The sequence below is a fragment of the Adelges cooleyi genome, unplaced genomic scaffold, assembly GCF_023614345.1.
Source record: "Adelges cooleyi isolate 19-005CV unplaced genomic scaffold, UGA_ACOO_1.1 ACOO_flye_CR_arks_rails_tigmint_CR_PRNA_651, whole genome shotgun sequence".
NCBI classification, from domain to species: Eukaryota; Metazoa; Arthropoda; class Insecta; order Hemiptera; family Adelgidae; genus Adelges; species Adelges cooleyi.
The window spans coordinates 15,343,803-15,415,891 of record NW_026096352.1 but is presented as its reverse complement, the minus strand read 5'-3'; the positions used below and the strand labels follow the sequence as shown (position 1 = coordinate 15,415,891).

Genomic DNA, 72,089 nt, shown 5'->3' with positions numbered 1-72,089 from the left:
TTCCGAACACGAACACCATACCCCAAAGTTCATACCTGTCAAAATTGCTGCCAGAAAAGAGAAATTTAACAAAATATAGGGTTTTTTTGGCAACCTTTTTCGTTAACATTGTACTTAATGTACTTGAAGGATGTTGCTTGGCATCCGTATACATTGCGTGGAGGACCAGTGAACTTTTTTGTTCATATTGGCCTAAAATAAGACCCCTATTTTTTTTTCAGGATTTCCGCCAAGTTAAATATTTTAAAATTAGGTGTAACACGAAGAAAAAGGCATTTTTAAACTTTTTGGCATTTTAATGTCTTAGCTCTGGCACATAACCGAAAAAGTTTTACGAAACTGTGTCACCAAAAAAGCGTTAATCTCTTATCTGATAAGAGATAAGAGATATGTCGTACGTTCGAACTAAATGATAAATTTAAAATAGTTTAAGGGCCCAAGTTCTCTATGAATTAGTTTAAGCCAGATATTAAAAACTACAATATTAGCCAGAAACTTGATGTTTTAATATACTAGCCACCTTAGATACTAGCTTGTTACTGCTTGTGAATATACTATATCATTATTTATAATTCCACCACTACTCTAAATTGATTTGGTACTTCAACGAGACATAAAAATGCTCTTTCGTGGTTGCAGACTCGGCTGAAAAACTTTTAATAAAAATGGTATCTCAAACCAAATGTTTTCATCGCAGTTGGGATGATATAAGTACTGCTAAAAAAAATTGTTTTAATTTTTAAATTTTCAAATATGAGGTAATTTTGTAGTTGTTCTTTTTAAATATATTCTTGGTTATCATGGTAACGGTAACAGATGTATTAAATTTACAATTTAAATTAAGAATAATTTTCTGAATATTTAGACTGGACGAACACCAGTTTGGATATTTATATTTTGTGTAATTGAACTTTAAAATTTAGGACAGGAGTGAGTAAAATATTATTTTTTGTCAGTACTTTACCGCACTACACTTCTGTAAAAATACTGAGCTGTGTAAAATAATAAATAATGTGAATATCTATGAATTTTATAATACTCAATGATAACACAAATTTAATTCTCTCCAATTAAAAAAAATTTGTGCCATATTCTTTATGAATCAATCAATTTGTTTAATGTATTTTGAATTATCGAAAATATTAAAATAATAGGTTTTAGTATTAAATTCGGAGATACGCGTGCATTAATAAAGGGTCTTTGTATTACAACAATATTTTTTTTTCAACAAAGCTCAAAAAAAAAGTTGTTTTTCTGTGAAATATTTTCGTACCATTCGAAACATTTGTACAAATAAGAACAATTATTACAACGGCAGTAAAAGCAGAAAACACAACATGAACCATTTCTTTTTAAAAGCAAATAAATAGATTTTCAACTCAATCTTACGCGTCGATAAAATATCATACTGCAAAGACTGTTTGTGAATAGCAATAGGCAAATTTTTATTTCCTAGCAAGGCTCACACACGACACGTACATATTTTTTAATTACAATGTTTTCAAAAAATATTATACTATTTTTGTGTATTGTGGTGTTTATAGAGAAAAGTAGTACCGCAGAAAAAGAAAAGATAACCGATACAGCGGATGGAGATTCTACGACTATTAGTAATATGTGGTTTACTTATACGAAGGTAAGTATCCAAAATTTAGAACTATTAAGAAGCCTACAGTGTACATGACCTAAATAAAAATCTATTTCAATAAAATATAGACGTTAGCATATTTTCGATAGAGATTATTAAGAGTGTTGTATGAATAAAATGGTAAACAGAGTGGTGTATATTCTTATTTGATTAACTTAAATTGAAATTATTAGAATAATTATATTTGTAATTTATTCGAATAATTTTTTTATGAATAATGTATTGTTTGTATAATATTTTTCTTAAATGATGCACCATTCTGATTTTAAGTTATGTACACAAAATTTCAGTTTTTCTATTGTTCTTTATATTTTATCAATTTAGGAATTAATGTGTAATAAAAGCACAAAATAAACACGAAAATCTGAAAAATAATAATATCATTTGATTTATGTTTTTAATGTGAAAAAAAGTACTTTTTGTATTTATTAGTTTTCTCTTACCGTTTTATTTAGCAGAAACCCGTTTTTCAAGTTTCTTAAAATTGTTTAACACGTGATACTATTTTTTAAAATAAATACCTAAAAATTAGAGGAAAAAAATATAAGAAGTTTCAAGTTCAAAAAATAATGTTTTCAAATTTTTTAAAAGAATTAAAAATTTTTTAATTTTTAATTTGACTTTTACCCTTTATTGATAAAACGATGATTCACATCAAATGAATTTTTCATAATATTATAGAATATGAATCCAAATCTGCATAAATTGACAGCCGATGACTGGGAAAAGAAATTTAAAAAGTACGACAAAGATCATAATGGTTTAATATCCGCAAAAGAATTACAGCTACTATTATTCAAAGAGTTCACCGGATTCCTCACCGTTCGCCAAGCGAAGACATACATACATTTAATTAATTCTAAAAGTAATACAAATAATGAAATAATTTTCTAAGAAAAAAACATTCTACAAATAACTTTTTTTAGAAAATGATGAAATGGGATTGGAAGATCTTATACAAATGAAACCAATAATATTTGTCTTGTCACAGGTTTGTTCAGTTTTGTTACTATATAGGGTAATCCATTTTTTTAATTTTATAGTTTGACCGTTTAAGAAAATTGTTATTAGATTACTGTATAATATTATAAAATACCCAAGTTTCACAATTTACAAACTTTAAAAACTTTAATGAAAATGTAAATTTATAACTATCGTTTTAAGTTCCTAGTAATTAGCTCAAAATGTTTTATGGTATTATTTTATGAAAAGAAAGTTAGATAAAGAAGTATAGAACTTTTAAGAGTTCTATACTTTAACCCAAAACTATTAAAGAAATTTAATGTATTACAACTTTAGTAATTTTATAAGTAATTATCCAAAACGTATTATCGACCAGACCAAATTTTCAGCCAATCATTCCTATTTAAAAAAGTCAAATAAGCTTAAAATTCATCATTTAAGTTTCAAAAATTATTAGATTACCAAGAAGAATAAAATATAGATGTGGTCTAATATTATAAAATAACAATAACTAATATGTCTCATAAGAATCAACTAAAAAAATAATGTGTTTTATCCTTAATGAATCATCCTGTATAATATTTTTTGCATCTAATTCTTGCCAAAAAAGTCATTATTAAACTGATAATATGCGCTTCTTATTTGTTTTTAGCGAACAATTCGAAAGGATTTACCCGGCTCAATTCACATCGCCGATCATGACACTATTTCGGTTGAAGCTTTCGCGAACATAAATAAGAGTTGTTTTAAAGACGAGGAAGAATTTAAAGAATTACTTAAACTTATAGATCAAAAAAGTAGTAAAAACCTTAACTAATTATTGAATATTGTTTTTTATTTATTTGCATACTATTACAGAAAACAAATCTATTAAAATGAAAAAGGTCCGTGATACACAGGAAATGATAGACGAGTCGATTGAGGTTAGTACTTGTAATTTTAATATGATTGTTACTAATTTCTGAAAATAATAATATATTTACTTCTAAGACAAAAAAATATTCTAAGATAGATGGATAAAGTAAATTCTAATTACAATATTGTACAATTATTTCAATATTTCTATTGACGTCAATTACACACTTGATTTACTCTAAACTTTTTTATTAGTTTTAATTCTAAGACGAATATAATATAAGTTATTTATTGCTATTACAACACTTCTAGATGGCTCGTATACACCAGCAATTTTTGATATTCGGTAAGTGGGGCTTTATCAAGGACAATGGAAAAAACCATAAATCCATAAGAACAACATTGCAGTGGATATTTTTATTGATTAATATTTACATTTTTCCAGGCAGAGGTATGAATTTTCATGAATATATATGTCAATGCCATAACATTCCCAGAAATCTGTGGTAGGTACTAACTAAACTTAACAATCGACTCAAGTCTATATTTGTTCATTGGATAATTTAACATTTTTGAATATGTACCAAACATCTATAAAGTTCTTAGTAAATTTTTGGTTATTGCAAGCCAAAAATATATTTTTAAAATGTTAATTAGTGTCAGTTATTATAATGTTTTTCTCAAAATAATATTAAGGAATGATCTATGTACAAGAATATTACATTTTTATATAACAATATACATACATATATTTCAATAGTGATAAAAAATTTTCAATAATTAATAGTATATTTAATTGATTTGTATAACTGCTGAAGATTTAATAAATAAAATACATGTAATAAAATATATGTGTTTATATTTTAGCTTGATGTTTGATTTTTAAAAACAAAATTTCATGGTTATATTTTTTTATAACTTAAATAACATAATTAAAATTTAAAAAAAATGCATTTGTGTTTTTATTTAAATAGAGTTGAAATATTATTTTCAAATACTTTTTTTTTTAAATGTATTTTGTACTTAAATAAATTTTTATTTTTTTTTTTTTTATAATAGTAGTAGAATATCTACATATTTAGTATCAAAAAATAAATACCAATTTATTTATTATCATATGGATGTGGACAATTAGTTTTTGAATTAATAGGTAATACTTACAATTATGTTAAAAAATGTGTTCTTAAAACAAATTATTTTTACAAGAGTTAAATAATTTATTTGAAGAACTGAATACAAATTGTCCAAAGCAGAATATATTTTATATTTTTAGTACTGCAGCTAATTGTTATATTATTATGTTGTTTATTGAAATATATAAACGTCAATATTTTAGGTGTTAGTCACGTGTCTGTGTTATGAAGTGTAATTGTTGACATCTCACTATTAATAAGTCATAACCTTAAAAAACAAAAGCTCAAAATAAATTCTATAAACACTGAGTTATAAATATTTGTAATTTAAACAAAAAAAATCCAGTACAGTTGGGTGGGGGTATAGTGGGGATGGGTAGGTCACAGGTTAACAAGAATTTTTACAGAAATTATTACATCTGAAAGTGATAGAATTACTTTCGAAAAAACTCTTCGATACAAATCAATAGTTAGTGTTTTCAAGCCAATACAGTCCAAACCAAGCACAGTGTAAACCGGCAAAGTTAGAAAGTATTAAATTGAGGTGCTCTTTTTACAAATAAGCATCAAAGTGTTAATTTGAAAGTGATTTTATCCGAGAGGACTAGTACAGTAGAGTAAAGGTATAATGCAATCAAAGCATATTTCGACTGCCCCAACGAAAAGGGTCGTACATCGTTTTTTGTAACTTTTCAGGATGAACCGAACAAACATTTAAATTTAAATTCTTATTCTGTTTTTTAACATATCAGTTTGAAAATTTGGATACATATTATAGAGTTTATAGAGTAAAGGTATAATGCAATCAAAGCATATTTGTTAGTATCGTATCAAGAAGCATCTTTATATTAAATGAGAGAATATGGTATCGCTTTTTGTTTCAAATCGATAAATTCGTATTTAAGTCACCTTCATATTTTTTAAGTTTAGTATGAAAACATGTTATTGGTGTAGAAGGTGTAGAAAAAGTAATAAATAAAAATACAACGATTAGCTAAATTTTGTATGAGAATTGAGTTACTTGAGGATGTAGATTATTGTGACATAAGTAAAATGAAACAAAAAGTAATAAAGTAAAGTTTGTGAATGTAGTATGTGAATGTTTTTTTAACTGTTTATTTCATCATTGATAACGTGTAATCAAAACACAAAAATGTCTTATTTTTCTTGTCAAAAATTCAATATTTTTCACTTATTACCATTGTCAAAAAAATATATTCGAATGTACATACTTGTGAAGAGCATATTAAATCGCACTAAACACCAGTTTTCCGATAAGCACACGTTTTATCAGTGTTTTTATAAATGTATCATATATGATAGGTACATTGTGCATTAGACTGATATTTTGTTATTTTTTAATGCATCACCACATGATACATTGCGCATTTAGGCCATAGATAAAATATACTCAAATCAGTATTAATAATATACCAACAAAAGCAACAAACATACCAATAATACAACGATGAAGTAAAATAAATATTATTTTAACTACCTTATAACAACTTAGTTCAATGGTTTAGACTTAAAATACAGTACATGAGTAGTATAAATTTTTACTTTTTTTTTATTATTTGTGATAAATAAAGTAACAATTTGTTATTTTAAGTTTACTTAAGGTATAATTATGTTTATTGTTTTTGTTTGGGTATTATTAATAGACTGACTTGAGTATATTTTACAAAGAATGTGATGTTACATTGAAAAAGAAGAACAATTATTATATTAATTATTATAACTGTGATTTATGTCTTATTTATTTATGTCCTGGTATGTTTTGAAGTACCTAAATCGAAAAATAATTTTTTTCTAAAAAATGTTATCATGATAATTAAATCGTGCATTGTAGAGTTTAATAAAAGAATAATAATTTGCAGACAAATTTGACTGGTCGATAATTAGTTCTTGATAAATACTTTTAAAGTTATTAAAGTATACAATTTTAGGACGGAGGGTGAAGTGTGGTAGATTACACACAGACAAAATAATACAACCCTCCACCCTTCCTCACGTTCTAAATTTTAAACTTAAATAATTTTATAAGATCAGTTAAAATTGTTCGCAATTTATTCTCAATTAAAAATGTTTATTAAATATTATACGTTACCGGTTACCATTTAAGCTCCAAAAATTGCTTGAGCTTTGGTAAATATCATCAAAGGTAAATATTTGTAATTTTATAATATTGTAAAAACTAAAATAATACAAACAAAAGTGTTTTCGAAACAAAACACTGCAACGATGCAATTATTTAAAGAAAATGTGAGTGTCTTAATCATAACGAATCACCCTGTCTAATGTGTATAATATTGTTGAACAGTATGAAATGATATTATGAAACCATATAACTCTGACACTACGGCGGTCTTTGCTCTTTGTGTTTATATTTTCAGAATATAATAAAAGTACATATTTAGATGAAGTGCATTTTTTAAAAATGTTATGATTATACCCAGTTGTAGTGTCCAAACTCATAATTGGACATAAAAACTAGTTAATTGCCTCTTTAATATTTTCAAGTATACAGTTTGATTTTTAAAATATGATCCACTCAGAGTTTAATCAGTTATTGAATTTTTGATTCCGTAGTGCTTTTATTCAATGTGATATACAGTTTTCATAAACTATTATGTTTGTAACCCCCTCCGAAATAAGTTATTTTGTTATTCCGGATTTTTAAAGTCTCGTCCGATTAATTTATGTAGAACACATTAAATATGTATAAAAAAAAAAATTAAATTTGAGTAAGTTTTCGTGTACTTTCTGACTTTTGCCCAACCTGTATATTAATAGCTCTTACTTTCTACTGATTGGGATATTTTATCTTCCACACCGTATTATGCGGTAAAAATTAAAAAAAATACTACAAAGATGTGTTATCTTGTAAGTACACATAAAACCCTAAATTTAGTGCCTGTTTACTTAAAACGATTGTGACGTATGTATCTAACGATTACATTATTATTGTTGTTGTTCAACAAGCAGATTTAAAAAAGATTATTTTACATAAGTTATTGTTCCGTTCGGGTTTGGATACGTTTTTTAAGTGGGTGCCGCGTGCGGAACAAGTAATACTTACCGTTTTACGTTAATTTTAAATATATTTGCATTTAATTCCATTGGAAATTGGTATTAAAACCAACAACATTTAAAATTTCAACCATCGTTTTTAGGAAGTATTTAATTGTACACTTTGAAGAAGGGTCTCATGTTATCCCAAAAAACTGGTTGGTCGAGTGTTCAACAGGACTTAAATGTAATATACCGAATACAGAATTAACAGAGAAAGTGTATAACAATTTGGTTATGCTAATGAAAAACCCGCAACCGGATTGGATAATTGAAGACGTATTACGTATAGTTGGATCAAGTGGTTAGTATTTTGATTTTTCTTATCATGTTAAAAATAATTTTTTTGATTTCTATTTCAGTTTTATAATTAAAAAATTGTTGTTGTTTAAAATGTTAACTTTAATGTTGTAGATATGTTTGCGAGAGCGCATGAAAAACTTTTAGATACTATAAAATATAATTTATCGGAAGCTAATACTGATATAGATGACTACCAAAAATCCCAAAGCAAAATAAGGGCTAAAAAATAAGCACCATCATCGAGTAGTGAAGATGAAGACTCTGAAACAAGTAATATAATTTGATTTTGTAATATAAACAACAAATAGTTCATTTTCAGAAAAAGGCAGCGTATCGTCGAGGCAACGCTCGATTGATTCAATGTATACATGCAAGCTAACAAAAAAACATAACCATTCATGTTCTTTCGTAAAATCAAGCAATGAAACTGAGACAGTTGAGACGTTGCTAATAAGTGTTGCTCATCGACTTTGTCAATTATCTGGTACTACAGATTATTATTAATTATTTTAAACCGAACATACTACATAGCCATTTTATTTATATTATTCACAGCGGATTTTCAAAAATTGAAATCCAGTACAAATTACATAAAACATGAATTACCATAATTTATTGAAGAAAACAGGGAAGTTATGTCCACAACTCAAAACCGGGAGAAAAATGATGACATTTTATCATTATTTCCCATACAAAATGAAGAAGAACTGATACTTATTGAAAATAAACTTTCATCTGAAGATTCGGAATACCATAACCTATTTGTATGACAAATTTAGATATAAATTAGTAAACAAAACTATTCACATTGTTTTATTTTTAGCTATCTGCTTTTTTGTTTGCTGCCGAAGGCAAACTAATATCAAAATTGAATAACAGCTATCTAAAAACTATATTTACAAACGAGTTTGACACAGGGTATATATGTTTAAAGTCATTTTATATAATATACTGTTAAAGTTATTAAAATCATTACTTTTAGCTAATTAAGTATACTGTCATAGTTTGTAGGTTGTGTTGGTAAACATTTTCCAACTAATAATTTTAAAACGGACGCAGCATCGTCTATTATGACACGGTTTGCCCAAGCTCCCACACGAATTGTCAGGTATGTGTAATTATTTATTAATTCACATGATAAGCTTCTACAATATGGTGATACAAAGGATGTTTTCATAAAATCCAGTTTATGTTTTTATTTAAGAGACCATGTTGTATGGTTAGGAATGTTGGGCGGTAGACAGAAGAATTTAACAGCAAATTGATGCAGTGGTGAGAATTCATAAGTGAATGATTGCAGTGATTTAGGATAAGAAACAATTATACAAGAGATAGCATAGGAGTGGTTTCGATATTGGTGAAAATGAGAGAAAATAGACCGAAATGGTTTGGGCATGGCATGTATGGTGTATGTAACGATGATGTGGTCGATCGTGTCAAGTGGAAGTTTAAGACCAAGGAGACCACCCTAAATAGTTGTGGATGAAGAGAAAGGAGAATAAGAAAGGTCTTGATTATTATGACCATTGGAATGTGTAACAAGTATTTATAATTTATATGGAACAGATGTTCCTTGGCTTTAGTGGTTAGCCCCGAAGGGGATCCCTTACGACTGCGGACCTAGGCCTATTTTTAGTGGCGCGGGCCGGAGGGTAGGGTATGAGCGCGGTGGAGCTTGGCTCCGTTCCGTTGTGATGGAGATGCGATATCTCCATCGTTGTGGATCGAGGACGTGATGGCCCCGACTATGTGTGCAGCTGGACTGAGTGCGGGGTACGCGGCTAGGGTGCGGCTCGTCACCAGCCTAGCGCGAACTGCTTGGAGCGTCTTGAGGGCCTCGCTGCTGAACTTCTCAAAGGCGGCAAATAGAGCTCTGGTGGACACAAGAGTAGCTGGTTCGCATGACCATAGGTGCCCGGCTCTATGAACTGCCAGTTCGAGTCTGGCTCTGTGGATGGCGTGACGGTTACAATCAAAGAGAATGTGATCCACCGTCTCTGAAGGATCACCGCAGGCGCGGGCGGGGCTCGGAACCAGCGAGAATGTATGTAACTTACCCTTGAAGTTACCGTGACCCGTTAAGAACTGCACTATGTTGTGCGTCAGCCAAATTGGGGTGGCAAGACGGCTATTGATGTCCGGGAAAAATCGGTAATTCCAGCGCCCTTTGGTAGAAGAATCCCACCTCATCTGCCAGACCTCTAGAAGTCCTCTCCAGTTTTCAGATAAAAGAAGGGCTTTGGCCTCTCTATCTAGGTGCTTGGAGGTAGCGATAGCGGCGTAGTACTGCACTAACAATTTATATGGAACAATTTTTTTTTTTTTATATAGAGAAGACGAACAAAAGAAGAAAAATGTGTAATTTCAAAATTATTGGTTATTTTATGTCATACGTATCTTATGCGTCACATCAATTTTGTCAATTGTATTTTAGGTTTTTATTTTAACATGGAACAACTGTAATGTGTTCACTATTAAAACTTTGAATATATTATATTATCTTTGCAAATTGCAAAGAATTGCAAATCTTTGGTAATTCATGCAATTTGGTAAAAGTGGTAGCAACCCAAGTAGGCAACACCGGACACTCGATATTTATTAACCGTCTAACTTCTAGACTATTCTTTTTAATTTTAAATTAAACAAATTATAGATACATAGCTAGACTTACACTACACTCAATCAGTACTCAGCTTGCAAAACATTTGTCCAAAACTAAGTATGAATTCTGATCACCAGATACAGCCTATAGGCACCATGAATTATATCGACATTACTTTAAGACGTATTGCGATGGCGGAGCCCCCATCTAGACCGAAGCTCTAGTATCATTAATAATATTCCAATACCAAAAGAGTGCAGACAGCGTGTTATCAATCCCTCTATAGACCCAGCGCTTGAACTCAATACGCCGTTCTCATTGTTTAAAATTCACGCCGAAAATGTTGTATTGACGGATGGCAGATTACGAGGAGTGTTGTGTAATGTTTCATCAAAATATCGAGCATAATTCAATTAACACGAGTGAAATGGAATAAAACGAGAAATACATTTGTTTCAATTATTATTATTAAGGGCCTCCACTTCCAATTACTATAATTTTCAGCTCTTTAGTCCTAAGGTGTCGTTAGCAAATTTATTTTTTTTAAAAATGTCCAACCCCACCGATGAGGCGGGGGTAGACGAAATCTGGGCTTGAGGCTATTTGTGGAGAGGGACGTGAGACAAATGTTAATCCAAGGTTCGATTAAAATAAATAGAAAAATAAACAGCATTGTTATCAATTGAAAACCCCTATAATAGTATAATATCGTATTGTATCATTTGTATAATATGCCACCGTCTGGAAACCCAACTGGTGCAGAAAGCAACGGGATACCACCGCACTACTCACTTCCCCGGGATGGCAACTTTTGTATCTTGTAGTTGTCCTACCGACCTAAAAAGGCCGTGGAAAAAACAACGATTTGGTAAAAACTATAAAATAATGTTTTTATAAAATATGACTGTTCTTAGAATGTCATAATTTATAGCTTAAATGCTCGTGTATTCAACTGGTGTTTTTCGTTTGTTTGCAATGTTGTTGTGGAAAGTACTGTACGGATTGTATGAAAATAATATATCATGGGTTTTTGTACAACACGGAAAATTTAGCTATAAAACCAAAAACGCTTGTTGTATACTATAATAATCCTACAGAAATACCTTATAACTCTAATTAAAAGTAGCTAAATGTCTGAAAGGGTAAAATAACACATTAATTCAATCTAAACACTTCAACGAAGTTAGTTTAATACGAAAGTACGTGTAGGTTTTCGCTAAAATGTATGTGAGTACATTACACAATGCAAAAAAATAGTTTAAATATTATAAAAAAACAAACGAGTCAACAAGTTTCGAAAAACAGTATTTCTTCTACTAGTAAAATAAGGTATCCTCGATTATAGAACAGAAATGCGCTGAAATAAATAAGATATAAAAAAACCAGAAGGGTCGGGGCATAGTGGGTACGGGGAGGTAAATTTCTAAGTTGCTATGTGTGATCATAATAGGTGTTTGAAAATATTTTCAATTTTGTTTTTTCATATTGTACTTATTATAATCGGACAAAATAATATTCTTTTCGGTTACCGATATGGTTTTATGTTTTTTTTATTTCGATTTCAAAGCAACGTATGAAGAAATATTCACACGCAGTGACTACGATTTGTGTGTTAAAAAAAAAAAAACTTAACCCATGTTTACCGACCGTTGTTTACCATGTTGGGTGTTCGTGACGTTCATGTCTCTCTAATTTTCTTTTGCCTGATATTCGATAGCTATCGGTGATCGTTTTTCTGGAACAAGTTTTAGTCAATTCCGTACTCTGAAGGCGTTGTCATCATCGTGTAAAAATGAGAACCGAACGTCATATTTTCTATTTGTTAACACTCTATGTGCATGTTTTAGCAGCCGGCAATACAACGGCATATCAAGTTCAAATTATGAACGGTATTTTTGCACATCCCGGTTGGACGGCCTCGACGCGTTTAGATAATCACCAGATATTTGTGCCATGGATGGGAGGCGAAAAAGATACTTTGAGCAAGCGCGACTTACTAGCACCCGGTGAGGATGGCCAAAATATAGTCAACAGCGACAACGTGGAATGAAAACCCTTTTCATAAAATAACAGAATCTGTACAACTATAAAATTTCATGGAATATTTCAAGAGCTACTACGATAACTTGAATTAGTTATTGTTGTGATATTTGTATATAGATCTGTAAATTTGTCCCTTCCGATTATGCACCTTGTTTATTGTTTTAATTTCTTTTTATTAAACGGATCAAAATTGACTACTAATTTATATGTATAGTATATTATTATTAATAAATATTATTCTATCAAACATAACTAAACATTTTTGGTTTTTTTTAAATACATAATTTATTTAAATTATAACAGCCAATTAATTATGACAAAATGAAATTTTATAGTTGTACAGATTCTGTTATTTTATGAAAAGGGTTTTTTACAATTGAAATATCATATTAAACGAATATCTATTATGACTTTGTCGATAAATGAGGTATTTCGAGTTCTGTGTCGGTTTGATTTTCAATTATGCTGGACAGATGCTTCATTGTATAATATGACACATGCTTTTTCGTCTGTATCTGATTTGTGTACTTAACCGCAAACTGTTGTTTGTTTCGGATCATACGCAAAGCCAAGAGAATGCACGACGTCGTATTCATTTACTTCATTTTCGACGATTGGATCTATCAAACATTTTAATTCTTCCATTACCCGGAGTGGCGTAAATTTGTTTTCCTGGTCGTTTTTTAAAAATTTGCCGAAACCGTTTTCTACTTCACCCGACTTTGGTCTGCAAAATGTTGTATAAAAATCACTCAAGCGTTTCCTAGTTTCGGCCATAGGTTCTTCGGTATAATAAAGTATTGCGAAGGGGCCATCCGTCAAGTTATCGTAGTAGCTCTTGAAATATGCCATGGCTTCGAACACGCCCTTGTCGAACAGCGTTTCCGGGGATAGGTGGTGAATACACGAAAGCACACCTTGATACCGCACCACCATTCGATCGATATTTCTGATCATTTCGACAAACCTGTCCACACAATATGTCAATTCGACGTGGCTAGTTGTTTTACACTTGTGAATTGCGTAAAAGTTGTAATCGTAACACGTTTTCAGATCATTGGCGTACTGACAGCTCAAAAGCTGATGTACTTGACGAATTTTACATTCCACGTTGTCGCTATTGACTATATTTTGGCCATCCTCACCGGGTGCTAGTAAGTCGCGCTTGCTCAAAGTATCTTTTTCGCCTCCCATCCATGGCACAAATATCTGGTGATTATCTAAACGCGTCGAGGCCGTCCAACCGGGATGTGCAAAAATACCGTTCATAATTTGAACTTGATATGCCGTTTTATCGCCGGCTGCTAAAACATGCACATAGAGTGTTAACAAATAGAAAATATGACGTTCAGTTCTCATTTTTACACGATGATGACAACGCTTTCAAAGTACGGAATTGACTAAAACTTGTTTCAGAAAAACGATCACCGATAGCTATCGAATATCAGGCAAAAGAAAATTAGAGAGACATGAACGTCACGAACACCCAACATGGTAAACAACGGCCGGTAAACATGGGTTAAGTTTTTTTTTTTAACACACAAATCGTAGTCCCTGCGTATGAATATTTGTTCAGACGTTGCTTTGAAATCGAAATAAAAAAAACATAAAATTTCATTTTGTCATAATTAATTGGCTGTTATAATTCAAATAAATTATATATTTTAAAAAAACCAAAAATGTTTAGTTATATTTGATAGAATAATATTTATTAATAATAATATACTATACATATAAATTAGTAATCAATTTTGATCCGTTTAATAAAAAAAATTAAAACAATAAACAAGTTCGATGCATAATCGGAAGGGACAAATTTACAGATCTATATATAAATATCACAACAATTAGTTATCCATCTATAATAATTGGTTATCCACGAATTGTAACCTTTAAATATGTATAAAGTAAAGTCCAATTTTTGTGTGTCCGGGCTAATCTTCGAACCTAACCAATATACATGCGTTTTTTGTATATACATTTTCTTTGGTGACAACATAGACAAGGTCAATTTAATGGATTCCATAGTCGCTTAACGTTTTTTTTTTTTTATATTAATTAAATGTTTATATCAGAATTTGAAAAACCAACATAACGTGGGTAATATTCTAACAATTTAATTTATTAATGTGTATAAAATAAATGCATAAAAAAGAGACTGTAATAATAAAATTAAACTAAAAATATAATGAAGCATAAACTACACCAAAATCGATAAGACTATCATGAAATCAAAAAGAAATACTGTCATTAATATTTTGTAACGGATCTCTTAAATACTATGGTCCTTTTCAATAGTAATGTTTTATTAGATTAAAGATTTGTATGCATTTTACAGGTAAACAAAATCGACAAATGTATACCAAATGTATAAACAAAAAACCAGTACAGTGGGGTCGGGGCATAGTGGGGGGGACGGTTAGGTCACAGGTTAACAAGAATTTTAAATCTGAAAGTGATAGAATCACTTTTGAAAAAACGCTTCGATACAAATCAGTAGTTAGTGTTTTCAAGCCAGTATAGTCCAAATCAAGCACAGTGTAAACCAGCAAAGTTAGAAAGCATTTAATTGAGGTGATGTATTTACAAATAAGCATCAAAGCGTTTATTTGAAAATGAATATAACATATATAATATTTAATTAAATAGAGTGTAATTAATAAACATAATAAAACGAAACAGTTGACCTGCATTATGGTTTTTTCTTTGAAGTCCGTTGTTATATTATGTCTTACCTGTGATCTAAGGGTATGTTTATAATATGGACGTTCTATATGGTTTAGAGGTTATTTTATGAAATATAGGCAGTGTTCATTTTGCTGTGTGAAATTGGATGTGGTATTAATTATTATTTATTCAATAGGATTAGTTGATTAATTTTAATCAATATAATGAATAAGTTTATTTCATTTACTTTTCTGTATGTGTGTATTTGTATGGTGATTAAAAAGTGGTTGTGTAGATTATTATGTGTATTTTTTTATATACATATAAATTTTTTTTTAAGAGTTCTAATGTTAGATTTATTAAATATAAACTTATTATTTTTGAAATTATGATTAAAATAAGTTCAATAAAATATACTATGATTGTGCAGATTTAAGATGATTTTGTATTAGATTATTATTGTGTGTTATTGCTGTTTTAATGACGTTTTTTAAATGATTTTATGTCATAATATATAAAAAAATAATGATATATATATATATATATATATATATTAATTAATTCCGTAGTGACTGGTGCTCGGGTAAAAGGTCTTAAGTCCAAAATAACTTATTTCACAAACAAATCATTTTTTTTTTACACAATTAGTACTTAACCCCATTTTCGCAATTTTTGGACTTAAAACCTTTTACCCGAGCAAAACATAATTATATGTTTAAAATGATTGTGTGATTATGTTCAGTGAACATCATTGTTACGCTGTTAGTAAATACCATTGTGCGTACAGGGTTACTACATATATTTTGTTTGGTTTGGTGTTTAGTTAACGCGGTATGTGTGTTTTTTTTTCTTTTTATTTATTTACTTTATTTTTAAAAATGTACCGAACCGGTGTGTATGATATTTTTGTACAGTATTGTACGAAATTGTATAAAGACTGTTATATTGTGTTTTTGGGTAAATATTTTGGACCTTATTTTCAATATGATTGGCCATTTTTATCTTTAAACCTAGGCACTAGGATGAAATAATAAAATATTTAGGCGCCCATATCGGCTGCAGCAAGTACCACATAAGAGCAACCCGTAGTAGTAAGGTCTGTCTAAAGTCAATCATAGAGCACAAAATTAAACAACATTTTTAGAGGCAGGTACTTGTAAAGAATTTTATTTTTCATTTATATGTCCATTACAATTATCGCTTACAAAATATTACAAATCACACATTGTAATTCTAAAACTATTATTTTCATTAAAACACCAGTGGTTAATTAATTAATTCTTGACTTAAAAATACAACGAGTAAAATTTAAGGTGTTAAATTGAAATATATATGACTTAAGCCCTGTCGCAAAAAAAAACTAATCACTGGGAACTATATCAGAAATATTAGTAATTCCGTACCAGTATACAAACCCTAAATTAGAATAGTAGGCCGCGACCATCACGCCGACAAACTCTTGAACTTCTTCGTAAATGATATTAACGAACTCTTCATCGTTGCCATTCTTACATTTCAGTTTTAAAGTTTTGAACCATTCAACGGTAGATTCATCAGTGTTCTCAGCAGACTCAACGCAGTGATTGCTTTTGAATCTGGCCAAATCACCGTCCAACACATTACCGATTGATTTTTTTAATAACTTGATTGCTCTACTAATATCTTTTGTCTTATTTCTTTGGTCATATTTTTTACCGTCTTCTTTGTATTCACTATGCGATGTATTTAATTTATTCATTTGGTTTCTTAATCCAGCAAAAACATGTTGGGCCTTTTTTTCAATGTAACACGCTATTTGTATTGTGTCAAACCGCAAACTGTTTTGACGATCTTTTGACGGAATCATTCCCACTACGTTATGCAGAGCTGTAAACATGTACACCGTCATCGGCTGACATTTTTCCATATGTTGTAACACGGTAATGAAAATATCCCAGAATTTCTTTTGCGGGTCGTCTTTCATGGTGAATCTTCGTCTTTCCAAGTAGCATAACACAAGAATGTGTTTTAAAAAAGTCAAACATCTTAGTAACACGTCTATGTATACACAACCTAACAAACGTAGTGTCATGTAATATTTTGTCTCCACGTTTTCCTTGTCGACAATACGATTGTCCAATCTATGCTCAATTTTTGTTACTAAATCTTTTCCGTTGTAAGATTCCACTTCATTGTCTGCGGGTCCCAGACACTTGGCTCTAATTATGATTTCCTTCCATCCTGAAAATTTCAGAAGCTTATCCAGTGTATTGACAAACTTTTGTTCGTCGTCCTCGGTTGGACACAGTGAAACTTCACAAAATACCATTAAAATAATCAGTGGAGCGATTGGCAAATTGAAAATCATTTTAATGGAACAAACGTATTCAAACAAAGTAACATGTAGGCTACGTTCTAATGGTTCTAACAGAACTGATTATCATTTGAGAAAAAAAATTGTGGCAACTATGTTACCTTTAGCTTTTGAATACCCAAGTATATGTGTTCAATAGTATTTGTGTTAGTCTAATACTATGTTTATCTAGTTACCTTTGAAGTAAAATCAAATACAAATAACTTATAAAGCTACATTTTCAAAAATCGCACGTTTTACGTAACATCTGTAAGAAATAATATTTTGCCATACTCAAAATGAATAGTATATTAAAAAAAACATTGGTTCAATATCGCCAATGATCTAGATTTAGATCTCAATTTTTAAAATGTCGTTCTGTGGGATTCGTGAACGTATTAATTATTCATATGCGATTAAAAATAATCTATTGTTATTTGTGGGCAATGTGATTACACCCCCTAAATGTAAAATTACCTATTTTGAGAATAATGATTTAAATTTAAGGTAAAGATATACTACGTGTCAATTTAAAATAAGCTCTTTCGGCTGAACGTGAAAATTCAAATTATGTATAGGTCAAAAATGTTGGCCACGATTTATTAGCCATCCCTGTATATATTCTACTATGTATAAATTATAATATACTATGTAGCACATAGATTTAAAGAATGAATAGATATTTTGCGGCTCCTTTTTGTGTTTAAGAACATCTCTTAGTAGTGGCCTGTGATTGGTCCGGTAAAATCAAGTCATTGTTTAAAAAGCAATCTGAAATTATTTCTGGTTATTTTTCACTCATGGCTTTTCCTATTACCTCTTGTTTAAAACATCTATTTTTTTTTTTGTATATAATATAAGAGTTGCTCATAAGCTGTTGCTTTTAAACATCTCAGCCAAAACAAATTAGCATTACCAATCGGCCATCTAGTTAGTAATAGATAACTATGTCAATAACGATGATAACGGCCGACGTATTATCATTAATAATTGATCAATTCACAATATTAAACTTAAAAAAATATGCCATGCATTTTTTGTTTTCTGAAGTCAGATATAGGAGATAAGAGATATGTTGTACATTCAACGTTCAAATTAAAACTAAATAATAAATTCAAAACAGTTAAAGGGCCCAAATTCTCTATAAATTGTTTTAAGCCAGATAATAAACACTACAATTTTAGCCAGAAAACGTTTACCGCTTGTTAATACACTTTATCATTATCTATAATTCCACCACTACTCTAAATTTATTCGGTACTTCAACGTGACACGGAAATGCTCTTTCGTGGTTGCAGACTCGACTGAAAAACTTTTTATAGAAATGATATCTCAAACCAAATGTTTTCATCGTAGTTGGAATGATAAAAGTACTGCTAAACATTTTTTTAAAAATTTTTAAATTTTCAAATTTGAGGTAATTTTGTAGTTATTCTTTTTAAATATATTTTTGTTAGGTTAGGTTATAATCTATCGTGGTTGCAGACTCGACTGAAAAATGGCTGATTTTTAAATTTTTAATTATAAATGTTTATAATGAATGGTTGACAACGATCAATGTCGCTAAGCCAATTATTATTTCATACATTCAAAAGCTTTATTTATATTTTTTTAATTCTTCAAATTATTACAAAAACATTTTATTATGAATAACAATATATTTCAATATTATTTATTTTTTAAATTCTACAGTTAATGGACGTTAATATGTTTACCAAGAAATGTCAATCGTAATTTGTACTATGAATCAACGTGAAAAATACAATTTTGAAAAAATATTAATCGATATAAAATTAATAAAATGTAATGATGCTTAGTATAAACTATTTAGTTTACTTTTTATTCTAATTTTGTCAACTTGCAGCATCTTATTATTCCTTATAGACCTGGCAAGAAACGTTCGTGAGGGTTCGGTTTTAATTTTTTAATAATAATAAAACATTTTTACTTTGTTCATATATATTTGGCCATCTTTTCAACTTGGTTCATTTACTGAATTAATTAAATGCAAAATGTTAGCATTATAACGTTTTAAAGAGAAAAGAATAGTATATTAATAAATTTGATATAAAATAAATCTATGATATCCAATACCTTTGTTCAGTTTTAGCTAAAACTTTTTGATCAGTATTCTGTAATGTATATAAAACAGCAGAGTGGTCACAAGAGCAATAATGAATAATAAACATATTTCTTGTAAAAGTAGGTTAGGTTAGGTCCAAAAATTGGGCATGTCCTCCGCTGTACATAGGAACATGGATGTGTCTTAATATACAAATATAGGACTCTGGTACTTTTTGATACTTTCTAATATCGAATGTTTTATCTCTCTTTTCTTACCTTACCTCCAGCATTCGGCTGGACCATAAATTTTCTACCAATTTCTTATCTCTAATCTTCCCCCCTTCATTATTCAATTACTATTTGGAGGCATATCATAATTAAAATTAATTTAACGTTCATTACTAATATTTATTCATCTCTAAACATCTTACTGTGATGTTACTATAACATAAAAAGAGATTATTAATAAAGGAACGAGGATAAGATATATTAATAAAAGATTAGTAACAACGAATATTACTGTTAGAAGATTAGTGAAAAGAGATAATTTACTTGTTTAATAACTTTCCATAGTTATGGTGAAAAATTGGGTGGTTTTAATATGATCGATTTCATACTAAATTAATACTAAAATTATAAGCTACGCTATATTTAAATGTTAATCCAGACCGGTGATAACGGTCACTAATCAAAACAATATTTTTCTGATAATAGTAATTTTAAGTAAATGTGTAATGTAAGGACATTTTAAAGAGTACTATTCAATTGACAAGTTTTCACTAGTGACCGTATCATATAGTAACATTTTTTATAAATATCCACGATTATAAAGAAGTTCTTTATAACCGTGTAAAAGAGCTTATTAGGTAAAATATTAAGAATAATATTATCATTTACTGAAACAAAAAAAAAACTTATCATTGTAATAACTGTAATAAGTAGATACTTGTGTTACATCCAGTGCGTATTGCACTGTTTAAACCGTAAGAAAAACTCAGAAATTTTTACTTATATTCCAAAATTTCCTACAACTTTAGACATTAATAATTGCACAATTTTAGCTCAATGTGTGCACTTTGGTGTTTGTTTTTTAAATAAAGAGATGAGTTTCCGGATAGTTATAAACTTTTTACCTAAAATCAATACAATTTTTGGATAATAAAAAAAACCTAGAAATTATAAATGTATCCATATGCATATTATATAACATTATAGTAGTTAACATTCAATAGTGTTAAAAACCTTTATATCATAGTTAAGTTAATAATTAAGACCAAACTAGTTGTTTCTAATAAATTAATTACGGAAATGTGTAAATTATTAACAAAATTAAGATAAGAAAAATAACTTACGCTTGTACGATATTTGACGAGATATTTTCCAAACCGGCTTTTAAATATCCTTTTTCCCAAAATATCTGATCAATATTCACTGGAAAAACAACACTGTATGAACCTCTGTGATTCGGTTTTCTTATAACTATACTCGTATCCGAATCTAAATCCATTCCGATGTGATTAAATTTTCTAAGTGTAGACAAAAATTATTTTCAAATCGTTTTTAATAACATTATATTATTAAAATGAATTATTTTGGACAAATAACAAAATCAATATTCATAACAGACATCGACATTTTCTGTATGTAACTAATGCAAGAATATCGTTGATTGAAAATCGATTAGCAAACAGATTGTAGAAATTACAAGAATCAGTGAAAAAATTGAGCGTACATCGATGGTTTGAAAAAAACATAGAAGCAGCTGCCAGCGTCATAGATACTGATAACATGTATCAGTCGTCGTGGTTACACTGCGAGTGTAACATAATATTATGAACAAATATACTTTTTTCGGTTTTTTTATTTTTCATATTATTTAATACAACTTGCAGTGTGTCTGTCTGCTTAAGGGACCTCACTACCTGCGTATATTTGGTCTAAAAGAAGTAAGAACTCATTCTAATTCAACTTCCTTGCTGCCATGGCCAAAGTACATTTTTAATTTTCGTATGTAATATAACTGTAAAATTGTTTTAAAAAACTTTAACATTTCAGTGTTTATAATAAACATTTATCCAAAATAATTATTTTAATTTTAGTTTAGTCTTGACAACAATACTCGACGTTATAACTGCTGATTTCTGGGAGAAGAAGAGAATCTATAATTTAAATACTACTGACCGACTCGCGAAGAGGAACGTTATAATTAGAGCTCAGATGTTTATGACTACGCATATTTTTTTAGCACAATCAAAATTATACTTAATTATGATACAAATTCGAATCACGATGTCTAGATTTCACATCATCAAACTTATTTTGCATATTTGAATTTTTTGAGCATATATTCGCATATACTGACTATATCTAGATTTAGTAGCATATTTGTAAATATAATATTGAAATTCTTATATTTAAATTATAATATTTTGTTGTTTTACAATTATTTTAAATTGAAATTTTGAAAAAAAAAAAACATTTACTATGAAAACTAAACGTAGGGGTCATACGGCCGACGCGATGGAGATGTAGGCAATATATCGGCACAGTGGTGAAGGCAGACGAGTAGCGTTACCTATCATTGTGTGTGTACACAAAACAAACTCACAAAATCATAAAATAATATAAAACCTTTAAAAATATAATGCATGTGGGAAATGGTTATCCAGCAAATATTTTCGTCTCTGCAGTCGTGCGAGCGACAGAGGGGCTGCCGTGTATAGATCCAAAATAACAAACAAAAGAATTTCAGTTGTTATTATTGTCACATTGCTGATCGCCTACTATGTATATATGTCTTTATGCTATACTTAAATAAATATATATATATTTATATATAAATCGGTAGAGCAGTAATGTTTAGTATTTTTTAGGGTAAGAGCAGTGTATATAAGTTGTCTGACCAAAAAAATACAGCCAAATCCGCCACTTTTAAGTTTTGTTTACATTTAATATTTAGTTAAATAGTTTGTTTGCAGCAGTCCGCGTAAACGTTGTATACTTGTATTTTATTCAAAAAATCAATTTGAAAAATATTTTTGCAATTTTCTGCTCTGCGATCTTTTGATTTTTTTTAGGTAAAAAATGGTTTGACGTAATTGCAAATATTTTAATCGTAAAATACAGAAAAATGCTAAGGAACTCATTGTTTTTGAATACTAAGTGACCACTTTTTATTTGTGTAAAAATTAAAAGAAAACGGGCGGACACGAAAAAGGTTTGACTTTAAAATTTTTAGGTGGGGACACTTGGAATGGAATGCTTTTTGTGTAAAATAGTATTTAAGATATTATGCTAGTAAGCTGACTATTTAAAAACCGTTTTTTTGTAAATAACCTACCTATGTAAAATTGTAATTTTTAATATTGTGACAGCCAAGTCGGCTACGTAAAAACTGTTTTTTATTAATTATAATTACATTTGTAAAATTGTATTTATAATGTTCTAATCAAAAAACTGTTTTTTTTTACATTTTAATAAAAGCATATAATTGCATAGTATAATTATTTGCAAAGTATAATTTAGTTTAAATGCAAAATTGCCTTTTTGTTTTTAATTTTTTACTTGATAACATTATTTGCCATATCTATTATTGTGTGGTAAGTGGTTCCCTGTTAAAAAGGTTTCTTCGAGTATACCGTCTTGCTCTATAGCAATAAAAAATCTTTAATACTGTTTTTTTACACTTTAACTTTTGGCTCGTTAAGCTCGTGCTTTTTTAGCTTTAAAGTAATTACAATTTTAAAAGATTGATAGAAATACGTACTTAATATGTTGAGCTGATAGAATTTCTTAGGCAATATTCGACTTGATCAGCTTACGTTTTTCTTGTGACATATGAAGGGGCTTATGTTTTGACCAAAAAATCAGAATCTAAAAAGATTTTTGCTGTGTGACTATGTTCATTTTACTACACAGCTGCTTCATTTATTTATTTTTTATATGATGTATCATGTACATACATTACTTCGACGCGGAGTTTAGACTAAGTTTTTCTTAGTTATAGGATATACAACCACTCATGTATCTAATGTTTACATCAGAGAATTGCAATTGTTTATTGAAATATGAAATTATTTAGAACACCAAACTGAAATACTAAAATTTGAATAACGTGCATGATACAATAATATGATGTATAAAAATTAATTAAAAGTGACTAAACATTTACAGCAAAAACAATAGTAGAATACCTAATGCTAATTGTATTTAATCTAAAACCTTTTGAATTACTAAACTTATGTTGGCTTATTGGATTTGGTTAGGATCACATAAGATATAAGACTATATAAGAAGATAAATCGTATAAGATTAGAATTTAAATCAATATCAGCAACTTTACCATAAACTGTAGCTACAGTGCTGATTTCACACTTGACAATATTAAATTATTCTACAAATTGAGAATATTAAAAATTTATTATTAGAGCTGCAGATAAAACGAATGATTAAATTTCGTTGGCTTACCATTTTTTGTTTTTAGACTTTTTACTAGCTTTTATTACATATTAATCAGTGGTGCAAAACCAGGGAGGCAGGGAGTATGATCAGTGGTCAAATTTCAGACTTATAAATTATTTATTTACATACAACGATATGGTACCTACTTTGTGGATACAAACGGGTAAACATTAAAAAATAACCTTCGTTATCTAGAATGTATAACGCTATATAAATAATAGAACGATATTATCATATATTATTATATATCACACGCCATCCTGGAGATATTTCTGAACACGTGTGTTAATTTTTACCAAATTTTAAGTATAATAGTACTAAATACATCAACAAAATATTAATTGTTTTAAAACATTTTTATAGTTTGTACAGAAAAACCATAATAAGACATGACATATATGTTCATTTATTTTTTACTACATTGCCATCAATTACTACAGTTTTATGTTTTCAACAAAATCGCCATAATAAACATTTATAGAACAAGGCTTATGCAGAAAACAATATTGATGCATTGATTAATTTATATAAAGCCTAAAAGCAGGTATTGATATAATTGGAAATTTACTGTCCGACCGCCATACATGTAGAAAGCAGTTGGCAGGGTAAAATATTGAACGATTAAGCTTGTACATGGATGATAGGTAAAATATACTATTAAGTATTTTTTTTATTTACTAATAGTAATTATTAATATAAGTTGTATCTATTTAACGCATAAACTGAAAACAAAAATGTATTAAGTAATTCGATTTTACAATTTTTTTTCAAAATTAGACGAAAGGTAGATCTAAATTTAGCCTATAACATATAAAATGTTTTAATGGCCTTAATCATTTTAATCAATTTTAAATTTATATATATGTAATAATATATAATTAATTACTAATTAACTAACTAATTTTACAAATACAATGTTTATAGTTTTACTAGTTTAGATTTATGGGAAAAAAGTTGTTTTTTGACCACGCATTGTTTTATTATTTGTGTATTTATACATTTGAATTTGCTTGCACGATAATACCATATTGTTACAAATATTATAGCAAAGACTAAGTTTGTATAAAAAAAATGTTCAACATTTGAATAGATACCTATACAAACGACATAACAAAGAACGTTAAAAAGAAAGAACACTTGTTTTCGAAAAACAACAAATCTTTATAAACTATATATATATATATATATATATATATATATAGATATAACTATAATATTAAACTAAAAAAATATGGATACCTTAACTATAAACGAATTTATCGGAAAAAAAACTCAAAGCAACAGATATTATGTTACCAGTACACATTTTATAAAAGCGATACCAAATTATTTGATTTAATACATATGATATACAAATGCTTCTTGATAGGTTACTAACAAATATACATGTTTTTACTTAACAACAACAAAATATTTTAAACCATAAAAACTATGTACAAATACATCGGTTTAAGAAAACCAGATATGTATACAATTCTGATGGCTTAGGCTTAACTGATTTTAATCTTGTAAAAAAAATCAATTAAAAACACATCCACGTTAAATTACTCATATAAAAAAAATTATTATAATCTAATGAAAAGAATTGTTTATACCGTCCCAAAAGGCCTGACTTAACTTAAATATGTTCTTTATAAATTTTTTTTTCAAACTCAAACTCAAAAATAAAAAAAAATAAATACTTAGATATTATATCATTATAAGAATTTTTTTTTTTCATTTTGAAATGTTGGCGTCCACATAAAACAGTGTCTGATCCAATAGATTCCTCATTGCGTTTCTTACGTTTTCTTTTTTTGTGTCATCATAGTTTTTCCCAATTTTTCATAATTATTAAACATTGATCGTAAGGTTTGAATATATTTAACTAACGAATCTTACAAACCAACTACTGTGCTTCTATCAATATCAACAGATTGTAATAAAAGACTACTTTTGTTAAACATATGTTAAATATCACTCAAAACACAGTCGTGAGTGCTGTTTTTAATTTTTACATTTGCCCAATTAAACCCTTGGCAGTACTAATGATTACTTTATATCTTAAAGTAACCTAATAGGGTTTAATAATAAATTTAATTATTTTTTTTCATAATGTTTTTAAGCAATATGATCTCAATTGTCCACAATTTGGTTTGTTTCCCCCCCCCCTACTTAGTTTTTTTACAGCAACTTTTAAAACTTAAATAGTAACGCATACATTTTATTAGCTTTTTAAACTGAGAACAATGAATTTAAAATTTTGACTGGTCTATAACCAATTTTGGATAACTAATTTTGAAGTTTCAAGTTTACAGTGAACGCGTCGAGTGCTTTTAAAATTTTTTATTATTTGCTAAAATAGAACATGAAATTGATGAAACGATTAGTGAAAAAGGAAAACCAGTGAAAATAATAAACAATTACAAATTTTGTTATCAAACAGTATTGGCGTACAACATTGAGCGATAACAGTGTACAACAAGATCTTGCAAAGCGTTTTTGAAAGTTGGTTTCGATCACAAAATAATATTCGATAGAAGTAAGTTGATTCACAATAACTATGAACCTCTGAATGAACAAGTTCTCAATAGACAAAAAATAAGTGATAATTATAAAAAAAAAACAGACTTCTGAAATTACATTATACGAAAGACCGGCAAAAGTATTACATGCGGAATTAATGGAAAATAACGTAGATCCGCACATTGCAGTTTAATAAAAGTTTAATATACACGCTTATAGTACCGAACGATAACTTTAGTAATAACGATAATATCAGTTTTATTAGAGAAATTCAATAAAATATTTGCATAGTTTTAGAGCCCCTGTTTCTTTAGCGGGATTCAACTAGTATTAATATTATTTCGGATGCAACTCGTATGCACCCTTAAAAATATGCTCAACTGAGAACGTAATGGTGGACAGATCGTCGATATTATTAGTACTTATCAGTGTAAACTAATAAATAAAAATATTTAAGAAAGTGAAGTCGAATCAGTTACTTAATTTGAAAGTAATAAAACCACTGTCAAACAATTTGATGCTAATTATTATTATTATTTACATTTCGTTTTTTTCTTCTTTTTCTCGTTCCATGGTACACCAGGCAAACCATATCGTTTTATTGTCTAATGCGTTAGGATAAAAATAATACTGCAGTAAACCTTTCCTCCTGTCCTAAATTTTAAACATTAATAACTTTAAACACTGCCCATTGAAGCTAAAAATAATTATTCATACTTAGTTATCGATCAATTAAAGTCTTTAGTAAATTATTATTCTAGCTTACAAATTTAACAAAACATATAAGTTTCCATTTCAATTTCAAAATTTGATAAATTAATAGAGTTTTTAAAAAATGTAAAATAACATTCTACGTTTAATGAATCACCCTGAATTATCTACTCATTTATTTTGCTTTTACCTAGACCTTTAAGTTTCTCTTCAATAACATTTCTCCAGTCTTAACCTTTTAACTTACTGTGTAAGTGAACAATCAACGAAATTTACCAATTGAAAATAAATATTAAAACTATGTGATTTATACGTAAAGAAATATTGTATTATAATTTGTTTGACTACAATCAAAAATATAATTTAGTTTAAAATATAATGTAAAGGTCTGAAAAATAACAGCGGATTAACAAAAACAACAATTGTTGGGAAATATAACAAACAAATTGAAGTTATTTTCATTTTTTTGTTGGTTTTTTAAAGCTATTGTCACAAATATGCCTAGTTTTACAATATATTATTACTAATTTTAATCTTTATTTATCTATTATTTTAGTATTAGCGTTAACGTTATATTAATTACATAACATTAATATATATATATATATATAAACAAATAATTTTATATTGTTACCATCATGTAATTTATAACGCAGTTCATGTCCTTTTTAACTAACATAATCCAGTGGTTTGCAAAATCTTCCAAGGGTGTAATATACTTTTCTATATAGTCCGTGCCTTTATCTCTGATTACGTTATACTTTTTTAAATTGTAATAGTATACGTTATCATCGATATCGTAGGAAGCCAATTCTCTGTCAATTTTTGTTTTCAAAATGTTTGCCTTCTCTTGGGAAATATTTTCGCCTTCAAAACACCAGATGAATGTATTAATAATGAATTTAAGAGATTCAGGTTTGGAACCGGGGTACACAATATCAGCGACATATTGAATTTTCGATAAGATCAATTGCTTATAATCTGAAGTGAAAATCCCTGCTGGCCGATTTGCAGGTAGGAAAAAATTGAGCATGTAACCAAAAAGGATAGCCATCAAGCTATTCTGGACCAAAACCTGATACTTGGCCAACCTTTCCAGTTTGAAATTTTCTAGGACCATCTTTCGGATGTCTTCAATTGATTCATAATTTCTGTACCAAACGAACCTGAATTTCGGAATACAGTTCAACGGACTATTCTCGTGATGCTCGCCGTTTACGAGTCTTTCAAAAGTAGCATTACTCATACTGACCTCGCACTCGTCGATCGCCGTTTTACTGTCTAGAATGAGGAGTTCATTGTCTATCGCGGTTTTAATAGACTCATGTGGGTTGAACCATAAGGTCTGGAAGGTTTGTAACCTAGTTTTGTGCTCTTCATGCCTAATTTCTTTTTGATATTCCTCGAGAACGCAGTTTTGCACTATGTAAATCTCCATTTGGTTTATGACCAATAAAATCAACCGTTGAAACTCATCTGATAGCCAATCGTCATACTTGCTTTCAGCGCTCATGCCTTTATCGTTTACGTAAACTTTTAGCAAAATCAATGCGTTCCTGAGGTTGACAGTTTCCGGTTTTAATAGTATTGACATATCGTGAAACACCACTTTCACTAGCTCTGGCAATAGAGGTTGAAGATTCTCCGCAAAACGTTTTATACTACCCACGGTCATTTGGGAAAACATAAGCGGAATATTTGCTGAAACTAATTCGTTATACAACTTAAACATTTTAACGACATTGAAAGACAGCCGGCAGAATTTCTCATTCGACCGATTGCCGGCAGCTTCGGAGCTTGTGAGGTTTGTTAACAGTTTGGGCAGCTCAAAAACGGAGGGGTTCCACATCAAGCCGTTGTTAAGACTGAGTCTTATGATAGGTTCCTTATTATTTATTATGTATCCTGTGAATTCTTTAAGGGTCTGTAAGGGTTTTTTCGAGTCCACGGTGCCTTGGTTGTCTTCAGCAAAGTCTGCAGTAGCATTTTTCGTTTCTAATTCCAGCAATTTAATAACCTGCTGCTCGTTCACGGTTCGCTCGTTTTTTATGTATCCCAAAATCGTTTCCAACGTCTCAGTTGTCTCTTCTGGCAAAGTAACAGAACGGAAATTCTCTAATATAGTTTTCAACTCGTCCCAAAATATTGGGTTTTTATTAGGCATGATATAACTGCGGAGATTTAAATACGCTGACCTAAGCGTGGTGCTCTTTGCTTCAGTCTGACTATTACGTATGGTAGCAGTACACGCCGCAGCGATAGCCTCAACATTTATACTGCTGAAATTCAACCATACTTTTTCCAACGAACTCAGATAGTTTTCCTTGCATTCTTCGTCAGTCTTTACTCCTCTAAGAGAAATACAAGCTTCTTTAATAGCCGCCAGTTGAAATTTTTTCAATCCAGGCCACGACTTCATCAACGTGGGTAAGTAGTTCGGCGGACAGAGTCCTTCGTCTGTCTGAACTTCAAACGTCGCCTCGACAGTATCTGAAACTTGTTTGTAAAATTTTTGAGCGACCGCTTTCAGTGTTGCTTTTTGAAAAGCCGCGAGCTGATTAGTGTCGTTGTGATATTTCACAATGTCAACCACCTCTGTTACCTCTTTAACATCGTCCCACCAACGAATCCGTGTCGAATAACCTTCCGACTGCTGTGAATTATTGAGTAATACCCACAGAGTATCTAAGTCGGCCGTCGTGGAAACAATGTCTAGTTCCGAATTTTTAAACCCGAGTTCGGCAAAATATTCAGAATTAAATGTACTCACAAAACTTGTCGTTGAGTCGCTAAGACATTCAATATACGGTTTCGGTATTTCACTATTCATACATAAAGACCTCACTGGTTGACACTGTTTAGTGATTTCATTTAACCATAACGGTTGATGTGCTGGCACACAATGGCCAATTGCAAATGTTTGTACTCGAAGGTCAACCAACAACGTCAATCGTTCGATTTCTTCAATTTTGTTTTCCACTTTGATGGACAAATTATTTTCAATGTACAGTTTAAGTGTCATCAATGCGACGAACAACTGTCTAAAGTCAGTCGCTTTCTGTGACATGTGATAAAAATGGGTTAAACTACTCAACATGTTCGTCACCATGACTTTGGCGCATTTAATAGCTTCTACTAATAGCGTTTCACAACTGGACTCGCCGTTATTATATTTCGGATCCTTACACTCGGCAATAATGCCTTGGACTAATGTAACGTATTCTCGTATTTGTTTTGAATACTCACAGCTCAGCATGATTGAAATCTGACGTACGATAAAATGATCGGTAAATCCTTTAGAGATATCGGTCGGACTAATTTCTCGGGTAAAGTACATAAAAACTAGTTCCATTTCCATGTGATTGCCATTGTATATGATACTTTCGTTACGATTTTTTACCCAGCTCCATTTAGGCCCCTTGATCAACTCGGTCAAGTCCACTGTTGTATCCAAAGTGCTGAGAGTTTCCACGGACAGAACAAAATGGTTAAAGGGTGTCCATACTGTAAAAACCAGTAGCAAGTTAAACAAAAATGTTGAAAACATGACTGTAGAGAAATGTGATAACCGTTCATACACGCATATCACTCACCTTATGAGTTATATCAAAGTTTAAGATGTTTGCTTATTCTATACGTTCTAAGCTTTTAGAATTGTTTAATGGTGTCAAATATTTATATTTGTTTAACACCATACTATTCGGCAAAACAATCAGCTTGAATCTATTGTTTTCGCCGTTTCTTAAAATGTAGGACTATTAGTATTTAAACAGCACACGTTTTTAAAGATGTTCTGTTTGTTTTCGTTTGAATCATACCGTTGTTCTACACCACAATTCAAGTTGTATTTCTTGTTTGTTTTTGTTGTAAACAACATATGTAATATGTGTTGTTCCTTTTGATTTTCCAATTTTGTTAGACTCCATCAATTTGTAATTAATAGCTGAACACAATTGCTCATTACTAGTCTTATCCTATTAACAGAGACAGCGTTGGTATAAATATATTTTGTAATCGGGACGAGTAATAATAATAACACTAATAATATTATATTATACGTGCCATTACAATTTATCATGATAGATCATATTTTATACCATTTTATCAAAGGTTTATCAATATAATGTCTCGCACTGTTCTAAAACGACCATACACGCGCTATCCTGATTTTCAGAAATATATGAGATTTGTTTTAACATTATTAAAAAGTCAAAACCAAAATTTTGCCGCCCCTAAACCTCTTTCTAATAATGCCGATCAGGGCAACTGCCGAGTTAATTAAGGGCCTGGTCACTCTAAATTATTATACATATATAGGACATCTAAACCTGTCGATTATTGTTGAGATAAATTTTAAGGCGTTAGTTTTAAGACTAGTTGGTATTTATCGAATGTTTTGAGCTGACCTATTTTTTATTATGCAGTAGTAGGATTACTAGTTCAAGAAAAATATGGAAACAATACATTTTTTTTCGCATTAAAAACCGTTTACAACCGCTAAAACAATATCATCTGAACTTGTTTTTTTGAATTTTCAATGTTATGAGCCAGTTGTATTTGCCTTACCTGGGTTTTCAATTTAAAAATATCGGCTATTGTTTTCGTTTGTCAAAACAATAGTTCGGTTTTTAGGGCAATGCGTAGCTGGCAAGATGTTGTTTTTACAAAAATATGTTGTTATTGTATTTATTTGTTTGTTTTTTGTGTGTTTGGCCCACGATATTTCCTAAACCGCTGAACCGATTTTTCTCATGTAGCAAGTCTGCAGATTTGAAATTTACATTTACGTGTGAATGCTTTAACAGCCAATATGTACCCGAACAACAACACATTTTTTTAGACAGACATACAAGCCTAATCGTAAACGCCATAAACACTAAGTACGAGTTTACGCACATTATTGCCTTTACAATGGTTATGATCGATAATAACCGAAACCTGGTTAACTCCTGACATATTACACGCTAAACTTGGCTTTGGGTCCTTTCAAATATTTAGGGTCGATAGGAACCCTGAAAATAGTCCTCACGTCCGTGGTGGTGATGTGTTCATTGCCGTCAAATCTTCCTTTACATCTACACCTGTAATTTTGAATACCGCAGACGTGGAACAAGTATTTGCTCTCCTATCTCTTAACCACATCTCGCTCCTACTTGGTTCTACGTACTTGTCTCCCTCCAGTTCCCTCCCAATTATCGAGTCCCACTTCTCGTCAATTGACTACATTCTAGATTCCCATAAGCCCCATTCGATCGACAGCTTCTTCCCTTATTGTTGATTATTTCTCCTACTTAAACTTCTTCCAGCTCAACAATAACCTAAACAGCTCCGGTAATGTCCTCGATTAAAATTTTTCAAGCTCTAACGATCTTTCGATTACCAAAGCTGCGACTCCCCTATCCAATCCTGACCCTTACCACCACCCTCTGTTCATAAAATACCATTACCTCAAAGAGCCTAGATCTGATATTACACGCACTTACTCAGACTTCGAAGCAGGCGATTACATATCCATCTCGCGCTTCGTTAACAGCTGCAATTGAGAGGCAACCTTTTCCAGCTACTCCAACTTATATTGAACTCTATCGACTCTTTTGTCTCAAAAAAGGTCTTCAAAACCCCAAGGTTCCCCAGCTCTAAAATGTCTAATTAACCAAAAAGAAATATGCTTACAAAATGTTTAAGCAGACAAATCATGCCTCAGATTACATAATTTTCTCCGAGTTGCGAGCCAAATGTAAGAGGTTATCTTTGTCGAACTACTGATCTTACATTAGTAACACTGAGCGCACTTTATCCTCTAATCCGTCATATTTCTGGAAATTCAACAGGAATCCTGCCTCTGTTCACATCTCTGGCGAGACAGCTGAATGTCCTTTAAGCTCTGCTAATGTACTCTCTAATTTTTTTCTCTCTGTTTTTAAACCTCAGCTACTTTATTATAACTATTATTTTTTATAGCTCCTAGTAGGAATTCTTTATTTCTTGTTTTTTTTATGTGTAGTACAGAACTTGAGTCTGGAAAAAAATACTAAAAGAACATCTGCTTTGACTCTTTTATAATAAGAAGTTCTTCAGAAGCCGTAAACAATTTTTTGAACATGTATGGCCTATGTATCATAAAACTAATAATATCGAACACAAAACAACTAAATAATTTACTTTAAATTGTATAAACCTTCTAAACTTGGCGATACTCCTTTATTTGGTAGGTAGGTAGGTAAGTGGGTGGACGGTGGTCAAATCTTAGACGAAATAATTTATAAAAATACAAAGATATAGTACCTACTTTGTGGATACAAAAAGATAAAAATGTTATGGTTTTTAACCGCAATTATAGGACGTGTTAGACGAAAATTAGTCAGAAAGTACCTTCATTGTTTTATTGCATTATTTATGATTGAAGTTTCTATGGTGCCTACCCCCAAAATTTACAGAAAACCTAGATACCTTATGAAATTTTATGATTTGTTGTTTATCGAAACCAAGTGTCTTAGCTTGGTCTTAGCTTTGCCCTAATCTCCCTTGTACTGTTCTTTTGTGCTTACACAAATATTTAAATTATTTTCTTGCATAGCCGTAGGACTAGCCGTAAGTTCCAATAATTATAGCAAATATCTGTTAGAGTTGTTAGAGCTGTTATAAGTCAAATATGTTTACGATCAATTACAAAAACAAAACTATGGTTTTTTAGTAAAATATGAGTTTTTTAAATGTTAAATTTTAAATATTGTAACAAATAACACGCATAAATATTTGTCATTTGTTTACATTACTACATTAATTTCATAAAAATGGTTCAAACATATAAATACACAAACGACAAATCAAAATACGAAAACAACATGTTTTTCCTTAAGAACAATAATAAAGTTAAAACCTTTTGATACCAACATGTATTTGTCATTTGTTTACATTGCAACAGTCGTTGTAAAATAGTCGAATACATAAAAAATATACTGAATAAATACATTATAGCTCTGTATGTAAAACACCAAAATATTTAAATAATTGTATTTTTGTAGTCCTCAATAAAATTGCAGTTGTCAATAAAAACTAACACATATAAAATTATCGTTTTAAATAGTACGGTCCCATGTCAAAGGCCGAAAAACAAATATAATTTATATTTTCTACATTATTAGATATCTTGTATTCTAACAACTTATACATTTTATTGTCTAAAAAGCTTATAATTTTTTATTAAAACTACGATATTAAAAACGTTCCGAGTCATATCCTAAAAATTTATTTATATATTGTACTTTATTGTGTTCATATTTCCCGATCTCCTAATATCTTATTCCTTAATATTTATAATTTTAAACCATGTATTTTATACATATAACAATGAACATCGCTGATTGAAGATCTCTTTACCATATTCGCAATTTTTTTATTTGTTAACTGTATTAATTGAATTCTGTATCATTTTATGTAGCTAATAAAAAACTTTAAAAAATCTTCTTAGTTCTTCGCTTTGCAGTTATTATAATGTTAAAAAAATACATCATAAAATTATTGAAGTATAAAATATATATAGATACCCTAACACGAAAGGCAAAATTTGCATCAACTTATATTTTTTTAGGAAGTTGGATAAATGAACGCAATAATTGTTATGATTCATAAATTCATTTATAATATAAATAATGGTGTATACGAATATGATATAAAATAATACTATACATTTTCAATACAGTCAACTTAAATAATATTATAATGTGTATAATAGAAGTTCAAATTTAAACATTAAATAGGGTGATAGTAAGCGGATATGTAAATGTAAAAAAAAATAGGTCTTCTTCGAAAAAATGTTTTTGTAAAAACATGACAGTTATTTTAATGTTTAAACTTAAAATTGTATGATATTAACAAGTATTTCTCATTTGCTTATATTAAAAAAATATTTTTTTACTTTTTAATCCTATTAAGGGTAGTTAATAAATTGTGAATAGATTACTAATTTTATTTTGGAAGATTTGAAAAAAAAACATGAAATTTTGGTGAAATGACCGCCATATTTTACCCTGTGTTTCTAACGAGGACCTATATGTCTGAGTCCCTATAATATTACAGGATATTGTTTTGTCATCCGAGATGAGAGCCTGTGCTAAGCCCTCTGCGACATCGGAAAGCGGATTTAATGTAAGCCACTCACACGAATTCTTCGTGTCGAAGCTCTATAGATCAGGAATCGTATCTAAAAAGTTCTTAAAATGAGAAAGGGTCCTATCTCCTAGAAAGGGTAGAAACTTTTTCTTTATTTTGCTCTTTTTTGTACATTTTTAGGACTTAAAATGGTCTTAAAAATGTTTAGAATGGGGCTATAACATAAACAATATTCTCGAAAAACTGTAGTCAAATTTTTTTTTATTAAGGAAAACCAAAACAAAAGGGAAAAATTACACTTTGATCATAGTCAAATTTTAGGTTGCTATGTGCGAGTGAATCAACAGTCAATATTTATTTGAAAATATTTTCATTGTATTATTAATTACGATTTATAAGTAACTGTGACATTGAACTATTATATACAGGCTATCAACCCTAATCACATGCACCCCAAATCCCAATAAACATTAAAATCTGTTTAAAATGCATTCGTAATACCTAACGTTATGTAAAATTCACACAAGCATTTTAAAACATATACAACTTCTGCCATGCTAACCATATGCGATATCCTTTGGTATTAAGAACAAAAGGGCTGCCTAATTTTTTTTTAATATTGAAAAGGTACCCTTTCTGAACTCATAATTGGATGGAGTGCGGAATGACCTAAGACTTACTAGAAATAAATAATGACGAAGAATTGACTACAGACGGGGATACATGCAAACGATATGCACATTTTTATTTTTAAAAAATGAAAAAAACTTAAACAACAAATGTAATTATAATCGTGAGTTTAAACTGTTTATTATGGAAAACATTGAATTAATTGATATTTATTAGTGCAATATAAAATAGAATTTTAGTGCAAAATGAAAATATTATATTAATAAAAATCAATGGTATTCTATAATTTTAGAAAAGATATTCCATTGCTTCCTGGTTTAAATTATTTTAACTGTTCCTCAAGTGGTTGTGTTTTACCGTCTTCCCATATTTGCTCCCATACGTCATTATTTTTTCTGTATACTAGAGATGTAGTTCCATTGTATAGAATACAAGTACGATTCATGGAGTCAACCTCAATATTTTTTATGTATAATTCTGGAAATTGTGTGCTCATGTATAGTCCTAAGAAACGACATATCCGTAATAAAGCGACATGATGTACAGGATGTTCATCTAAAAAATTTTAAAAAATTATTTTTTCAATTTGCTAAAATTAGATTACTGGTCATTACTTTTATTTGTGGTGCATAAACTTTTTAATATTTTCTTTAAAGCTAGCCCAGTAAGAGTTCTTCTCTGTTGTGCAAGTTTTGTCAAATCAAAGTCTCCAAAATCTACGAAAGTAATTGTTAAATGACCGTGTTGGAAATAAATAATAAAAATAAAAGTATTTTAATTGCTCGTGATACTCAGTTATTATATTACATTACAAAGAACTGTGATAAATCAAATTTTTTGTACAACCAGTCGTTAGTGTTAAAACTCAACGAATTTATTCTTTCTATACATGCCATTTCAAAGAACATATTATAAATTAACATTGCAATCAACTTTAGATTAAACGTTCACGATAACACCATAAATGCTTACTAAGTCTCACTCTCACTCTCTCTCCTAATCAAAAAGTTAATTTTATTAAAATTATCGTTTGACATTACAAAATGTATAAAATGAAACAAATTTTAACTCTAAAATAAGCAAGTCTATTAATGACTAACGAACATTTTTTAATTACTTTGTTTTTTATCAAGTTCAAGAATGTCAATATCTGTAACAAATACATCAAATAACATTGTGCCATTAATCTTTAAATCTATTTTTTTTCTTAAGAACTGCAAACTGGATTAATTATCATTTTTTTTTCAATTTAATACTTACCGAATTCAAGAATGTCAACGCCTGTAACAAATAAATCGAATTAATATGAAGTTAATCAAAACCCCGTTTAGGAAAAGCTAGAGTAGATTTTAAAAATGCTGATAAAACTATTTTCACTGTACTGAAAATATCGAGCAAAAATATATTTAATAAAAATTGTTTGATATTTGAAGTATTGGTTTGTGTTATCAGCGGATTCTGATTTCTGACTGATTGTGTGATAGATACAAATAATAATGTATTTAAATCTAAAATTTTGTTTTCCATCAATTTATTTAACTTAAGTGTTTATTTTAATTATTTCATCTGATGTAATTTTAAATGTCAACAATTATAAAGTGCGGTGGATTTGAATTTACTCTAAAACAAGGAAAGCTATTGAACTATCGAAAAATTCGTAATTACTTTGGTCTTCAGCTACTACAAAAGAAGAAATTTCTGTAACAAATACATCAATTCATCATAAAGGTATAAAACACAGTGCAGGGGAGTATGGAGTGGATTTGAATGCAGTTTATATTTGAATAAATAAAAGCTAATACATTGGGGTCGGGGCATAGTGGTGACGGAGCATGGTGGGGTCGGGGAGGTCACAGGTTTAGAGGAATTATTACAACTGAAAGTGATAAAATCACTTTTGAATAAATGCTTCGATGCGAATCAGTAGTTAGTATTTTCAAACCAGTAAAGTCCAAACCAAACACAGTATAAACCACCAAATTAAAAAAGAAATAAAGTGAGGTGCAGTGTTTACAAATTAGTATCAAAGCGTTTATTTGAGAGTAATTTTATCACTTTCAGCTGTAATAATTCCTCTAAACCTGTTAAACCCCTGTCCCCACTATGCCCCGACCCTATTGTACCAACTGTTTAAGATTTAAGGTGTATATGTTAAAATATACGATATCTGCAAAAAACACAGTTTCCCGGCAATTAAAGAAAAACTGTACTCCCGATTTTTTCCTTCGTTTATATGTTATGGATACATATGAGTTCTATCTACTGACAAATTTCCAACTTAAACGTCCTAAAATTACGACTAAAAACCCAAAAATCAACAAAACATGCCCCCTCCCCCTTAGGGGGATGGGAAATGGGTATAATTTAAATTTGAGACTATTGACGTGTGAGGGCATACCAAATAAATATTCCTTATAAATTTCAACTAGATCCAACTTATTTTCTCGAAATTATAGCCAGTAAAAATTTTAACTTTAAAGCTCGTATGTTTTTTTTTTAATTTTATTAGGAAGAAGTAAACGTTTTCAACTTTTAAACCCCCCCCCCCCCCAAGTACCAACTAGATGAAATTAATGATTTATAGAATTGCTACTCGAAAGAATTGGTCCAGTATTAAAAAAGTTACAGTGTACACAGACACAAAAAAAGCCCACATGTTAAAACCAATAGCATCGAAGCTAAAAAATAAAAATTTCATTGACATGATTATTTTCGTAAGATTTGTTTCTTAGTAACTTGATTAATTTTAAGTGCAAAATGATTTATTCAAACATTTTGTTTTCTATTAAAATTTACTTACAAACTTAACTTTCAACAACGTTCAAAGTATCACTATAAATTCAAATCACTAAAGTCTCAATCATTCAATCTATTTCTTTCCTAACCAAATAGTTTAATTTATTAAAATTATCGTTTGAAATGATTAAATATATAAAATGAACCAAATTTCAACCCCTAACCAAGAAAGACTATCGAAAAATTCGTAATTACTTTGGTCTTCATCAACTTCAAGAAAGGCAATATCTGTAACAAATTATAATAAAGTTGTTAAAACCCGGTAAAGGGAAAGATAGGGTAGATTTAATTGTGGGATACATTTAAATTATGCTGATAGAACTAATGTCAATTTACTGGAAATATCGAGAAAAAAATATATTTAATAAAAATTAGTCACGCTGTTTGAAGTATTGGTTTGTGTTATCAGCGGATTGTGATTTCTGACAGATTATGTGATAAAGAATATTAAAAATTCGATTGACATGATTGTGTTGTTAATTTTTTTTCTCATTAAACTAAAGTACAAAATACTTGTATTTAAGTCTAAAATTGTGTTTTCTATCAATGTTTCTAACGTTGATATTATGTAATTCTTTTATCCGCGGTAATACTAAATATTAATAATTATAAAATGCGGTGGATTTTAATTTGCAGGTTGCTTATATTGTTGTGTGCTTATTGTGTATATAATAATTATTTGTTTTTCTTTCGTAAATGTGACCACTTACGTGGTCCCAAATCTGTTCAAAGTTTGCCTAAAACGACAAAGAAAAACTGGCGTGGCAAATTGTTTGTTATAACGCCTACGTATTTTAGGATATGTATTTACAAAAATTGGATCAGATCGTTTTTACTTAACTAAAAAGTTGGCATAATTTTAATAATTGTATCACAGAAATGCTAAATGCAGTCAAAATTAATATACTATAACAATTGCAAATGAAAAATATGAAATAGCTGCTCTAAATAATGTCGAATTAAATAATATCATATTAGAATAATGCAAAATAATAAGTAGTGATTATTATAAAAATTGTAATGTAATTAATACACATATGTATAATACAACATATATAATAGAAAAATACTAATAGTTAATAAATAATAATTATATAAGAAAGGTACTATAATATATTATGTATACCTAGTTCAACTTAGTAATATTAGCAAAATTTAAATTTGCGTAGATAAAAAATCTCCAACAGCTTTTTTTAATCTCATAGAATAATATGACGTAGGTTAATCCGTAATATTTATTTTGTATTTTTCCAATAATTTAAAATTCACGATGAATAGTTTTACTAGGTACTAGGTACTAGGTACTATACCACTTCAAAATAATGATTAACAAACTCATGCAAAATATGTAATTTGGGAATTATTTTACCAAATAAATTTTTTTGCACAGGTAAAAAAGAACCGATCTGATTTTTATAAATACATATCCTAAATGTAGGCGTTTTAACAAACACTTTGCCATGCCAGCATTCTTTTGTCATTTTAGGCAAACTTTTAATTGATTTAGATTAACTATTTGGTAAAAATTATTTTACAAACATGACATTCAACACCGTTCAAAATATCACCATAATTAGATACTAAGTCCCGCTCTCTCTCTTTCTTTCTCTTAACCTAAAAGTTTACTATATTAAAATTATTGTTTGACATTATAAAATATATAAAATGAAGCAAATTTTAACCCTAAACCCAGCTATTTACGACAATCGAAAAGTTCATAATTACTCTGTTCGTCATCAACTTCAGGATAGTAGTAAATATCTGAAACAAATCATTATAAAGTTATAAGACTCGGTATAGGTTCCCCTATGTGGTGGATTTAAATGCAGGGTACATTTGAATAATGCTGATTTGATCGTATCGTACATATTTTGTTTAACTTAAAATTTGATAATTAAATAAATATGTCTTTAAACACTAATAGATTATAAATTACCTGATTGGTGAGGTTTAGAATAGTATTATAATGCGTACAAACCTTTAAACTACACGTTAAAACTCTCAAACTTTAATATTTCGTTTAAATCTATCCAGTCTCTCCTTACAAACTCTTTACGTCATAACAGTCACTCTAAAACTCAGTTTAATTAGACCAAATAATTAATGCAAAATATTATTGTATAAACATTAAATTATATCTACTAGAACGAAAATCAAAAGCTTAATAATAAAACATATTTTATAGCTTCATGCCATTAAGCTTTTATTCGATTTTTTTAAATATTTTTTCTTTAGAACTACAAACTAGATTAACTATCATTTTTTTTATACTTAATATTTACCTAATGTGTTTTTTATTTTCCACGCCACCAGAGACTGGTAATATTTCAATTCTAAAATTAAAAACCAAATATATTTTATGCACCTACATATTTTTTATGACTGAAACCAATATGTCATATTAGTATATGCCAATAGATACATAAGATTACTTTCAAAGTACTAATAAGTAATAAATACGCGTTAAGTATGTATAATGAATAACAAATATAAAAAAAGTGGTTACTGGTTAAATTGTCATAGGATGGTTTTTCTGAAATTAAAACAAAAATCTCGTGTGCATAAAGAATATCAAAATACTGTGTGGAAACACTTCCATAATGTGTAATAAATATTATTACCATCCATGTCGACGGAAATATCCATTTTGTCTGAAATTAACATTACATAAATTAGTGATATTGCATTTTTGTTTTATTATAAACAGGAAGATGAAGCTCAAAGTAGAAAAAATACAAATTTATTAGTAACTCAGAAGAAATGGGCTTTACTGTACTACATTCGTTACAATGGGAATCTCTTTGAAATAATTTGTTAGGAATAAAATATTGGATATATCTTTATCAAATTAAACGAAAAATATTACCTGGTACAGCGATCATAGAATTAATTTTGCCTGAAATTGACATTATAGAAATTAATGATATTGGATTTGATTTGCTATTATGGATTAGAAGACGAAGTTCAAAGTAGAAAAAAACTATATTAAATAGACTGGGGAATCTTTATGAAAATATAATGGCTAAATTGAAGCAGTTGTGGTGTTGAGAATAAAATTTAATAATCAGACGAGGTGGACAGAACTAACATAAGTATTTTTTTCATAAAGATTCCATTTACATTTCAGAAAGAAATGTTATATTTATATCAATTATTGCACAAAGATAAATTTAAGTTGCAATTTTTTTCAAATATTTTTCTCTACTTATATCTTTTTTTATTTAATTTTTATTATTTTAATTTTGACTACCGAAATGCTTGTAAAATGTGGTATCACCAACTATTGTTTCAATTACATATTCCAATCCATCTAGAATAAAAAAAAAAAACAAAATTCGGGCTGTACTAAAAGATTTAAATAACATCCAATTATATACCTTATAAATGTTTAGAATAATATGAAACCATGCTTTAACCGGTAGCCATTAAACTTAACACTACTTCCTTGATGAGGTTATTAGAAAATTAGAAATCGTTACTTTAAATATTATAGTGTTCTGTACACTGATTCTGTAAAAAACTTGTGCACTTTTAACTATTGACAAAAACTATACTATTCAATTCACAAATTACTTGACAATTAGGTACACATAACAAAATATTTATATATTATAAGCATATTAATTTTAAATATATCTTACTTGCTCCAGATTTACCGCCAAAAGGTACATTATTCATATAATAGGCACGCTCTATTTCATTATCTGTAGTAGATAATTAAAAAAATATTTATAAAAATAGTGAATTTAAAACCCTTAAAAAAACTATTTTTAATAAAACATACTAACTTGCAACTAAAACCAATTTCATATAATCCGCTATAAAAAAAAAGTGAAATATTGGATTATTTTTCAAATTAGAATTATTTTTTATAAAAAAAAAAAATTTTACTGACTTTTAACTAAAACCTCTTTCGTATGATCCGCTGTAAAAAAAAGTGAAATATTGGATTTATTTTCAAATTTGAATTACTTACATTAAGTTGGTAATTGTAAAAATAAAATAATTACCTTTAACATTTGCCAAAACATATACAAATAGAAATGACATAAAAAAACAGAAAAGCTTCATTTTCACCTGCAAATAATAATAATAAACGTAAAAGCAACTTATGTAAATCAAACTTGCCTCCAGTTTAGAAATTAGAAGATTTTTGTTTTGTGAGTCTGTTTTTTATATTATAAATATAAATATATACATTTTTTTACTAAACCAACAATATTTCCTAGACCACCAAACTGACGTGTTTGTATAGAAAAGTAGAAATCGAACTTTAAAGATACTATATTTGGCTAAAATTGTAGTTATTTGTTGTCACAATGATGATAATAGATAAAAATTACAATTAGTCTCTATGACCTATTTAAATTGTATTATGTAAGAAAGTTAGGTTACACTATTCAAAATACGAAATAACTTTCAGAAAAGACATAATACACTTAATTTTCAAGCTTTGAACTGAAAGCAAAACTACTAATCATGATTTAATAGTGGAAAGAGGTAAACATTTAAAGAGAATGTTAGGTATATCCATTAAAAAAAAACCCTTGAAAATAAAGTTTATACCGTTATAAAAATTAATTCGATTGATGATGTAGTTAAAAAGACAATTTTCGATATCTTTTTCACAATACCTCACAAAAGTAGCGTCTTAGTAAAACAAACCTATAAAAAAAAGAGTTCTAAATATATTTTGCTTCAAAAGTAACATTCAGCAAAATAATTTAGATTTTCCATCATAACTCCAAAAGTTTCAATGCTACGAAAATTAAAAATATATAATTTTTTAGAGTACCAAATCCGAGTTTTTTGTTGTGTTATATTCAATCTAGATTATACTGTAGAATTTTTCAGAAATATTTTTTTATTAAGAAAACGATTTCAAAAATTGAATTTTTTCTCCACTTCCTATAGTAAACACCAAACCAAATAATGAACAATTAAAAATCTATTATAGAATTCACTCCAAAATGTGGAACGTGTAAAACGCAATATTTGTTACTATGTTTTGGTAAAAAAATAGAAGAAAACTGTACGCTCAAAAACATTGTTAATAGATCCGATAAAAAAATAACTAGCTTTAAAAAATCATCATTACTGTTTTTTTTACACTATAACTTTGGCCCATTAAGTTGGCTTATTTAGTTTTATGGTAATTACAATTTTTTAGAGTTAAAAATACTTACTAAAATGTTTGAACTGATATAACTCCTTAGACAATAATCGACTTGATCAGCTTTTGAAACTAAATGTTCTTCTTCCGACTTATGGGTGGGCTTATTATGCTTCGACCGAAAAAACAGAATCTAAAAGGTTGACTATGTTTATATTATTACACAGCTGCTTCATTATATTTTTTTATATGATTTATCGTGTAGGTACATACATTATTTGGAGTTGAGACTATGTGTTTCTTAGTTATAGGTTATACAACCGTAACATATCCATACATATTACATACAACCAAATGGCACCTACTTTGTGGATATAAATGGGTAAACAGTAAAAAATAACTTTTGCCCTAGTCACCTCCATGGTGATATTTCTGAACTCGTGTGTTAATTCTTACAAAAATCTAAGTAGGTGTAATAACACTAAATACATCAACAAATTATTATCAATTGTCACAAAACATTTGAATAGCTGGTACAGAAAACGATAACAAGACATGTCACGTTATTTATTTAATTTTTGTTACCACATTGCCAATAACAACCACACTTTTATTGTACAACCATTACTTATACTATACTAATTTGTATCGTTTGATAATGTAGGCAAACAACAAATAATGGTTAGCATCGCATTTTTTTTAAATATTCACGTTAAGGAAAATGTGGTATTTTACAAATTACAATTTGTATAGTTTCACTATTTTATTTTAAAGAAAACCAGTTGTTTTTTGGCCACAAATTTGCCACATTATTTGTGTTTTGGAACGTTTAAATTTCAACCATATTGTTACAACTATTTGAGCGAATACAATGTTTTTATAAAAACCAATAATAAAAAAAAAAGTTAAGAGTATCCACACTTCATGCGGATACATCAATACACGGATGTGTCCTGCAATATTGTATCTCTAATCCACTATCTCTATTATTTTACCTCCATACTCCTCCTCTATAATTCCCAAAGTACCTAATTAAGATTAACTAATTTGGAGTACCTAATTAGGAGTACCTAATCTCTTATCTCTCATATATACAACTACTATACTTACAACCGCTAGATCACACCACATGCAAACATTTTCTCAGGTAACGTCAGCGTGATGTACGCAAACACGCACAGATTTTCTTACTGACCCCCCAGCCAAAAGACATACTAAAATTTCACTAAAATTTTTGGAGTAGCTGGGTTCTACGGCCGGTGCAAGAAAATAGTTCAATCATTTTAATAAGTTTCCATAATGAAAGTTGCAGTGTTATACTTGATGTTTTAAAAAATTTACCTTTATTGAAGGTACTTTTTTTGGGCTTCATATAACTATAAAATTGTACAAAATAGTTAAATTATTTCCAATTTTTTGTTGAATATTCTATAAATAAAGTATTACCGATAAACGTAGACCAACTAAAAAAATATTTTCGTTATTTCACTTTTTTAAATGAAGTTTTAGGGTTAACTAAATCATATACAATTTTCTCAAAATTGTATAAAATTGTAAACATTTTCCTTTATTTTACAGAAGCATTAGCCAGAGAATACAATTTAATTTAAAAAAGACGTTGAGAAAAGAAAAGATCAAGAAAACAACGGGGTTGTTCGACTATTAATAAATATTACTTAATTTGTTTTTCCTAATTTAAACGTATTTACGTATATATTTATTGTTTATTATTATTACTCCTAAAAAGGAGTTATTTATTTCTTGTTTTATATTTCGCTCTTTTATGTGTAGTACAGAACTAAAATCTGAAAACAAATACTAAAAGAACATCTGCTTTGACCCTATTACAATAACAAGTTCTTCAAAAGCCGTAAACAATGTTTTGAACATCTATGGTCTATGTATCATAAAACAAATAATAACGAACACAAAAACAACTGAATAATTTACTTTAAATCTTATTTACTTTCCAAGCTAAGCGATAAGTTAGCATGAAAAAAAACAAAGTATGTTTTTATGTATCATACCTAGAATATAAAAAATCCAGTAAAATGGGGTCGGTGTTTAGTGGGGACGGAGAGATCAACAAGTTTTCAAGAATTACTATAACTGAAAGTGATAAAATAATTTTCAAAAAAACGTTTCTAATTTTTACAAAGCCAACGAAACGTTTGCTTTCGTGATGAACAGCATGTTTTACAATGATTGTTGTTGCAATGTAAATAAATACTGTGTAGGAGTCTCGTCTGATCAGTCATATTATAATTCAACTTTCATTTTGAATTTTAGTTAAAATATCTGTGTTGTAAAAAAGCCAACGATACTATTTCCTACATAAAATACAGTATTCTGCACAATGACTGTAGCAATGTAAACAAATGACAAATACCTGTTGGCATCTTACATATTTAAGTTTTAACATTATAAGAACAGTCATGTATACAGTAATATATATTATAGATTTAATACTGGTTTTTTTTTTCGAAAACTAGTGGTTGTTTGAACGTACATTATGTAATATAAGACAATAAGGCATCTGAATGTATAAACACAATGATGATAAAATGTATTAACTAAAATAAAAGATACCCAATAATATACAAAAATATAAATTATAAGCATTTTTATAATATAACTGAGGGACTTGGGAACTGTGATATTTTAGCTTTATTGATTTGGTATTTTGACTTACTGTAATTAATGACTACAGCATAGCATATAACATTTAATAATTTCACCAATAAAAAGTCAGCATGTTGGTTTAGGAGTTGCCGGGTGGTTACGGATCTTCAAGCAATATTCACTGTTTTTTTTTTTTAGTTTTTATCAAAATGTATTACAGCTCGATAATTATAGATATTATTACAATTAATGGTCTTAAGAATATAAAAAGAGAAAATACAATAGTTTAACTGAATAAAAATGTATAACAGCTAATAATGGAAGTTAGAAGGGAAACCAATGGATTGATAATCGCTTTAAATTCGTCCAGAAACTTTGAGAGGGGATCGGCGATTGGGACGTTGTTTGACCGGTATTGACATTCCCAACGACTGATGCGTATGGACTTTGTTGCAGAGGGCACATTTCGCTGGTGAGTCTCGAGATTTTTGACATTCTGTTGAAGAATGGTTAGATGAGAACAGTGTACTTGGAAAAGATGAAATATCAAATATCTCTGTGCTGTTTTCAGATGATTCTAAATCAGTTCTCCAAAGAGGAAGTGGGAGTTTTGTCTTTTGGTTAATACTCACTGTTGAAGTGATAAAATCGCTTTGAAAAAAAAAAACAGTACAGTTGGGTCGGGGCATAGTGGGGACGATGAAGTACAGGTTTACAGGAATTTTTAAATCTGAAAGTAATAAAATCACTTTCGAATAAACGCTTCGATTCAAATCAGTAGTTAGTATTTTCAAGTCACTAAAGTTCAAACCACAGTATAAACCAGCATAGTAAGAAATAATTAAAGGAGGTTCAGTGTTAACAAATTAGCATCAAAGCGTTTATTGGAAAATGATTTTATCCGAGAGGACTAGTACAGTAGGGTCGAGGCATAATGCAATAAAAGCATAGAGAGGACGGAGAGGTCACGGGTCTACAGGAATTATTATTCGTAAAATCACTCTCCAGCCAACTAGATGAATTTTGGGATTTATAGAGTTGCTACTCGAAGGTATTGGTTCAGTATTAAAAAAGTTACAGTGTATAAAGACACAAAAAGCTCACATCATGGTAAAACAAATAGCATCTCTGCTTTGCATTGAAGCAAAAAAAACTTACCCCCTTAATACTAAAATTACAAATTTGAGTTTTTTTATTATGTCGTTGCAATTACAATGATTTTATCGGTGCATTTCAATATATATTATTATTTATAATATATATTAAAATATATAAATTTAAAACTGCATTTATAGTAATTATTGTAAGTTGTAACATCAGGGTATTACAATACAAGAACATAAATAGTTCAAACATTTAAAAACACAAATGATAAAACAAAATTATTTTAATATTATGTATTCCACATTAGTTGTATTGTAAGTTTAAACGTCTATTAGAGGTCTGAAAATACATTTCTTGCATAAAATGCAGTATCTGTTTACTTGGTTTGTATGATAAGCTTTTATGTTTTTACATTATAAGAATTCTCAAATTTTACAAACAAATTTGTAAATATTTTATACTGTAATTTTTTTAAGAGAATTTGTTTTCCGCTATGATTGTGCCAGTGTAAACAAATGAAAATACGAGCGGTTTTATAACAAATTGTATTTTGTTGGTAGTGTTTTTAAAGGGTGTAATGCCTTATAGAACCTTATTGTTAAAATAATTGTAGCGAATACCTATGTATTACATTAATATTTAGTTAATTTATAAGTTTTCCTAAGCTAAACATGTTTTATAATTATATTTTGGTTACAAGGATATTTTGTGAAATAATTTATTATGTAGATTCTAATCCAATGACGAATACCTCAGTTGGTATCACAGTCAATCTTTTAAGTTTTAATATTATTAAAACTATCATGATAAACAATTTTATCTTCGTTTCATTATTGTTTGTTTTTATTATACACAAGTAAATTAAAACAGCTGTTTTAATATGAACAAATGAATAATTCCTGTATGTACCACATAATTTAAATATTATAAAAAATCTACAAAAACAATTTTTATAGCTTTATTATTGTTTTTTTATTGAGTTGTTTTTCTTAACGTATTTTGTTTCGCAGTTGTTTTTGTAATTACATTTTTGAACTATTTTATTTCTTGCACGCTAGAACCTTGAACTTTGTAAAAACCAATGAAATAAACACTTTTTTTATTGATACTGACATTTCTTAAAAACATACATTTTATTTTTATTTTAAAAAAAAATGTGGCACCAAAATGTGGTCGGAGCACAGTTGGGATAGAACATAATTTTAATAATGTACCTACTTTAATAGCTAAATCTTAAATTTCCATCTTTTCTACTTCGAAAAAAAACCCAAAAAAATTACATATACATATATATATATATATTTACAAACTCAACAATGAAGGCTAGTGACACAAACGGGAAGAGGGAGAGACGTCTAGTGGCAGTCATTCGAAACTTGACAACTCCCTCTTTCATTCAATTAATATACATTTATTCAACTATATATCTTTAAATAATGTATGCATTTTATCAATGTTTTAATATATCTAACTACTTAATTACTGTAATCTACTATTGCATATTCAACAAGGTCATCACACGTTTTCACTAAAAACAATATTTTATAAATATTTAATAAAGAAAAATATTATATAAATTACGATAATATTAATATTTCATGATTCTTTATTCAGCAAGCAGTGTAGGCAATAAAAAGTTTTTTGAATTTGTGAATTATAAAACACACTTGATGACTGCGTATAAAATACTTAATAGAAATGGAAAGAGAAGCGTTAATTCTACCAACCAATTAGGTACGTCTGAAGTTAAAATGGAACTGGAGAGAAAGTTCATGTCGCCATTCTTGCGTTACACTTTTACTTTCAGTTAGAGATAAAATATTAGAGAATAAAGAGTGTGATATATGTTTTTTTTTAGTAAAAAATAACTTAATAAAATAAATGTTGTACATTGGTACAAAGCAAAACTTAGGCTTGGCGTCCACCAAAGTAACATGGCAAACTAGTAGTAGTCGAAATTCATCTTCGTCGGACGATGAATGTGCTTTCCATTTAGTGAATTTAATTAATGCATATAATGCAAATTGTCAACAAAGAAAATATTGGGTGCATCCCTATTGGCAAAATAAAATTAAAAAAATAAACGTCGGGCTTTTAATGTATTTAAAGAGTTACATGATTACCCAGAGCGGTTCTAATCATTTTACAGGATGAGTAGCAATACTTTTCACTTGTTACTACTAAAAGTGAGACCATCAGTCGGAAAACAAGTTATAAACTTCAGGAATTCAGTTCCACCTGAATAAACTACCAGGTGTGTATAATTTGCTGATAATCGATCTAGCGCGTGGCAAAAAATTGATACATGCTGGAATCCCACAAAAATATATACATTTAGTAAGAATGTGCAATGACAAGATGTGCTTGTGAAAATATCATCAATTAAAGATTTTGGTGGTTTCTTGAAAAATTCAAATATCTACAAAATGGTTTGGCAAACACAGAAATACATACAATTATTTCCACGGTATACAAAAATAAATTCAGGGGGCCTTCGAAACAAACAAACTCTAGGTCTGGAGTCTTAAGATATCGCTTAAGTATACGACAATCGTTGGTGACCTCGTGTATTATACAAATTACAAAACCATCAGCAACAGAAAAATGCCCAAGTTAAAATACAGTTTTTTTTTAAGTGGACTATAAATGTCAAATTATTTGAAAGCTGTCTCAAAACTTTGTTAAACAAAACGGAAATTTTAGGGAAAATAACATACAAAATACACAACTAACCTTACAAGAAACTGTTTCTTTACTTTATGGAAAGTCACTCAAATTTGGTTTCTCATTCTCTGCAGAAAAATCACAAAGCCTAGTAATCATCAGGAAAATAAAAATAAAAACAACATTACATTACTATAAACATTAATGCAAAATAAAATACAGTATATATATTAGGGGCCATCTTCAAAACACATAGGCCAATCACATCAAACCACTCAGAAGAAATTACTCGAATGTACATCCTTAAATCACTTTCTCACACAACATGGGGATCACACTCAAAACCGTTGCTTCAAGTCCACAAATCACTAATTCAATCAATTTCGAGTACGGGACATTCTTTTGCATTAATGCCAAAAATTTAACTCTCAATATGATTGACACCGTCCAAAATTCTGGTCTAAGAATGTCCACAGTTGTATTTCGCTCAACCCTTATCAATAGTATATATAATATAGCCAGAATAGCCTCACTTTACTTGAGAAGAATATAAATTCTTATGCGGATAGCGTCCAAAAGATCCTAGAACAACAAAAAATCATAAATCACTACCAAATTATATTAGATAACATAAAAATCTCACACTCAGACTTAATAAATACAAAAGATGCTATAAAGATGGCTGGAAAGATCCAGAGTCAAATTATTTATCTGATCCAAAAACTCAAATACACAATTTATATCAAGTATTTAAACCGATTTACGTTTGTTAAAATTAATTATTTTGCAATAAATTAAATACTGAATTGATAGTGTAGTGAAACCAAAAGAGTAAATTCTCAAAAGAAACTAAATATTACAATTTAATTCATACATTTATAAGAACCGTTGATGACGTCTAATTAGTTTTCACAAACGTTAGCCCTTCGTTAGTATGTATTGCCTAGAAATATTGAGATAAAGATCTTGGATAGAGGGAGTATTAAATATAATATGTGTATTGTATACGTATTTAATACTTATTGAACACTATATTTATACAGATTTAATGATAAAATTATCATCATCATCATCATCACCCAGCTTAAGTATTGAAGTCAATACTTTACTAATTGAATACATTTAAAATTCTATGACGCATCTAGTCGTTTGATTCAACTAATAGTAATCATAGTGTAGTTTTATTAAATGTAATCTAAATATAAATAATATTAAAGAAATCTCGAAGAAAAATGTGTTTATTTAACTAAAACTATCGTTATTATATAGTTTTAGAAATACTTAAATGTACAATTACAAAACAGAGCCAACCCAATTGGATCGGAACACAGTAGTGACTGGTGACGGATCATAGGACAATATTATCTATTTTTAAGTATTTAATTAAATTAATAACAAAAAACTTTTCAGACATTTCCAATTTTATATAATTTTTTACTTTGAAATATTATCTGGTACAGTTTAGATTTATTTAACAAGCATAACAAATACATTTATACTAAGCTAAAGATGTTCAATAAAACAAATAGACCTAAGAATTTAAAATGTTTGTAGTTATGGTTTTTTTTTTAAATTAAACTTAAATTATAAACAAAAGTAAAAGGTTTTATGATAACTTTTTTTATAGATTACATTAAACAATATAATTTGAAAGAGGGTTAGCAACAGGGCTAGCTTTACATTGCAAACTATATATCTTTCGAATTTATTCGTATTTAATCAACTTAAACGCCTCCCACTGGTATAGGTTGTTCCACCCATCTCACAGTAACGTAAGGTTGTCGATTGATATCGTCGTCAATGACATTCTCATCATTACTTTCTGCAACGAGACTCTGATAATTACAGTCCGTGTGGTTAACGTGTTTGAGTTTTAGAGATCTAGATACTTCCCATATTTTTTTCATCAACTGTAAATTAAAGAACAAACAATACATTTTTTGAACTGCAAAAAATCAGAGTCAATTCATTTCTTTTTATTCTAAAACGATAAAAATCAATAAAACAAAGCAATTTTTATTTTGTATTTACATAATTTAGGAGTTCCGGGTCTAAGTCCACTGTTCTGGATAAAATGGATACATAATGGTTGAAGTTTCCAGTTACCATTTTTAAGCACATGAACACAATCGCATAGGATACATAGTCAGTCTCGACCACAACAAAAGACGGTCTATTCAAGTCAGGATCTACAATGTGTATAATAAAAATTACCTATTAGGTATCTATACATAAACATTGGTTGTCTTTCGGTAAGTAAGTAAGTCTAATTAAACACTTAAACCACTAGTTTTTGAATAATAAGGAATTTTTGGTGTATCACGATGGACGAATTCACAAAAATATTTATAGAAATCTGTCTAACTAATATAAATACACGGTTTATACTTTTAAAACAAATATATTATAGGATCAGGTTATGTGGTTTATTCTCACGGATGGTAAAAATACATTACTAGTAAATTTATTTTGTATAATTTTTGTGCATAAGCGCATTGGATAGTTTTTAGAGTAGGCGAATCTTAAGAATTAAATGTTCAAATTTTACGTACCCGAATAATCCAGATTACAATCCAAATATGTCATGTCTGATAATAAAGGTTTATTGAACTCCAATTTTCCATAAAAATATTGGTAATTGGTAACAGGTTTAAAACATTTGACTTCCTTTGGGTAAAAATCATACCCTACGCATCGAGTATATCCAAACGTCGTTTCAATGGCGTACCATGATCCAGTAAACTATAGACAAAATGACGGACTAGTACGATTACACAAGTCATATGTGTACCAAATTAAACAAATATAGCTATATTTAAAATTACAGTTAAGCTCTAAGACCTATATAACTATGATCGTTATCGGATACGATAACGATCATAATTATGGTTTAGGAATATTTAAGTGTAATACTCAATTGTTTTATTGTGTTATAATATATCCTGTCAAGTATCAAATGCATAACTTGAACGTACCCTATCCATTTTGAAACCATCCATAGGCTCAAAATGAAGACACTCATGTCCCGAAACGATATTCAAAGAACTAACTAGAAACATGGATAAAAGACACAAGCCATTGAGCTTCATTGTACGACGGTGTAAATATAGACGCGTAAGTTGAATACTATTGAAATCTAAAAAAAAAACCATTGCAATTATATAACCTAAGTCATCATCATTTTATGGCCTTTTGTGGTCCAACCTTACTATCATTAGATGGTTTCTAGACGGGACGGTTCGTTAGGCTATAGCCATAGAGGGTTCGCCCAGCAAGAAACAGTGAGCACTAAACCCACTGCCGCCTTACCGCCTTGGCCACACGTCCTCTATGTATTATTTAAGTAGTAATGTGAGGTTGTGAGGTGTAGTGTTCACAGGTTTGCATCAAAGCATTTATTTAAATACGATTTTATCACTATAATTAATCGAAAATTAGGTAAGCAAGAATTCTCCTTTTCGAAAGAAATTTTTTGTCAAACTTTTGCCATAATACGATTTTAAAATAAAAATGTACACTTTCATTTGAGTTTTGAAATTGATTACAACTCGGTACAAATAACGTGATATTAAAGGCATTTTCGATTTTTGAATGATTTGTAAAAAAAATTTTAGTAGTTTAATTTTGAAGGTGATGAGGTACACTCTTTATTTGTAGAAGAGCCACAAAAAAAAATCAAATACAATGCACTAAAAATGTTGAACATATTCGTTTATAACATTTATAGTCAAATATACAAAAAAAAAATGAGCAAATTATTTAAATTTAAAAAAATATAAACTACTTGTATTATTTTAAAATATTTTAAAAAATGTTTGGTCAACCAAATTCACAAATCATTCAACGCTTCAAATAACTTTTACTTGAATAACATTTTATTCGAATGATGCACAACTCTGATTCCAACACTACACATTAAGCAAAATAATAATTGAATTCAAAATCGATTAAAGCATTTCATCCAAAAGGTCACCTTAAATATATTTAAGATACAACGTAGAAAATAGAAATTTGTATTTTAAATACGTTATTAAAATTAAAGTATTCGAAAATTTCACCATTTCTGATCAAAAGTATACTTACAATCTTGAAGTTTGATAGTGCAGCTCACTAAACGATGTACTGAATTCTGACGCAGAGTTTAAACTTACGTGCTTTTTAGTTATTGGTTTTACACATCGATCGTCATGACGTATTTTCTAGAAATATTTGGTAGGCTAGCCTATGCGAATTTACATAGCTAGTTGAGTATCACAATTTATCGATAAAAATATTATTGATATAAATTTATGTTTGATAGGTGTTTACCGTTTTTCTTCGTGGTATGGATATAATTTAAATAATGGTTTATACATTTTTACATGCTTTTCTTTAACTTGCTAGCACGTACGAACGGGTATTTTTCAAATCTTGCAAAATTAATCTAACCCACTTTCCGATGTACGAAGAGGGCTGAAACTTAGCACAGACACTCATCTCGGATGACAACACAATACTTTGTAATAATATTGGGACTCGGACATAGTGTCATTTCACTAAAATTTCATGTTTTTTTTTCAAATCTTCCAAAATTTATTTAGTAATCTATTCACAATAAACAAGTACCTTTCATAGGACTAAAAGTAAGAAATAAAATAAACAAATAAAAGAACTATAAATTTATCTACTAGACTGAAACGTTAAACTAAAAAACGTGGTAAAAAAAAATAAGTTATAGGTCTCTTGATTATTGTATGCTTAAACGCATAATATGTATACTACTATGTACATTATAACACATAGTTAAAAAAAAAAAATTCTTTAAATTACTTTTCTAACTGTTTTAAAATCGTTTGACGTTAGGCCATTAGTATAGTTTGCGCTAATTCTTTTAAAAGTATTTTTTTTTTTTGGTTGTGTAAAAAGTTCTTCCGTAGCTTTCCGTTTACATGTTGTACTAGTAAACTAATTTGTAGTATATAGATACCTAATTGGAAATTAATATCTATTGTTTTAAAAATTTTAAAAATTGTTATTTTTAAAAAAAAGCTTTTCTAAAAATAGTAAAATAGTAAACCAAGAAGGAAAAAATAATTTTACTACAAGAAACAAACAATTGTAGCACATTTTTTTAAAAATGTCAATCACTTTGAAAACAACCGAAAATTAACTAAAATTTTAAATAATGTTAAAAATCTTTAATTTTTGACTAAAAAGAAAAGCGTGGACCCAATTGAACTAAGTCCATAAATAATTAATCAGATAAAATTTCAGATAATGTTTTATATTGTGGTTTTTTTTGTTATTTAAATTTGGTTCAATTTTAGTATATGACACCATAGCCGTTTTCTGCCAAAGGTTGTATTCTGATGTCCGCCAAAATAAATAAAAATTTGTAACCTAATATTTTTTAAGAACTCCTAAAACTAAATCTATAATATCATTTACTGTTTTTCGGTTACCGGCTAAATTAATAATTTGTCTACCTTGGATACGTCTATCGACAACATCACATGTATTGCTATATGATTTCCATATATTCTGACGAGTTCAAAATTATTATTTTTTGTGAACATTATAGCCGTACACTTTTTGTTGTAGCACTTCCATCGTGTAATTCCATTTTTAGCTGTATACGCGTAGTCAAATTTAAAATTGTTATAAATTAGCATAATATGCTCACGGTTATTTGTAATTACTAAAATGACACTTCATATTTGATTAGTTAATTTACAGACACAATAAACAATCGCGTGATTTTTTCACTGACGACATTCTGATCCTTACTATTCACATTGATATTCTCACAGTTACAGCCCTTATGGTCAACGATTTCGAGTTTCATATCATGAACCGAATTTATACGTTCAATCAACTGTAAATAAAAAACAATGTATTTGTTTTAACTGCAAAAAAACTGATTTTTATCAATTATTTTAAATTTTATTTTAAAACAATATATATTAATTTATAATTAGGTATCTATATAATACAAATTAGTTTAATATCAGTAAGTAAATTTAATTAAACACTTCAAAAATTCATTTTTAAATAATAAGGAATTTTGGGTGTACCGGCTGTGTCACAATTAACGAATTCACATAAATATTTATAGAATTATGTCAAATCATGATGAACATTCGGTGTGTACATTGAAAACAAATATATTAAAATGGTTAAGTTGTGTGATTTATTCTCATGGGTAGTAAACATATTATATTGGTAATAATTTGATATGTCTATTTTTTGTGCATAAGTGTTAACTATGAAACATTTTTGGAGTATGCGAATTTCAAAAATTAAATGTTTGAATTTCAAGTACTTGCACACAGGGTAAGAAAAGGACATTTTTTATGGTAAACTTGGATTGGCTTTCAATACTGCGATATAATGGCGGTCATTGGATTTAGCTACACAATCTGTACAATCTGTACAGATTTTAATGCATTCACAATCTTCTATTTTTTCGACATTCTGAGTGTTTTCGAGTTTCTGTATGTAAAAATCATACACTAAGCTTCGAGCTTCTAGTAACGTCATTTGAAGGACGTACCATGGTCGTAAGAACTATACAAAAAATGACGGATTAGAAGATATAACTAAATATTACTGGGATGTATATGAAGTTTTACATCAGCTATGGTTAATCTGGTCAAGACATTTTTCTTTTCAATATTTTAAATTCCTATCACTGGAAATTTGCAGAGAAGCGATTCAGCGATTTCTCGTTAACAATGATGCCTATTCCATTGCAATGGTTACACATAGTTGGTCGATTATAAACAAAAGTTTGGTAACTTCTGTTATTGTTATTATTATGATTTTTACTATTATTATATTTCATACGTGATTTACATCCAAAGGATATATGACCAAAACGATTGCAGATCCAACAGTGTATATTCGTATAATCTTTTGTTTTAGCGTTGTTGCGACTGTTATTGACTATTGTTAGGTTAATTTCTACGCAATTGAGAGTTTCGTTTAGTCTCCCTTGAAATAGATCTGTAATTATCACTAGCGATATAATTTCTTGGACCGTTAATGTTACGTTGTGAATTACCATATCTATTTATTTCTTTTCCTATTGATCTAACTGACCTCCCCCCTGAGCATCATACTATCTACATCATTATTACAACCATTTCCTATGTCATTATTTCCTATATTAATTAATTTAGGGGATTCTATAAATTCTTATTTAAAAGATTCTTCGTCTACTACTGTGTGATCACTATCACTATTGGTTAGATCAACTGATTGGTCAAAAACTTGAATTCCTATAGTATCTTTTGATTCTACTTCCATTATATAATTTGTTTTGTTTTTTTGGGAGATGACTGAGACTGCCCACATTTAAAATTATCAGTTATATAAGACAAAGGTTCATTTTTGAGCAGTGGTCTTCCAGAAACGTCGAATTCAACGAAGTGCTGCAATTGAATGGCCCCTTCCAGTTGTATTATGTCAAGTGGTTTTATTTTCCGTCTTTGAAAGATCCTACTCGACATGCACCAGTGTAAACGTGGCTGTGCTTTGGCGGACAGGCTGTCATTTCAGGTTTTATCAAAATCATTGAAGATAGATTGCAGTTTGTTATATATTTATTTAAGTTAACCTCAGCAAATGGTCTAATAATAGTTTAATAAAAGACAAAGGTTAATTATTATACAATATAATGTTTCAAGTATCATCGATTGCATAAGTATTTTATGTCAATGATAGCAGACAGTTATAAGTCGTTTAGGACTTCAAAATAAGTAGAGTCTTCGAGTGTCACGTTCGGCATCCCAAGTGAATCTCCCCGCTGTTGGCGAACGGTTGCCTTTTTATGGGTAACGTCAAGGTGACTCGTGGAGGGTTGCGTGAATTTGTGCAATCTTGGCGACACGTGCATGAGTATTGCTTTAAGATAACACTTAAAAATTATTTATTTTAATTTCCAAAATTTCATTAACTGTACAAATTATATACATATTTTTTTTTCAAAGTTATATACTTAATAAAATGTTTTCGTTTTTTCATAATAACATTCGAGCTGAACGATAATAACACAGGAATGTGGTCGGACGTAAGCTCTATTAGTCCTATTTCTACGTGCGTTGTCGATTAAACGTTTTAAATACAAACGACTTTGTTGCATCTTGTGTTACCCAGGTGCATTAAAACAGAACATATAAGGGCCATCAGTTGAATAGACGGATTCGTATTTTGTATTACCGTTTTTAATATTTCTGTTTAAATCTCAATTTTATTTTTATTTTATTTATGGTTTGGCTCGCATTAAAGGCTTTAAATTAAGACTTCAGTGGGACGCGGGTTTTAAATTATAAAGGTTATGAATACGGGGTAAATTGTAATCCTTCACATGTTTCCCATTTATACCAAATAAATTAATTTCGATAATTGTTAGTACTTTATCGTGTACAGACTTTATTAACTTTTTAATTTTAGAATTATGTACTAAAAATGTTGACTGTTTGATAACCAGTTTTGGACAACTATTTTTAAAGTTATAAGAGTTTAAAAGTTAAGAAGGGAGAGGAAGTGCGGTTTGGAAATGCGCGCAGATAAAAATGCTGGACGAGCTCATATATTTGTACAGAACTAAAATCCGATCATTCGAAGTAGACGTAATTATGTCAGCTTTTTAGGTCTTAATTGTTTTCAGTAGAGATATCATAGCTTAGTTAATTACACAAAAATATAAAACAAACAACCAGCACAATAAACTTAGAGCATCTACTTTTTACTTAGTAAGTAATTTATATAAATTAGCTAGTTTATTAATTTTTAATCATTCCAACCCCCTTCCTCATCATTATTTTGAGTGAGGGGCATAATATCACTGTTTCAGTTTATTATTTTAAACGGTTTTAGAGCACGACTTTATATTTTAAGAAAAAACAAAATATAAAATTGAACTATGTTTCTTTAATTGGATAATATTTATATAGCAGTTACAATTCAGCAGTCACAAACAATAATCTTTTTTTTTATTTCGCTTTATTAAATGAAGTTTTAGGGTTTAAGGTCTGATAATTAGACCTTAAATAATAATCAGATCAATAAAAAAAAAATGTATAGGGTGCGATTATATAATATATATAATTTTCTCAAAAATTTGAATTTCTAGGTTGGTATGTGTAAGTCAATCGACAGTCAACATGCATTCGTATATGTTTTAGGCCAACTCATCGTGGCGTTGCTTTTTTGCTCTGATAAAATTACATGAAAAAGCCCAGATCTCCCACTCGATTATTTAGTTAATTTCGGATAAATATGTTAAAAAATTAACAAAATTAGAATATTATAGTCTTGTCTCGGAGAATATTTGCTTAAAATATTCCCATGATTTTATATTTTAAATGAATAACATAGCCATCTATTTGAGAAAAACTACTATGTACCGTATGAAGAGAACGACTACGTGGACAGTAAAAACGGCCATTTCATGTTCCCTGCAAACGGATTCAAGATTTCGGTACGCGTCTTTAGACCGTCGCCATTATACCGATTAGCATGATTATATTATATAAACAGGCATGATTGTTAAACGATAACCGCCCAGGAAATTTGCGCCAGACTTGGTAAAATAAGTAGTTTGCCGTGTTAAATTGAGAATAATGCACTAACATTTTTGACTGGTCGATAACCACATTTTTTAAATTATAAGAATTTAATACTTAAGATGAGATGGAAAGTGCGGTTGGGGAATGCATGCACATAAAAATAACACTCCATTCCACTTTTCATTTTCACTTAAAACTTCAATGACTTCAAAATGTATGCGTTACAATTTAAGTTTAAAAAGTTGCTATTGAAAAAACTAAGTAAGATGGCATATGATAGATCATACGTTAAGGCACAACGAAGATCTCAATAGCATCATACTAGAAAGAAAACGCGAAAAAGGCAGACCAAGAACGTGTTATTAAAGTCAAGTAATCAAAGATGCAAGAGTCGATTCGTACGAGCAACACATTTGGTTTAGGTTTTACATTTTCAACAATTACATTGATTTAATAGAGGGAGTGTACCGTTTGGTTTTTATTTAACCTGTGCTATTATCGTTTTTGCTTTTTCGCAGCTGTTTTGTTTCGCAGTACAATATTTTTAAAGGAAATAACATTATGATTGCTATTTTGTATGTCCAATTGAAACGTAGGTACTTAACAGACCAATGTATCTTTGCAGTTGAAGTCAAACTGTTGTAATGATGGGTATTGAATGATACCTATAAAAAAAACCTTCGTTACTTTCCGGCTGATAAAACAGTCGGAAAGTAATTTAGTTCATTTATTTTCATCTGTAGTATAATATTATTGTGGTATGTTGTCATATACATTATAAACGACATATAAAAGCCGATTTTTTTCTACCCTGCGTGGCTATCGAGTGGCCAAATCAATCGAATTTAAAGTGAGATTTTCTTGTCTTCCTTCTTCGGCGAGCTCTTTCTCGGTCGACTCGTTGAAATCCGACGGCAATTTATCGACTGCCTTTATCTTTCTGAAAAAGAAAAGATTTAGTGACTAAAAATTGATGTTGCAAAAAATATCATCAGTTTTTAATTAATAGCTAATAATGCATGCATTGTAATTCAATCGTTTTATTAAGATTTCAATGTATAAGGTAAGATAAACCCCGTAGATAAGTTGTGTAATAATATCAATAGGTTATGTATACACATATTTTTACAAAATACCCTGCCTTTATCTATTTGTCAGGCAGTGTATTCCATGAAATTATTGTTTTCTGGACACCTACGAGTTACCACTTCCGGTCGTTAATAATTTTATTGTTTTATTTTATCTTTTAAACCTTTTAAAACAATTTTCTCGGTTTTATCGTTGTTATTTTGTGAAATAAGAAAAAAACACAATTTGATATATATGAACAAGAATTTTTCTATACTTGTTCAAACAGTTACCTGTTTCATACACCATTATGCAAAAAACAAGAAATATATATCCTAAACGAAAACAACTTCGACCTAGTTATATTATTTTAAGTGTCTAAAATTAACGATAGCTGTTAAGCTTGTCCTTCGGCCTATTTCTTAAAATTATCCATAAATATTTGTTCCAAACTTGATATCGACCAGCCTTTTTTTTTTTTTACTGGATATTCGTTATCTATTTATATAAAAATTAATGCATGTCTGTCCTTTATGCGTTAGTACACCATTCATCCGATCGCCATGAAACTTTGGGAAGTTGTTGAGTACACTCCGGCGAAGATAACTGGCATAGTACTTTTCGAAAATTCCACCCCTAAGGATGGCCTTAAACACAAACTTAGTACTTTAAATACGAAATATTTTCTGTTGCTAACCCAAAATAAACACTTGATTTGCAACCATGGTAACCACGGTACTCGAGCGAATGGCAGGCGATGATTAAAGGAACAGGCCGATTCTATGTACCACGATTCTGGGCAAGCTATTAACTGTTGGAACGGGATCTGGAACTGGGTCTGAGACCGGGACTGGGACCCTGGAGTAAGAAAAAGACATAATAACCGAAAAAAGTGTCACGCTGTTATCTGATAAGAGATAAGAGATTAGAGATGAGGGATGGGGATAGGGAATGGGAATTATTTTACTTAGCACTGGCAAACTAAATTCCGGGCAACGCCGGTTCCGGACAGCTTGTACATAATAAAAATCGAAAAAAACTTAAAACGATAATGTGTCAAGTTTTATTTTATATAATAAAGAATAATTTCTTTATTATATATAACCATAGATTGCTCAAGTTTTTTCTGGTTTTTATTTTATACATTGAATCTCCGTTGGTAATATATTTTATTAAGTTCTATTTACACCTAAAATTTGTATTGATGTGAATTACAATTTTAAATAATAAAAACACTTAACAATATAGTCTATGTACCCAGATTTTTCATACTACGAATACCAGTATATAAAAGACCTTAAAGTACTGTGTGTAAATTACACACAACTATTCATCATTGTTTTTAGCGTTTTATTTTGCTCGGCTTCGTATCGAAGTGAATAACAAAATATGAGTAATAGCCCACACAAAAACAGTTCTCTAAATCAACACACAAGCGCATAAACAATTTTACAAATTTAGAATTTAGCACACAGTAAAATATTTACTCTAAAAAGATACAACAATCCAATCGTAAAAAAAAACGAAACAATTAATTGGAACAAGAAGGAGTTTAACATCGTGGGGTCATTTTTTATTATTTTTAAAAGAAAAAGAAGAAGAAAAATGATAATGATGTGATATTGTTATAAATTGTGACTAGATTGTTTTGATTTTTTAAATGTTTTTCGAAGCATAGAAATATTTTAGGCAGCTAACAAATTTATCTATTACTAAATTTTCAGATCTTAGTCACCACAACTAAAACAATTTGAGCCCTACTGGAAGAATGACTTTAAAAGCATTATTTTAAAAACGTTTGAATTTATATAAAATAATTATAACGTATTGCAGTTGAAACTGCAATTTAACCGAAATAACGACGGCTATTTTTTTTTTTTTTGGACAACCTAAGAAGTAGGAGAAAATGTATTATCTTTACAAAGTCGATCGGATTAATGAAAATTAAAAATTCGAATGCTAAAATATTTTTAAATTTTTTTCTTCGGTCTACATATTTATGGAGCTAAAAACATATGTTTCCATTTGGAAAAACGAAGTCCGTGTTTATTTGACGTATATAGGATGAAGATACAAATTTTTACAAGAGATTTTTACAAAGATTACAAAGTTTTAAATATATTGGAAAAAAATAGTAAAATATACAGGGTTATTCATTTTGGGAAAGACGCTCATTTTCTCGGAATATATTAATATTTTGAACAATATTTTTTTCCAAGGTTAATAATTTGTAAAATTTGAGAGTACTATGTTTCAATTGTATTTCTTAACCTGTGCGAAGCAGGGTACACGAGCAGCTTGTATATATATATATATATATATATTACACTGGTCGTTAAATGAGCTTTTTGTAAATTTTAATGAGTGCACCGCCCAATAGGGCTCCAAATAAATTTTAAAAAATCGTCCAAAACGTCATGCCCCTATCTCAATTTTAACACGTGACGCCAGGCCCGTACTTTTTCCCGTTTAATTAACACGTGTTTTTTATGTTTGATTATTTTTTTTTTTTGCGCAGACCTAAATAACACAAAAAATCTGGTTACAACTTTATTCTTATTGAAAAACCCTCTACTTTTTTTTAAAAAAATATCCAATCACGAAAAACAAAATGGCGAAACCAATATGGTCGCCTGACATTTTTTTATCCCTCAAAACTCGTTACTCGGGGGTTTTCATGGTCTGTTAACACGAAAATGATATAAAAATGAAAAATGTTGTGTAAGAAATCCAATATGGTGGCTCAGAATTTTCAATTGTCATATTTATCACATAATTCGTATTTATTTTTCACATAATAATATTTATCGCATAATTCGTATATATTTTTCACTACCATTTGAGTTACGTTACAGAAAATTGATGTGTATTAGAAAACCTAAGAAAATTTGGAATATATTCGTACACATTAGAATTCAGTATCATTTAAATTTAAATAATTATTTGAAAAATATTAGTGATAATTATTAGTGTCTCACTGTGGCCACTACCAACTCCCCTATTATATATGTGGATATATAAGTGTCATGTAGGCACAAACATAAATAGTACATGATTAATAATAATTGTATTAATACCTACATCCTACATATTTCCATCTCATCATCATCATTATCATTATTATTATTATTATTATCATTATTATTATTATTATTATTATTATTATTGATTATTCTATAGGAAGAAATCTACGTTACCATTCAATAAAACCAATTATTACTTTACCAAACTTTTGCATTTATAATTTATTTTAAATTAACGTTATAAACCTTTTCCCCTTCATAGCGAAGGAAGGTAAACTCTTAAACCCAACAGAGGGTCAAGACTCAAGCGTTACATGCTTAAACGCATAATATGTGTATTAATACTATGTACATTATAACACATAGTGAAAAAATAAATAAATTCTTTAAATTACTTTTCTAAATGTATTAAAATCGTTTGACATTAGGCCATTAGTAAGTTTGCGCTAATTCTTTTAAAAGTATTTTTTTTTTTGGTTGTGTAAAAAGTTCTTCCGTAGCTTTCCGTTTACATGTTGTACTCACAATTTGACGGTTTATATCTGAATACATGGTATATGATTGTGGCGATGTTGATCGGAATTTAAAATATTTTCTTCATTTATCACTTTAGAATTAAAAGTATAAAATGTAGCAGAACACGATCGGTTTACACAACGCCAACGAACTCACTTGTATTTACATTGTTTGAGCCAAAATTGTACTTAAAATTATTAAACATTAACATATATTTGTCTCTTTTACTTTTTAATAAAACAGCCATCTTAATAATATTAATTAATACGGTTATACGGCAGTTATACGCGTCGACACTGACACACTGGCTAAATAATCATTGAATTTCGTTATTTTAAACTATTTTATTTAATAGTTATTGTACTACTAGACAAGATAATCCAGTGCGGTGTTAACGCAATATGTTGAAACTGGTCCCACCCAACTGAAGCTATATGGCTACAAGGGCTAATGATAGAACTTGGTGGCAACAACTGTTCGATTGGAATTCATGAAGACAACCAATCGTGTATAGAAATCTATAAGCCAAGACAACATCAAATAATGAAGCACTTGGATAGTTTTAGGGTTTAAGGCCTGATAATCAGACCTTAAATAATAATCAGATCTAGGGTGCAATTATATAAATATATATATATACAATTTCTCAAAAATCTGAATTTCTAGGTTAGTATGTGTAAGTCAATTGACAGTCAACATGCATTCGTATATGTTTTAGCCCAACTCATCGTGGCGTTGCTCTTAGGGCTTTTTGTTCTGATAAAATTACATGAAAAAGCTCAGATCTTCCACCCGATTATATAGTTTCTATATTTTAAATGAATAACATAGCGCTATCTATCCGTTAATATTGGAGAAAAACTACTATGTGCCGTATAAAGAGAACGACTACATGGACAGCAAAAACTGTCATTTCATGTTCTAATTAGCATGATTAAATTATATAAACAGGCATGATTGCTAGATGATAACCGCACAGGAAAATTGCGCCGGATTTGGCAAAATAAGTAGTTTGCCATGATAATTTCAGAATAATGTACTTACTTCCTTCTCACTTAAAACTTCGATGACTTCAAAATGTATGCGTTACAATTTCAGTTTAAAAAGTTGCTATTAAAAAAACCAAAAAGTTGGGAGGGGGGCAAAAACAAGAAAAATTTTGAGAAATTGAGATCACATTGTATTAAAACATTATTGGGAAAAAAAAATTCAATTATTAATATTAAACCCAGTAATAGGTATATTGAATGGTTCACGGTAAGTCTGTTACCCTGTATAATTATTATTTGTTTTTCCTTTTAAAGTGGTCATAGTGGCCCCGGCTGATTGTTTGTTATAACGCCTACATATTTAGGATACTATGTATTTACAAAAATTGGATCAGATCAGTTAACTATAATAAGTCGGCATAGTTTTAATAATAATTGTAACGCAGAAATGCTAAATTGAAAAATAATTGAGATCACGTTGTATAAAAACAAGGGTTAAACGCTATGAGATATTGAGTGGTGGTACACGATAAAATAAACACTCTGTATACTCGGTGGCTTGACATTTTGGACCCAAGAGTACCCACCGAATCCGGCCGCTGCCGGGAACGCCCAAACGGTACCAGGGGAACAGGGTCTCGCAATGGCATCCGTACCGCCGTCAAGCCGCCGGCGCTAGTTTCCATAGGCTCCTGGTGCCGTTGTTGTGCCACGAGACGCCGCGCGCGAAAATTGGCGCGAAAATCTACAAACGCAGACACAAATAGTACCAGGGGATCATGAGACCGATTATCACCGATTAGATTTGACGTTCAAAAGTAAATATAAATACAGTAAAAACAAAAGTAAACATCGGAAAAGTAAATAAAAAGTAGAACAGGACAAGCAAAATAGGCATTCCTACTTCGAAGTAAATTACTAACAGATCTAAGAACCAAAAAACCTTTAAACGTATGTATGGAGTACAGCATTATATGATAGTGAAACATGGACGTTGAACAAAAAAGATGATAGCACACTAGAAGCTTTAGAAATCTAGTGAAACGAAGAAGTGTTAGACTTAGTCAAAGAGAATAGAACCTTGCTGAGTAATTTAAGATCAAGGCAATGGCATATGATAGGTCTTAAACACAACGAAGAACTCCAAAGCATCATACTAGAAGGTATGATAGAAGGGAAACGCGGAAGAGGCAGACCAAGAACGTGTTATATAAGTCAAGTAATCAAAGATGAAATTGGTTCTATACTCATTAGTTCTGTATTTAAAAAAAAAAAAATCAAAGATGCAAGAGTCGCTTCGTACAAGCATTGATTATGTAATAGACAGATAGGCCATACAATGTTAATATTTGGCGACTAGCCGTATGAGGCAACCGTTATGGAGCGCTAGTGTAGCCGGGATGCAAGGTGGTGGTACCTCCGCCGTAGGGTGATGAGCGGTGTAGAACGGTGCCGGGATGCAAGGTGGTGGTACCTCTGCCGTAGGTCGATGCGCGGTGAGGAGAGGGGAGAAATAGCTAATCATGCCGTCTACAGCTGACTGTTGTCGCTGTTCTAATAATAGAATGTTTATTCCAAAAAATTCAATGCATTTTTATTAAATTATCTTTGACTATCATCCGGTCATCATTTTATAATCATTTTATAAATTAAACAATTTTAACCATTTTAATTTTTGGACGATTGCTCCTCTCCGGCGACCCGGGTGCAAAGATCGTCTGCCTGGCCTGACCGACCGATGGCTGCCCGGTTTTTGTATTCCTTGCGGATTCACGCTTCCGCCTTATTGTCCCGCACTTTCCCAATAATACCGTCGCCGTCGTACAAAAGTGACTAAGTGTCAAAAATGACCAAATGAATAAATATGTTCAAACATATTTAAATATCGTATATGCTTAATGTGTAAAATTGAAGGTTTAAATTAAATAATATTTAGACATTAGAAAAAAAAGGAGGAGGTGGAGGAGTGGCCGAGTGGGTAAGACGGCAGTGTGTTAGAACTCACTGTCCCGTGTCGGTCACGGGCGCTCCGTTTGTTGGGCGAGCAATCGTCTGGCGAAAAGGAGCCGCCATCCCCCTCTCCGGCGACAAATAGTTATTACATAATCAATGGTTTAGGTTTTACATTTTCAACAATTTCATTGATTTAATAGAGGGAGTGTACCGTTTGGTTTTTATTTAATCTGTGCTATTATCGTTGTTGCTTTTTCGCAGTACAATATTTTTAAAGGAAATAAGATTATTATTGCTATTTTGTATGTCCAATTGAAACGTAGGTACTTAACAGACCAATGTATCTTTGCTATTGAAGTCAAACTGTTGTATGATACCTATAAAAAAACCTTCGTTACTTTCCGGCTGATATAACAGTCGGAAAATATTTTAGTTCATTTATTTTCATCTGTAGTATAATATTATTGTGGTATGTTGTCATATACATTATAAACGACATATAAAAGCCCATTTTTTCCTATCGCCGTGTGGCTATCGAGCGGCCAAATCAATCGAATTTAAAGTGAGATTTTCTTGTCTTTTTCGACGGGCTCTTTCTCGGTCGACTCGTTGAAATCCGACGGCAATTTATCGACTGCCTTAGGCGAACGAGTGGTTTCTTCGTCCACAACATTCTCCAAGTCAGTCTTGAACAAGACGTAGCCGAAATTACCGGATTCCATCCTAGCTGTTGTCTCTTCGCCCCTGGCATACGTTAACCCGACCGAAGGCGTGTGCCAAAGTCTGGGAAAACTGTGTCGGTCTCTAATCTTGGTTATTGGTTGTTTATCGTCGTATTCCTCCAAGCCGGACGGGTCCACGACGGTTATTCGCAATTCCGTAGCTTCGCCTAGATGGACTTCGGCGAACTCGTCAGTTTTGTCCTTTACGGCGACAACACGAAGCGTTCAAAAAGCGATTATCGCACTACAACTATACAGGGTGTCTCCTCAAAAAATGGCGGGGTCAAGAATGGTAGAGTTTCTTCAAATGGCTGTAGGTTGTGGAGTATTGGACCTACAGCGCTCTGTTAGGGCTTGAACGAAAGAAGGAGTTGTCAAGTTTCGAATCACTGACACTAGCCAGAGCGTTTTAGGTCCAATACTTGTCAACCTACAGCCGTTTGAAGAAAGCCCACCGTTGTTTTTGAGACACCCTGTATTATTATAATATAACCGTGGATCAGCGTACCCGACGAATCGTCGTCGGGCGGCCAGCAAAACTACACCTGGCAAACGGCGTCTGACGTTTGTTCTTCGACCAGTTGATCGAAAAACGAATTGATGATCTCCTCCGTTAGCGTCGTACCTGTCAGCTGACAGCCGCTACCGGACTCTGCTGGGCACGATGTGTCGAGACCACCGGCTGGTTCGCCCCATTGTCCGTGTTCGTACGTTTCACAGTAGTCGTCCAGGTCGTAAACGGACGGCTGAGGCATGGCAAAAACGACTTCACTAGTTTTGCTCAACCTGGCCCACCGCGACCGACTAACACTTACCAAATCTTGACTGTCTATCTCCGAGTTCTCCATCTCGTCCGGGTCCAGTACCAAAATCAACAGCGATACGGCGACGACCACAGCGGCCAGTACCAGAACACCTTCCAAAATCATATTCGCCGTCGAGTGTGGTGCGTGTATTGTGTTGTGTGACGCGAGTGTGCTTGAGTGTATAATATAATTAAAACGCCGTTTGTTTGTAATGCGGTCGTTGTTTGTTTGGTAGCCACGTGCGTTCGACAGTTTATCCGGTCGCCAACGTAATAGCCAAGTGCACGAAACAACGATTGTTGTGTGCAGGTTGTACCATAATCACTAGAAAATATCAATCGATTCTAATAATTAACACTTGACCCTTACGATCCCAGAACTATTTTTTCCATGTTAAATTGAACTTGCCCCACTAAAACTTGGAAGAGGGCGCTTATGAAAATACGGTCACTTATAAAAACTCCTCGCTTCTTTATACCAGTCCATATATCGTTAATATATATTTATTAAACGTGGAACCACAAAATATTAGTTGAAGAGGACGTGACACAGCCCATTACTAAAGAGTAAAGTATAGACATTATCACAAGCACAAACACAGATTTAATTACAAGACAGAATGGTAAAATTGAAGACATAATAGGAAATCGCTATTATAATGCATAATATAATGGAGTTGTTATAGTATGACGTCTAGTAAAATGATTGCATTTTTACAATATATCGTTTATTAAGATATAAGGATGTAAAAATAGACCTTAAAAAAACAATAACATTATAATTATATTCCATTTTTATTTCTCTGTTTATTGAGTGAATACATTAGTAACTGTGAATACATTAATTAACTATAAAATCTATGATAAAACATCATTGTTGAAAATAACTTTTTCTGGATTTTTTAAGGTCTCGTATACGAATCCCAATCTGTAAAAACATTTTTTAATAATGTGACCGGAGTACGAGTCGATTTTATGTCCTATATAATCCAACAATGTCTCATCTGAAGGCGACAAAAATCTATGCTTGTTCTTTTCTACGAAATCATCTGCAAGGAATTCGGGAGTAAAGACTTGATGTGGTACTAAGCAATAATTCTTTATGAAAAACTCATTTCTTTTCGTTAAATCAAGAAATTTATTATGGATTTTCTGAAGTTGGCGTTTGGCAACGACAAATAATGTTAATCTGTTTGGTTTTCTTTGGTATTCTTTCAATTTCGATTTCGTTTCTTCAATTATATCAAGTGTAAACTCTTCTAAGGCTGACAGAGATTTCACTATCATGCTTCGTATGGTGTACATGACGGTTAGAGATAACGATTCAAAAAACTGTAATGCGTCTTTCATATATCTGACCGTCACTGAAATAGAGCCGAGTTTATTTAGCACAACATCAAAACAATTACGGAAAGTATGTACACTACTATACATATCTAGTTGACAAGTTTTAAACATATTGTTAATGAGCAACCTATAAACCGTCGTCACTTCAGCGTATTTGCATTGAAGCACAGTTAATATATATTTATATTTATCGTACACATTACTCGAGGTTATGGCGTGGTCACCGGGTAAGTTGACCTTAAGTAGCTCGGGTGCAGAAATAAATTCGTTATTATCGGCGTTTTCGTTTTCAATCAATTCTAATACCAATTCGTTATCATTCAATCTTAATTGTCTTCCTTTAAATGAGTCCAAATATTGTTTTTTTACAGAAATGTCCATATACTGCCATCCTGGTTGACTTAACAGCGTGTTCAATTGATTGACAATTTGGTCTTTATTTGGATGGCCAACTGCAAATGACATCAGCATCGAAACCAAAAATCGTGTAATTATTTTCATGATTTTAAGAATTTAAATATTATGTGACAGATTCAATACACTGCACTATAGCCCACAACGGAATAAAACAGATACCTCGAGCTTTTAAAAAATGTCCATATACATACGCTTCAGTTGTTTAAATAGCAACCATTTACTTAAATAATGAAATTCTGTTTACTTTAATCATGAGAAGCTCGATATTATAGTCGCTTATAATGTATGGCATTAACTGTAACACAAAGTTTTATAGATCGCATAGCAAGAATACACACACATACAGATGTATTTTTATATTTGTATAATTTATATATACAAGGTGATCAATTTATTGTGAACCACTCAATATCTCATTGGGTTTAGTGGCTAACTGATTTTTTTTTCTTCAACTTTTGAAAATAATGTAATTACTAAAAATGTTGACTGGTCGATAACCAGTTTTGGACAACTATTTCTAAAGATAATGAAGTTTTAACCCCTTTATGCATGACTTTTTATTTTTTTCCCAAAAACATTGTACTGATTCTAAAATATATCAGGATTATGGGAAAAATATTTAAAAAATGATTTCAGCACAACTTCCCCTTAATTCTCCTCAAAGTTTAATTCATGCCTAATATAGCACAACGCGCACCAAATGTATGTTTGTGCACTTATGGCCATCATGCATAAAAAAACACAATTTTTGTTTGTGCCATACCTGGAACAATATGCACTCAAAACAAATGTTGTCATAATTCGTATTCATTTTTTGTAGTTTCAATTTTTTGTTATGATAGCATGAAAGAAATAGTTTTTACCCGACGCGGTGATAATATTTTCAGTTGTTTATTGTTCATCTATAATTCACAATTTTAACGCTAGATGAAGGTACTTTACATCAAAATGGGTCAGTTTTTTGTGCCGAATTCGGTCATCTATGCAGTTATGTCATAAATTAATTTCCAAAGCAACAAATAACAAAAAACTAATTTGTGCCATATACGGCACAACATGCACGAAGGGGTTAAATATAGGGCAGGGGAAAAGGTGGCGTGTAGTTTTTCATCTGCCAGCACTTTCCCTCACGCCCTAACTTTTAAATTCTTATAACTTTAAAAATAGTAGTTCAAAACTGGTTATCAACCAGTTAACATGTTAAGTAAAATATTCTTAATTTTAAAAGTTAATATAAAAATAATTAGTTTCGGAGGAGGTAAAAAACAAACTGTGAAAAATTGAAATCACATAGAATA

The 72,089-nt window shown here is 29.9% G+C and overlaps 3 protein-coding genes across 3 annotated transcripts; 1 reads left to right on the top strand and 2 right to left on the bottom strand.

Annotated features, from left to right (window-relative positions):
- Positions 1-1,537: 1,537 nt before the first annotated feature.
- On the top strand, positions 1,538-4,157 carry LOC126844851 (uncharacterized). Its single transcript, XM_050583281.1, has 7 exons — positions 1,538-1,636; positions 2,330-2,513; positions 2,575-2,639; positions 3,264-3,408; positions 3,470-3,534; positions 3,779-3,812; positions 3,912-4,157. The coding sequence occupies exons 1-7, from the start codon at positions 1,616-1,618 to the stop codon at positions 3,974-3,976; spliced, it is 579 nt and encodes a 192-aa protein (XP_050439238.1). The 5' UTR covers positions 1,538-1,615; the 3' UTR covers positions 3,977-4,157.
- Positions 4,158-36,360: 32,203 nt separating this feature from the next.
- Positions 36,361-44,296, bottom strand: LOC126844606 (uncharacterized). The gene is made up of 18 exons (XM_050582909.1): positions 44,284-44,296; positions 44,084-44,215; positions 42,908-42,974; positions 42,793-42,822; positions 42,686-42,715; positions 42,539-42,601; positions 42,148-42,207; positions 41,764-41,793; positions 41,519-41,548; positions 41,404-41,430; positions 41,180-41,230; positions 40,623-40,658; positions 39,093-39,125; positions 37,767-37,799; positions 37,362-37,382; positions 37,219-37,251; positions 36,716-36,817; positions 36,361-36,656 (listed from the first exon to the last, which is right to left on the bottom strand). The coding sequence occupies exons 3-18, from the start codon at positions 42,966-42,968 to the stop codon at positions 36,424-36,426; spliced, it is 873 nt and encodes a 290-aa protein (XP_050438866.1). The 5' UTR covers positions 42,969-42,974; positions 44,084-44,215; positions 44,284-44,296; the 3' UTR covers positions 36,361-36,423.
- A 7,828-nt stretch (positions 44,297-52,124) lies between these two features.
- LOC126845009 (uncharacterized) lies at positions 52,125-53,419 on the bottom strand. Its single transcript, XM_050583581.1, has 4 exons — positions 53,376-53,419; positions 52,953-53,142; positions 52,432-52,589; positions 52,125-52,310 (listed from the first exon to the last, which is right to left on the bottom strand). The coding sequence occupies exons 1-4, from the start codon at positions 53,397-53,399 to the stop codon at positions 52,125-52,127; spliced, it is 558 nt and encodes a 185-aa protein (XP_050439538.1). The 5' UTR covers positions 53,400-53,419.
- Between the last annotated feature and the right edge of the window lie 18,670 nt (positions 53,420-72,089).

What these genes read in the sequence shown, in the direction of transcription:
- LOC126844851 (XM_050583281.1), top strand. Translation starts at nt 1,616, where the DNA reads ATGTGGTTTACTTATACGAAG. An exon ending in TAATATTTGTCTTGTCACAG is followed by an intron (nt 2,640 to 3,263) that starts GTTTGTTCAGTT and finishes ATTTGTTTTTAG; the next exon opens with CGAACAATTCGAAAGGATTT. An exon ending in TAAACTTATAGATCAAAAAA is followed by an intron (nt 3,409 to 3,469) that starts GTAGTAAAAACC and finishes ATACTATTACAG; the next exon opens with AAAACAAATCTATTAAAATG.
- LOC126844606 (XM_050582909.1), bottom strand. Translation starts at nt 42,968, where the DNA reads ATGAAGCTTTTCTGTTTTTTTATGTCATTTCTATTTGTATATGTTTTG. An exon ending in TGTTTTGGCAAATGTTAAAG is followed by an intron (nt 42,823 to 42,907) that starts GTAATTATTTTA and finishes TTTTTTTTACAG; the next exon opens with CGGATCATACGAAAGAGGTT. An exon ending in CGTTGACATTCTTGAATTCG is followed by an intron (nt 37,252 to 37,361) that starts GTAAGTATTAAA and finishes TATTTGTTACAG; the next exon opens with ATATTGACATTCTTGAACTT.
- LOC126845009 (XM_050583581.1), bottom strand. Translation starts at nt 53,399, where the DNA reads ATGGATGGTTTCAAAATGGATAGG. An exon ending in ATGGTTTCAAAATGGATAGG is followed by an intron (nt 53,143 to 53,375) that starts GTACGTTCAAGT and finishes TTTTGTCTATAG; the next exon opens with TTTACTGGATCATGGTACGC. An exon ending in TTGTAATCTGGATTATTCGG is followed by an intron (nt 52,590 to 52,952) that starts GTACGTAAAATT and finishes TACACATTGTAG; the next exon opens with ATCCTGACTTGAATAGACCG.